At 42.6% G+C, this 72,089-nt stretch overlaps 1 long non-coding RNA gene across 1 annotated transcript; it reads left to right on the forward strand.

Moving 5' to 3' along the window:
* Positions 1 to 13,841: 13,841 nt before the first annotated feature.
* LOC128347085 (uncharacterized) lies at positions 13,842 to 31,222 on the forward strand. The gene is made up of 5 exons (XR_008317382.1): positions 13,842 to 13,981; positions 15,391 to 15,515; positions 21,211 to 21,333; positions 29,954 to 30,070; positions 31,031 to 31,222. It is a non-coding gene; the product is annotated as an uncharacterized LOC128347085 (long non-coding RNA).
* Positions 31,223 to 72,089: the final 40,867 nt, after the last annotated feature.

A 72,089-nucleotide genomic window follows, 5' to 3' on the forward strand; every position in this document is an offset into this window, starting at 1 on the left:
AGGAGTATTAGGTATGGTAGATATGGGTTTGGTTATGCACAAGAAAAGGAGGAAGATGAACAGTGCCAGGGCAGAGATGGCCCAACACAGAAGTGGAAGATCAGATTACAATCCAGCACCCAGGATTCCAGATAAGGGCACACATCATCATCCTAGGAGAGGAGAGAGCAACTTATCTTAGGATCTGCAAGTTCTAACCTTACTCTGCAAGAGTTAGTACTTGGCAGGTGGAAGATAGTGACCAAGCTGGGCTGACCTATTCTTGGTGAAAAGCCAAGGACAGAAATGAGCAATATAAAGCAAAGTACGAGCGAATCCTGTTATCCGCAGGAGTTCTGTTCTCTGCTACAACTGCAGATAATGCAACCGCAGGTAACGAGGCATTGTGGCAATGGGGGGTCCTCCAAAGGTCTCCTGAAGTCCAGGAATTCCCTCACCCAAGTCCATAAATCCATCATTTTCCAATGAAAAATCTCAGGGATTTTTTTTAAGAGCCACAAAATGGTGGCCAGAAATGACTTCAAAGGCCATTTCCAGCAGCCCTGAAACCACAGATTCATGAAAATTAACCCTTTGAAACCCTTTCCCCCACTTATGCGGTAAAGTGTCGATTGCTTGACTATGGATACGTAGAACTGTGGATGTCAGCTCCATGAATAGCAAGGTTTGCCTGTAATTCCTACTAGCATGGTTCTCTGAGTCTGTTTGGGGCTTGAGCATTTTATTTTTATTCAGTTTTCTTACAGTTTGGCACTATACCTCATTGAACTACACCGTTTTCTTTATACCCACATATAATTCTCATTTTTTAAAAAAAAAATCATGTGGACATGCTTTGGCTTTAGCTTCAGCAGTTTCCTGGAAATCTAATTTCCAGGGCAGTATCCGCCACCCCAAATATTTCATTTTTGATCTGTATGTTTGGGTCTTATTCATAGAGGAGATCTTGCTTTGGCTTTATCTGAAGCAGTTCAATTGAATTTGAAATCTGCTTGCCACTGATCTATCGACCCACCTCAACATTACTTCATTTCCCAACATATTGGTTTGTGCTTGCCTTCAACCTGTTTGTTTGAAAAACACCAATTTTCTCTGTACAAAAAGACAAGTATTAGTACTGTACAAAGAAGCACAGATTAGATTTGGACACTGCTTCAGTACTTTGAAAGTTCCTCCAATTTGATTTGACACTTTAGCTACACTTTGTGCATTGCTTCAACCCTGATTCAGCAGTTTTCTTTAGTTTGAAGACAACGATGTGGCCACAGACCATAATAAAAATCAGTAAAATGGCTTATATTCTGACACATATCCTAATAGCGTGCACATTGAAAGTTCCTTCTGCTCTTCCCAGAGCAGCTCCATCGCCTGAGGGGGATATCTTACAGTGTTCACACTTCTTGTCTCCCATTCATATGCAACCAGGGTGGACCCTGCTTAGCTAAAGGGACGAGTCATGTTTGCTACCACAAGACCAGTTCTCATTGGTTACCCAAATAGGTCTTTCCTGTGTGCCCTTTCTGCGGGTACAGATCCAATTCAAATCAAATAAGACAAAATCAGTTCAAACTAGTGGTGGCCAGTGAGGGTGGCTCTGTGGAGGAGTGGTGAGAGGACAGTAACACCATGCTGACCATGCACATTGTCTCTGCACATGCACAGAGGCCAGGTGAATGCTGGAGCTGCAGCAGCTGCCACACAGGATGCCGGACAGGGTGCCACTGCTTGTGGTTGCTTACAGGTGTTGGTGGTACTGCCGGCAATCACTTTTTGAAGGTACCTGTTGTCACCATCCTCACTGGCTGCTACTGGTTCAAACTTCACATAGCCCTAGACTCAATTACTTATTTATACTATATTTTGGATCTGCTAATGCTGTAGTGTTTTTAGCTTACTTTCCTTAAGGAAAATAAGCTTATGAAATCATCCAGCTTTCTCTGCCCATGTGTACCTTTATCAGCTTCACAATGCCTGAACTGATTTAAACCAAATTGTGTACCGTTGTAGGAACACATAGGGTCACCTCAATGGCATCATTTATTATGATGTCATCCACCCCATTCAAGATGGCAGGTGCATAATAACAATAGCAACAACAACTTTATTTGTTAGCCACCACATAACAAATTGTTATCTGAGTGGCTCACAACAGAGGATTAATACATACAATAAAAACACATAACACATTAAATCATAACAGATTAAAAAAGTGAAAATAAAATACAAAATACAAAACAAAGCAGCATTAAAAGCTCATTTTAAAATTAGATAAAAATCAGGTAAAATCTGAAAACCCGAATTTAAAAGGCCTGTGTGAACAAAAAGGTCTTTACCTGGCATCTAAAACAACAAAGTGATGAAGCCCGGCGAACTTCACTGGGGAGGCTAAACAGGGTGCAACCACGGAAAAGGCCCTCTCCCTGAGAGCCATCCGCCTCACCTCATCTGGCAATGGCCCCCTGTGGAGGGCCTCTGAAGAAGATCTTAAGGTACTGGTAGGGACATATGAGCAAGGTGCTCTCTCAGGTAATCCGGTCCCAAGCCATTTAGGGCTTTAAAGGTTAAAACCAGCACTTTGCTTTGGGCCTGGAAACAGACTGGGAGACAATGCAGCTGACGAAGCACTGGAATAATATGATCAAAACTTCCAGCCCCAGTTAATAATCTTGCAGCCCTATTTTGTACCAGCTGCAGTTTCTGGACCATTTTCAAAGGCAGCCAAATGTACAACACATTGCAGTAATCTAAGCGAGAGCTTACCAGAGCGTGAGTAACTGTGGCCAAGCTATCTCTGTCCAGGTAAGGTTGCAGTTGGAATATCAGCCAAGGCTGATAAAAGGCATTCCAAGCCACAGAGGCCACTTGAGCCTCTTGTGACAGTGCTGGATCATTGAGCCCCAGACTGTGAACTTGGTCCTTCATGGGGAGCACCACCCCATCTAAAACAGGCTGAACATCATTTGCCCGGGTAGAGGAACCACCGACCAACAGTACTTGTCTGGACTGAGTCTCAGTTTATTCACCCTTATCCAGTCCATTACTGCATCCAAGCACTGATTCAGGACAGTCACTGCTTCACCTGTGTCTGATGAAAAAGAGAGACTGAGTGTCATCTTCATAATGATGATACCTCAAGATAAATTTCCTGATGATGTCTCCCAGCAGTTTTATGTAGATATTAAACAACATAGGCAAAGAATGGAACCTTGTGGAACTCCATAGCATAACTTCCAACGGGTTGAGTAGTAGTCCCCCAGCACCACCTTTTGGGAATGGGCCTCGAGGTAGGAGCAGAGCCACCTCCAAACAGAGACTCCCATATCCAACTTGGCCAGCCTATCCAAAATTATACCATGGTCAATGGCATCAAAAGCTGCTGAGAGATCCAAGAGAATTAACAGGGTTGCACTCCCACTGTGTCTCTTTCTGCATAGGTCATCCAACAGGGCAACTTGGTTTGTTCCAAAGCCAGGCCTGAAGCCTGATTGAAATGGATCTAGATATTCCATTTCCTCAAAGAGTGTCTGGAGCTGGTCAGCCACAGCATGCTCAAGGACTTGCCCAGGAAGGGAATATTGGCCATAGGCCTACAGTTGCTTACATCCTCTGGGTCCAGACTGGGTTTCTTTAGGAGTAGTTGAATAATAGCCTGCTTCAATAATTCTGGGACCACTCCCTCTGTCAATGAGGTGTTTAGAACCTGTTGGACCCAGCTAAAAATGAGCTGCTGAGTCAGCACTGAATGCATGAATGTTCGAGGTGCAAATGGGCTAACTTGTGAACCACCTAACAGTTCTGAACCAAATTTGGTACAGCTGTGGGTCCACACCTCAGTGGCATGATTTGTAATGATGTCATCCACTCCAATTCCAGATGGTGGATATGTGACCATTTGAGGTGCAAGTGGGCTAACCTGTGGACTGCCTAACCAATTTGAACCAAATTCCATACAGTTGTAGTGAGTGACGTATAGCGACACCTCGATGGCATCATTTGTGATGATGTCATCTAACCCAGTTCAAGATGGCAGATACATGAATGTTTGAGGTGCAAGTGGGCTAACTTGTGGACCACCTAATTGATTTGAACCAAATGTGGTACAGCTGTAGGGACACCTAGGAATACCTAAGTGGTGTAGTTTGTGATGATGTCATCCACGCCCATTCAAGATAGTAGATGCATGAATGTTTGAGGCAGTTGTTAATTATCAGTTAAGATTATAGTTAACTTCGTGTTTTTAATCTATTTACTATTAGTCAAAAGAAGTGAGACCTGCAACAAAATATCATAATCTATCCTCAGCTCTGTAGAGGAGGAACACTATTTAGCAAACAATGGGGTGCTTCTTCTGTCCTAATGAACTCTATACAGTTCAGGAACAGGAGCTTCCAAAACTCACAGCACTCAGCCTCTCTGCCCAATTTTCTCTCCAGGATACTTATTAAGTGTTTAGGAGCAATGAATTCCTCCCCTCTCTTCCCTGATCTCCTTTTTCCTGTGTCTTCTTCAGTGGACACCTAAGCATTCCATTTCAATTGCTTTCACAGTAATTGATGTTCAAGTTGTAAAGATAGAGATGCAGCAAAAGTTGAACCTGCAACAAAAACTGGATTGAACTGAGAGCTGTGTCTGCAGAAAGACTAGGAGCTATTCTTCTGGGAAATAGTTTCCTCCCAGCAAACTTGCTCTCGTTAACTTCATTTCCATTAATCATACAACTGATAGATTCAAAGAGGCCATGGATGCACAACTTCAGCCCTCCGATAGATATTGGACCACGACTCCCATCATTGTTGACTATTGGCTACTGTGGCTAGGGATGATGGAAGTTCTAGTCCAACAACAGCGGGAGGGCCACAGTTGTGTAGCCCTGATATAGCCTATTCAACTTCTAGTTTCCTGACCTATTTATTTATTTAGGTCTTGTAAGGCAGGTAAGTCTCTTAAGGCAAGATTGTTCTGCTTTTAACCAGTTGACATCTTCAATATATCATTGCTCTGGGGGATTATTAAGCATGCTCACTCTTTGTTAGACTTTTGGGTCCTCCCCCCCCCTTTTTGTTAATGGACAAGCATGTATCTGCATAATTAGAAAGCCCTCCAAGTCTATAGAAACCACCACCATCACCACTAGAACTACTTATCAAGCATTCAGTTACCTGAAATTGCTATTGAGGTGTGTGTGTGTGTGTATGTGTGTGTGTAGAAGACAATAGTTAGGTTGGGTCCATGTGCCATGTTTAATGTCCTCTCAAACATGTACCATTGGTGCTCTCTGTTTGAAATTTGGGAAGGATTCTTCAATGCCTGCAAATATTATGCTGATTGTACACATAACCATTATAGGCAGGAAAAGTGGTCCATCCCCTGAAATCAATGAGAAGGAAAATGGATGAATCAGCAAACAAAACCAGCTGTTTTTGTGACAACATAAACACTATTATCATGAATGGCAGACATAAAATGATACACATAAAAACAAATAGACACATGAAATGATTATTTTCCCTCTGCACTCTCTAGTGATTTCTAATCATTTCCAGAACCCAATGTTTTGATAAACTTTGATAGTCATTTCCCTGTATACTAATGTGAAATGTTATGCTACATTTCCCTTAATTTTTTATTTGGAGCATTTAGTCATGGTATCATCCTCTGAGCAATTTTTCGTTGACTTGAAAAATTTCTGCCCCACAGCCTTGGAATGTTTGATTTCTATCTTAAATGATTATCTAAGTAATTGCTTTGCTTATGTGTAATAGCAAAACAAAGAGAAATTCTTTGGTTTACAAGCAATTGCATTACAAAATGATCCTAACAAGACAGGACTTTGTAAGACAGAGATGTCTGCACAAAGACATACCCAATTTAGATGCATGTCGTATGAAGCTTAGGTGTTACTACAAAAGAAATGTTTCTTCTTCTCTCATCTGATAGCCTTTGAGTGCCATGATTCAGTATCTTGTTTTTGAAATATTTTTCCTTCAAATCTTTATTCATTTTTTTGCTACTGTGACTTCAGGTCCTCATGAAGATCCATCCACTTCCACTTCCAAAATCTGTCTTGCATGACTTGTCTTATAGGATTTCATGCTACATGTCCTGCCAATTCCATGCTTTGTTCATTCCATTCCCTGAACGTCTATCTTGCTCAAGCCTTTGTAAACATCCATGAGTTCTTGATTATGTATCATTGTTTACTTCATTTGTACCTCTTCTTTCTGTACTCATGACTAAAGTTTATTGTGTTACTTGCATAAGGCCCTACCATGATAGAGTTTGATACCCGCCATGATAGAGCTTATAGCATGTTTAGTATAGTAAACACTGAGGCTGTTCTTACAATCAGCCAAAACCAGGCTAAGGAAGCCAAGCCTGGTCTTGGCAGATTGCAAGAACGGCCGGGAGCTGCGCGGCTTGTGGCAGAGCAGTGGCACACCCACCAAAGATTCCAACCATGTAGTCAGGGTTAAGGGCACAAGTGTGCACTTAACCCTGGCTAAATAATCATGTGTCAGTGTTTCGCAGCTCCAACACAGCAGCAGCCTCCTGGCCAGTGCTGGGGGAATCCCCATGATGCAATGCACACTCATGCGATGCATTGTGGGAGTTCTGGGGGCCAGGGCAATGCATCTTGGCCCCTGACCCTCCAGTCTACCAGAGGAAGCAGCTGCACGTCTGGGTGCGCGATCTACATGCCCAGAACCAGTACAGGGATCATCTGTGGGGGAGGTAAGCTTTTTAAGGCTTCCTCCCCTTGTGCCCTCAAGTCCTTTCTCATGTATCATGAGAAAGGGCTCAATGTTTTATACTAAAAACATTGTTTACAGTAAGTTACATGAACAATACATTCTATGGCTCATATGTTAGTGGTTACCTAGCTTATCTGGGTTGAGGATGCACACATATGAAAGCAGAGTTAACCACAGGGTCAAGGAAAATGATATTGAGGTCATTCATAAAATCAAAAACTGTGTTCTACCCAGGTTTGGGAGCTATGTGTGTTCCCAGTTTCTGGTTGTGTGGAAGCAGGGTAAGAATCTAACCTGGGTAGAAGTGACTGTGTGGAAGCAAGGTAAGAAGAAAGCTTTTCCTCCAGCCTTGCTTCCACACCATCATTTCTACCCAGGTTTTCATCTTACCTTGCTTCCACAAAACAAAAAATTGGGAGCACACACAGCTCCCAAACCTGGGCAGAACAAAGTTTTTGGATGTGTGAATGACCTCCTTGTGTGACATATGCTATGAAAGACTATTTCTTCTGTGACCTGGATACCGATAGGTTTTGATGATTCAGTAATGCTTTCCAGAACATCTATTTATACCAGTAAGTGAAGAAATGTAGGATCAACACCACTAACAGAAAGGCCAATAATTCACAGACATTTACATTCAACGTGTGGTTACTTGTTAAATGCAACTTTGTATATAGGCTTCTTGCTTAAAATTTATGACTGCAGATAAGAGGACAGCAAATATAGAAAATTCTTACAGAAACAGGATTCTGGACAAAAGGGGTTTATCAGCTCTGAGTAAGTATTTCTACCAATGTTACTACTGCATCTCAGAACTCTCTGCCCTTGATCTCTTTACCTTGAAACCATGCCTAAGAACTAAAGCTCTGACTATGATAGATTCTAGTTTTCTCCTTGAGATCATAGTCTAACAGCTGAGCTCATTTATGCTTGGAGACAGTTCATGTGTGATGATGGAAAAATCAGGAGGTATGACAGCATCTTTCAAAATTAAGAGCCAGTTACCTATTATACATCCCTACACAGCACTATGGACAATATTAGTCTACTATTGATTTTAAGCCCATTAAATTAACGGGCGCTAGTAGACCTTTGGGGCGAGCTATCTCCGTCTCCTCTGGCCACACCGCGTCCTCCTCCTCCCGGCGGGGCCCACCACCTCCTCTGGCCGAGAGTGGGGGTCCTTTTCTGAGAGTTCTGCCCCACTGTGCTACTGAGAATAGAGTCCCGCAGCTGAGAGCCGGGGAAGCAGCCGCAGGAGCTCCTGCTTGAGCTCGCAGGCGGAGGTCGCTGCTGGGGAGGAGTGTGTGGAAGGAGCTTTGCGGGGCCTGCCCACTGCTGAAGGGAGGCGGGGGGAGAAAGGATGAGCAGCCATCTGGAGGAGAGGCTCAGGGAAGTGGCTTTTCTAGGCGACCTACAGGAGGTACAGGCGCTGCTTCGCTTGGGGGTGGAGGTGAATGCTCAGAACGAAATCAAGGGCTGGTAAGACCGATGCCTCTCCTTTCCTCTCCAGCCCCCTTCCCACTCCACTCTGGGGCTTACTTTTAGCAACAACTCCACTCCTTTCCAGGATAGATGGATAAATAGCGGGTCTGCAAAGGACACATTACATCCCCCCTGGCCAATTGTGTGCTCCAAAAACGACGACGCTGTGTCCCCCCCACCGCCGTTTCAGCGGCAGGGCCGGTCCCGACGCTGCCGCCTCTGCCCTCCCCGGTCCCCGCTTCTTCTCCTCCTTTTCCCCACATGGCCGCCTGGTGCCCGCGGCCATTTTAGCGGCAGGGCCGGTTCCGCCGCTGCCGCTTCTGCCCTCCCCGGTCCCCGCTTCTGCTCCTCCTGGACCGGGAGCCAACATGGCCGCCTGGTACCTGCGGCCATATCATCCTCGGACGTTCTGGGCATGCGCTCCATGCATGCCCAGAATGGCTGAGGAAGACACGGGTGCAGAGACACGGGCGCACACACAGGCTCTTTATTATAGAGAATGGACCAGGGGTCTAAAAATGAGTCGCTTTGTACATTTTGAGTGAATCAATGGGTAGTGTTTTTTAATTGCTTATAACCCTAGTAGAATTGTTAGCCATGATGGCCTTTGATAATGAGTAGCTTTCATCCCCCCAACCAGCTTTTGGTGTATTAAAAAAAAAAAAAAGCTTTAAAATGCATAATAAGCAACAGTGACCATATGGTGGCCAAAAACTTTACTAATCCAACATTTTCTATCTGGAGTAACAGACTGACAGCTAAAAATGAAAAATAAAGTTTTTCCATGGCAATATTTATTATTTTATGAGCACTTTGAAAGCATTAATCTACAGAAAACACTCAAAAATCAATATTTCAGTGGAAATTTGTGGGAAACTGCAAAGCTTTCAAGTAAAGTTCTTTTAGAATTTTTTAAAATTCATTATCATCTACCTTTTTAAAAGTCATCCTCACATTGCTTGGTTTTGTTGTCACATTGTTCTATACGGCATATTGCTGTGCATGCCAAACCAGTCTTCATACAAATTTTATCTATCTTTGTCTATCTAAGTATTATCTATCTAAGTAATATCTAAATATTACCTATCTATTATCTATCTACACTTTTGAACTTTGGTGCTGGAGAAGACTTTTGAGGATACCATGGACAGCCAGGAAAAGAAATAAATGGATCCAGGGCCGAATTAAGCTGCTGCAGGGCCTGTAGCATATGTTATGAAGGGGCCCCAGATTTAAAAAATGCACATAAATGTTAAAACATAAATTATTTACTTGCATAGTAAAATGATTCACTTTTTAAAAATTTGCTGTACAGCCAGATAATACGACAAATGTCTGACACTTTAGTAATACTATTATTTACATGTAGGTATCAATTTCAAATGTCAAGAGTAAGAAAACTACAATTTAAAAGTTACATTTTCTAGATTTAAAATGAGCAAATTTCTTGATGATACTGGAAATGCAGAAGTTCATGTTCAATGCTCCTTAGAGTGAGATTGTTCAATCTGTTTTGACCCAACACAATCTAACAGGGAATCCCTGTTAGAGGTAACACTGGGGGTGGCTATGTAGTTATAGTTTATTAATTATTAGGCCAAGTTTACTGTTTATTGGCAGGCATTTAACCAATTAAGCATCCATAACAACAGTTTACAGCAAATGTTTTTATCCTAACCCACCTCACAGGATTGTAGTCAGAATAAAAGTAGGAAGAAAGAATCATGCACACTGAGCCTCTTAAAGGAAGGGCAGGATACAAGTGTCATGACAGAACACATATATGCATGATGTGCATACAACATATTCATATTTATGCTGACATTTAGCCACATGTCTCCAATAAATGCATCCCATTTAATGCCATTTAGGGCAAACAGAAAGAGAAGTTGCCTACTAGTCTTAGCCAATGTATATACAACCACTAATGCCATTTCAAACTAGACAACAGGACGGTATATATGGAGTCATCCCAACTTCTTACTAGGATATAATGATATAAGCAAAGCCACCAGCAGAATCACAGACACACAGAGTGATTTTATGCCAGATATCTCCCCATTTCACAAAACATCCCCCATATGCATCCCCCTCCATTTTTGCTTACTTTTTGAAATATGAATTAATGATTCAAAAATGATACTTAGTTCTCTTTGAAATGAGACTGTTTGCTCAGCAGACTGAGCAGAGCAGCAGCGTCCACAGCAGACAGAGATCAGGGAAAGCAGGGAGAAGGGAAACCTGAAAGGGAAGGGAGCCTCCTCATAAGTGCACTGATTTTCAGCTTCTGCAAAGTAGCATTGTTTCAATGCCTGCTCAGGAAGCCCAGTGCCCCCACCCCTCCGCTAATGATTAGCTCGAACAACGAGCTCTTGCACAGCCAGATAAGATAACAGCAGCAGCCTGCAGACAGTGCCTGGCCGCAGAAATTCCTCCAGGCTACTCTGCAAGAGAGGCAGGTGCCAAGCCATGGGGCCCCCCTCGAAAAGGCGGGGTCCGTAGCATTTGCTACCTTTGCTAATGGTTTAATCCGGCATAGAATGGATCCGAGAACAAATCAATCCAGAATTTTCACTCAAGATACAAATGACTAGGCTCAAACTATCATACTTGGGACACATTATGCGAAGACTCAGCTCCCATGAGAAGTCCATAATGCTGGGGAAATGAGAGAGGGCAATGTCTTCCTCTCCTGCTTGCAGACTTGCCAGAGACATCTGGTTGGCCACTGTGGGAAATAGGGCTAATATATTGTGCAATGTTACAAGAGCATGGAACATGACACTGTTCAATTGTGGAACATGACATTTGTGCAATTTTGCAGGAGCACTGTTGCACAAACACCAAGACTATGCAGAGTGCATAACAGTGCAGCCATTTTATATATCTTTTGTGTGTGTGTGCTTGCACAACAGTGCTCTGTCATGTCAGACAGGAAAGTGGACTAGCTGTGGCTTTGTTCTCATCCCACAGGAGTTCTGAAACGAAGCCTTTAGAAATAATCACATGTTATTCTCGTGTTTCCCCTCCCTTCACACGTCTCCCTTTCCTCTGCTGTCATCTGCAGTCTCCTGTGTGTCTCTTTTTAGATTGCGAGGCCTTTGGGACAGTGTCTTCCGACTGTTTGTCGAGCCCATGCACACAGATGCAGCTATAGTATGAATAATTCAGCGACTTGCATATTCTTTTTTTTTTTTTGCATTTCCAGTGTACTGTAATATCCTAAGGGAGGATATGAGTCTAGGAGATGCTGGGCAACAAAACTGTCAGAAGAGTCACTTGTGTATCTGCTCTCCATGAAGCATAACACCCAAAGCTATTCTGTGTATCACAGTCAGGGACAGGGAGAGGTAATCATGATAAGTAATGAATGTGAAGTACAATGGTGTGACCTTGCGCTTGTAGCCCTCCTTTAACAGATTCGGCCATTTGCAATGCCAGTGGTTTGCATGAGTATGTAGGCATCTGTCAGTAGGTCTAGCAGCCTCAAGCCCGGTACTGGTTTTGGCCTTTTTCCAGCAATCTGTGAAATGTTCCCTAACTGTGGGGCAGAGCATGAGTTATTCATTAGAAGAGGGAAGCCAAACGTTTTATAAGAATTAATATAACTGAATGTTGTCTGCTGACTAATCTCAGCTGCATATACCTGAATGCCTTTTTTTGTAGTAAACCTGGCTACCTCCGGCAGGATGTTTACAATTCATATTCTGTGTCCGGAGCTCTGAACTGTATCTGCACAGAAAGATATCATGATTATATTTTGTGTGGTTATGCTTCATGATGCCAGCAGTGTTCCCATTTGGGTTCCCTTTGCTTCTCTGTTATCTTTGCCTTCCGATGCTCCCTGATCTATTGTGTATTTTTTCATGTGTCTACATGTATTGTGATATTTTAGAGTAGATCCGCCATTCCTCTGGGTACATGGGAGTAGTTTTGTTTTATGCCTTCCTAACAGATGCCTTTCTCTTAATCTCTGGCAAGAGCTGTACTATTGAATCCTGAAACTGTGCATTTGCAGCAAATAAGTGTGGGGGGAGCCATGAGCCAGAAGTTAATTAGAGCTTGGATGGGAAAGGAGGGGAATATGGAAACAGGGAAGGGAAATATTACCCATATGCTATACATATGCAATGACTGCATGGCAAAAATACGTAATGTTAATTCCAAACTTACCTCTTACTCCTTTGAAGTTTCAAATTGTATGGGGAAATTGCAAAAAGAAACAGAACACAAGATTACTCTCTCTGCAAGGTGCTTAGTCATTTTATATATAATTGCCAGACTTGCAGTCACAAAGCCACCGCATAGGCTCTGCTGAGCCCCTCATCTGATTCCCAGCAACACAACCCTGTTGCAGCAATAATATAAAAAGAGCCACTGGAGGCAGGCTGGTTAAGTTCTGGCAGGAACCAGGAACAAGTTAAGGGCAATTCCCACTTCCTGCCTGGCTTGAGAGAGGAAATGCCACAGGCTGAGAGAGCTCTGAAAAGCATTTTGCTTTAATAAAATATGAAACTTCTTAGTGTGGCAGTTTGCAGACTTAATCAGAGCAAACAACGTAAAACACCCTTGAACCACCTGACTCTTCTTACACTCCATTAGTTTCTATTATGATTAACTCCTTGAATATTCCTACAGTCAGGGGATAAGGTTTGGACCTAACATTATAACAATTAGGACCAAGTATAATTTAGTATACAGGAATGAGATTAATGTAGCAATCAGAATTCAGAGCTGGATGATTTCTATGATTGACTGCCCTCCTCTTTTGGACTAAATTAACTTTACGCTGCCCTATTTTTAGATAGCAAAGGGAACCTCTTAGTGGATCCATAAAACAGAAGAAAGTTGCATTCATTTAAGAATGAATGACAGGCCCAATTTAGCGCGCCCCCCCCCACATTTATTTCAAATGAATGCATACAAGTATTTACTTTAACAAGCAGCTAATGCCTACTAGTGACATGTTAAATCAAAATCCACCCCATAATGATTGGGAATCTTCCAGAAGGAAAATTCTATTGTTATGAACTCCAGCCCAGTCCCCCTGATGCATCTGGCTCTACTCACATATCAGCATGGGACTGAAGTCCTTTTCTATGTTTCTATTGTGAAAACTGTATTCTTATACCTTTTTAATGTAACTATATGCCTTATAGACCACTATGCTCAAATGTTGATATTGTATTAATTGTTCAGTTCTGTATTCTCATCGAGCCTTAAAGCAGAAGCGGCAAGTCTCTGGTTCGCATGAAGCACAATGGGACTGAGAAGGCAAAATGCTGTCCTCAACATTTTTGTATGATGGGCTTGTGAAGGATTTATGAATGGTGTTGTTCACTGTCGGATTGTGGTTTATGTCTCCCGTGCATTCAGATTAGGCAGGATGGCAGATGTCAAACAACTTGTAAGAGGAACATTTTGTAAGAGCAACAATTGTTGTGATTAACGTCCTTAGATTAGAGAGGAAGTGACACTTTCTGTATTATTGTTATTATTTGCAAGGCTGTGCCATGCTCTAATTATATGTAAGAGAAGTTATAGGGCATAACTCTCCCCCAAAATTTCTACCCTAGCCCCCTTCCATCATTCCCCTCCTCTACATCAGTGGACAATGGCGAAGATGGGTCAAGAGGCTAGAAGATTGACAACACTGTTTTGACATTTACGACAGAATTCACCAAAGCAGAAGACTCTAATTGTCAACATCCACCAGAGACATCCTGAAACAACAACATAGTGTGGGTGTTAGGAACCAGGGTCTGAGGCACATTGGAGTCAGGGTGGCAGAGGAATGATAACATCTGGCCAGAATCCTGAACTTGGGCATACAAGCACATTTGAATTGATATGTACAGTTCTAATTGGATTTACCTGATGTCCTGAGAGCTGATTGACCCAAAGAAGTATCAAAGGAGAATGAGGGCCTGGCATGTTATAGGGCAGATGTACTCATTTCCTATGAGAGAGCACTCTTGCCTCTGATCTTCTTGCACAACTTAGATGCAGGATTGCAACCATAGGCTGAGATGTGAAAGAGTGTTCTGTGAGTGCTTGGAGATTTCTAATGGTGCGAAGCTTCTAACAGTTGTCATTAGACCCTCTGCAGCTGCATTCAGTGTGGCACCTGAGCCTACAGTCAGAAAGGAAAATAAGGATCCCCCCCATGCCTTTTTAGAAGCACATATTGTTTTGTGCACAGGCTCTTTGGATACCAGCCAATATGTTAAAACCTAATACTACAATTTTAGTCCTCTGTTTTGGGTTTTTTGTTTTGTTTCGCTTTGTGTCTGAACAGTGATCTAACGATATATTATGTATTCTCTTCTCTGGCTAAACTTCAGAGATTTTTTATGTCCATCTTCCAATCCTCTCAATTATTGGATTGAGCAGATGTCTACATTTTCATCAATCATGGCAGACAGCTATCTTTCTTAATTAACTTAAAGTGTCAATTATTGCATTACTTTCTCCCTTCTGAGAAGATAAACATCAAAGAAATTGCCATTATTAGCCAAGAAAAGGTCAGAAGTTTTTAAATGATTTTTTTTAGTCTGACCACTATAAATGTCAATTTTATTTGTTACTTTAACCTATAAAGAGCTGGGCAGCTTGGACCCTGGAGACTGCCCAGTAACCTATATTCTATCACAGTAACTAAAGTCAGCCAAGGGTGTCTTGCTGTCAGTGGCCTTCATAAAGCAGAAGAGCATGCACTGGTGTTCATGGCTCCCAGCTATGAAATTACCATTTTCTGGAAGCCCATCAAAGCCTGGGCAGGCATCAGTCAGGCATCAAAGCCTGACTGGTAGTCAGACTGGTTAGGTTTTTAAGCAGTTACTCAATGGCTACAGATAGCTTTGACGCCATTTTAATTGTATTTTAAAGAATAATTGTAGAGAGCTTATTTTTTGGAATTGTGTTTATGTTAATTGAATTTGGAAAATAAAAGACAATGACAGAAGGAATATAAATCCATGTCAGAAATATAAGAAACTATTAGCTTTTTCCTTATGATGGGAGCTAAGACAAAACCTATACTCAGATTAAATTCTGGCTTGGAGTACATAAAATAAGAGCTAACCTTTTCATCAGATTACTTCAGCTGATTGCATACAATAGCACTTTTCTCCTTCTTCTCCTTCTCCAGCAAATAGCGGGAACTTTCCCTTTCCGGAATTACCTTTGCGTACATTTTTCTGCTTCCAGAATAGCAGAAGGGGAAAGAAGGATATATGGTGTGATGCCAAACACTCCTGGAAATGGCTGCTGAAGGTATGGAGAAAACCTGTGCCACTGAGGCTTAAAGGGGTGTGCCAAACTGCTCCATGACCGAACTGGTTTGCAGCTATCTTGGCTGATTTGATTATGGACTGGAGTGGCCCTGGTTAAAGGGGCCTGGTCCGCAGTCGAACCGTCCATACACTGACAATAGCCAATTTGAGTGCCTGTAAAGGGGAATCTGGTGACGATTCTCCTTTGCTTCCAAAGGTAATAAAAGGTGGTAGGGGAGTGGCAAGAGAGAAGTGCCTTTCAAATGAAAGAGAAGATGCTTAGTGTCAGGCCTACACAGTGCTCCCCCCACCTTCCCAGTGGAGCACATGCGCAGAGGCCATTTGCATGCTGCTGCCACCATTGGGAGAGTGGGGGGAACACCACGCAGGCCTGCCGCTAAGTGCCTTCTCTTTCAATTTTAAAGGTGCCTCTCTCTCATCACTCCTCTGCCGCCTTTTATTACCTTTGGAAGCAAAGGGGACTCCTCACCGGATTCCCCTTTACAGATGCTCAAACTGGCAACTGGTTCAGATTGGACCAGCTGGTCGATTTGACTGAACCAGTTCATGGACCACAGTCCAAATTTGGTCCAAATGTGGACCAAACCACGCAAATCAGTTCCGCGCACACCCCTCGAGGCGTATACACATAATAAACCAGCTCACCCAGAATGGTTGATCACATGGTGCAGCTACCATGTGGAGGCTGTTTCAAGCTGATGTACCTTGAAGAGGCCTTCAGACAATCTATTTCTGGAGATCAATGCTGAGATATGCTTGCAGTTAGGACTTCATATAGTCTTGCTTTCTGTGTCTGTCTGTATCTGTTGCACTATATTAAAAAGTAAGAAGCTAAGTTGCTTTAGGATTTAGCTTTGTGTATGTTGGGGGTGGCAGGAATGAAAGCATGGAAGGATCAAGGCCTGTGTATATTCAATTTGGATAGGACCTTTTTAAAACCACTTTGGGAACATTTGTTGAAAAGCGGAATATAAATATTTGTCATATTTGTATTTGTATATCTTCTTTAGTAATTATCCCCCTGACCTTTTATGCTTGCCAATATCTAGGCCAATATCTGGGCCCAGTTAAATCTCAAACAAATGAATTATCCAAGGAAGAAAGCATAACTTAAAAAAACATGGCTTATCTAAATGCTGCTGGTTCTTAGGAAATAGCACTGCCATTTTGACTATACAAATATTTGCCCAACATCTTAACTAATGAAGCTCCAGTGCTCTGTGAGATGTGGTGCTGCTGCAGACAAGACCAGACTAATACAGCACTGGACTAATGTGAGGGCGAGGGGGAGATGAATTTCAACTACCTCTCCTTGCCCCTCTTTGCCCTCTGAAAATATGTCCCTGAGGGCTGAATTAAGATATTGGCCATTATTTATTTTCATTTTCTATTAATGGTATCAGTGTTTGTTCCATCAATAGGATCAGTGGTTGACATGTTGCACATCCTATGAGGAAAGCAAAGCTCCATCCTCACAAGGAGCCAGGAAACGAAATGTTCACAAGGCTCGCCACGCAGTGCAGGAAATGGAGTGGGGAGATGTTCTTTTATCTTCCCTTGCTGCAAAAGCCTTTTTTGCATTGAAGAATATGTCTTTGAAAGCTATGCAGTGTTTCCTCTTCCATCAATGTAAACAAAACTAAATTCCGAGAATGAAAGGCAATTGGTGGCTATAGAAATGATTTCTGCATGCTGTCGCATTACAGCCAGCATTAGAAGCTTTCTGTAGGGATTTGTACACTGTGCACTGTGTGTGTACTCATATGCTATATGTGTAGAAGAAAAGTGGGACTGACTGCCCCATCCCAATGTCTCTTTTGGTCCTGCTGCCCCCAATGACCACATGTTCCATAACATGACAAAAGGGACAGCCTATGCTTTTACAGCTGTACTTGCTTAGGCCCTACAACTGAGAATCCTGTATGATTAAGGATTCTAATAGGGTGGAAAACCTATTTGTGTGCAGCTGTGTGTGTGTGTAGTTCTAATGTCCAAAATTCTATTGAATGTGCAGAACTGTTGTGAACCCAGACGCAAATAATGACAGGACACACATAGTTGGAAGAAACTTGGGCCACTTTATTAAATAATTGCAAACCTGCAACAAGGAATTGAACTAAAGTGCGGGTATCTCATGTGTGGGTCAATCTCATAGGAGGTATGCCCACAGGAGGGAGAAGGACCGGGCTTTGATTTGGCTCGGAACCAGTCCAAACCTTATCTCAACCATGAGGTTACCCCCAATGAGGGGATGCATGCCAGCCCACCTAAACCTAGGTGCAAGCCACTGAGTGGTGTTTGCTGGCATTCATCCAAATGAGAGCAGATCCAGCCCAAGAGTCAGAAGATCACCAAGCCTTCCTCCATATTCCCACTCACCATGACGGCCCTCCAGCTCAACACCATTGCAAATTAACCTACCCCAACCAGCACTCAACTGTATAATGACCAAATAACCCAGTGACTACCTTATCAAAGTCAGTGAGAAGCAGGCAAAAAAAGGCTCCAACCATAGCCAATCAGCTGAGGCAAAAAAAAATCCTACTTGGCCCCAAGAGGAGACCAGAATATCCCCCCCCCCACTGAGTCAAGGGATGGGCAGGAGGGTGCCTGCCTGCAGAGCAACTGAGAAAGAATGGAATGGAGCCAGATGCTTATGCAGGTGCTCCTGCGCACTGATTGGTCCACCCGCAACATGTGACAAGGGACAAAAATGGCAGCCCGTGTGCTTGCTTCTCGGGCCAGGCCCACAACTACACCCCCACCCCCTGCTCACCCGGTATTACCACTAATGCAGTGAAGGGGGTGAGGGATGGCTGAGTATGGCCAGTGAGTGTGGTCTCTCAATCCCCTTTCACATGTATGATGTCCGTGTGGAGGAAGACTATGTTCATAGTCTCTATAAATTTCTGGCTATGGAAATGCTGATTTCTCTATTTGATTCTACTTTATAGTAGGCTTGAGCCCGAAGCTTGAGCCCACAATAGGAAATAACGGAAAGGGCTATTAGACGGCAATATTTATTTATTGATTGATTTATTTTATTGTTAAATTTATATACCGCCTTTCATTAATTCCTATTGTGGGACCTCTATATACACTCATTGATGAATATAGAATATTTGACAATATTCTTACTGTGTATATTTCAGCATTAAGCCCGGCACTGAAAACAGATGCTGAGAGCCCTGGCACAATTTTTGTATAAAAACCCTACACATGTTAATTCTCTGTTGAAATTTGACAGTTATCATCCAGTTGTTCTTAAAAGAAATCTCCCATATTCCCTCATGTTGATACTACATAGAAATTACCATGACCTGGATTCTACTACATAGAAATTGCCATGACCTGGGTGCTTTCTATAGAAAAGCCAATATTCTGAAAGCATAACACTTTGAAAGAGTTTGCCCCTTGCAAATTATTTTTAAAAGCCTTTTACAGAGCTAAGGCTTTGGACTGAGGTGAACTACTTACTTCTCAAAATAAGGAGGGGACACATAATAGGATGATTATTCCATTTCTGGATGACATTTTCATTGTACAAATTCAGCCCTGCCCATCCTAATCCAGGAGTAACCAGGATTCCACTGAGTTCCTACTCTAAATTTTTCAAAGGAATGCACCTCTGCTGATGTATTTATAGATGCAGCAGCCTTATAACAGCGAATTTTTACTTTGGAATAGGTAAATTTATATTCAGCCTCTCTAAATTGTGAGCTATGACATAACTACCCTGGGCTTTCACAATGCATCAGAAACCAAGAGCACATTCATTGCCTACAGTTTGCAGATATCAGTACAGATTATTATTACTGGTGCTTTACATTTAAAATTACTTTTTCTGTTTGCACCTTAAGGCACTGAAATGTACAGGTATCTCTATCTCTATCTCTATATGGTCTAGGAAACAGAATTTCTATCATAGGAAGCTACCATATTGTGACTCAGACCATAGGTCCATCTAGCTTAGTATTATCTACCCAGACTGGCAGTGGCTTCTCCAAGGTTGCAGGCAGGGGTCTCTCTCAGCCCTATCTTGGAGAAGCCAGGGAGGGAACTTGGAACCTTCTGCTCATCCCAGAGTGACTCCATCCCTTCAGGGGAATATCTTACAGTCTCACACTTCTAGTCTCCCATTCATATGCAACCAGGGCAGACCCTGCTTAGTGAAGGGGACAAGTCATGCTTGCTACAACAAGACCAGCTCCTCTCTCCGCAAGACCAACTCTCCTAGGCTAGTTCTTGTCCTAAGTGCACGGACTATGTGGGTAATTAATCTATAATATTGCCCATTTATATTAATGTGTATTAACATGATCTGATTGAGAGTTCAAGGAAGAATCTGGCAGCATCACATCACTCAAATCATCAAGCCTTTGATGCTGGTGATGCTACAGTTGCCTAAAAGTGGTCCCTCAATCTGGCCAGCCTCAAGGATAATCCTCCCTTCACTAGACAATCTCAGGGTGTTTTTTTATATTACCTGTACTGTGCCTGCCAGTTGTGACCATTATTCTACTATCTGAATACCACACAGCCTGGTACAGTGTGAAGCAGATGAACACACAAACACACACACACACCCCAACCAATGTGCTCAAAAGCAAAAATCTCTACTTGGCCCTTTCTAAGAGCTAGTCCCACATGGCTCTGGGTGGGTGGGCTACTCTACCCTGCGGTGCTGGACAGATGGAACAGCCTAAAGAGCCTGTAGTCTTGCTCCAACAGCGCTGCCAGTTCCAAAGAATAATGCCCTCATCCAGGGGCGTAGCAAGGTTGGAGTGGGCCCAGAGACAAGATTTTAAAATGGGCCCCCCACCCCACAGAAGCTCAGCTCAAGTTTTGTAAATTGTGGACGATGCGAGTCATTTAATGTTACTAGAGAAAGACATGCTGTTCTGGTAGCTCCAGGTCTTAACACTCACATCAATTTTGGAGGATTAATACAACTGAAGGAAGCCCAGGCGGGTGCGTGACTGGGGGTGTCAGTCATGTGAGTAGCCTCTGGGGGCCCCCCAAGGCAATGGGCCCCCAGACAACTGTCTCCCCTTGCCCTATTATAGTTACGCCCCTGCCCTCATCCCAGCTTTTTGTCAAGGAGCTAGGGCTAAGCCATGTCCCTTTCACCAGCTTGTGAGAAGAGCAATATTTGTGCCATGCTTATCAGTAGTCTAGCTCAACAACCTTTTTGATGAAACCATGGCATGTGTGTGTGTATCTCTCTCTCTCACACACACAGACAGACAGACAGACAGACACACACACACACACACACACAGAGAGAGAGAGCTGGATCCCAAGTAAACTTGCACTCCTGCAAGTAAAAGAAGTTTGGTTCCAGCAAGGGGCAGTTGTTGGAAAAAATTTTCCCAGTCCCCCCTTTCCTCTACTTTCAAACCTTAGAGACAAATTTGTTGTGGGGGGATAGGAGGTTTAAGGAGGAAAGGAGGCATTGGCAAAAACTGCCCCTCCCAAAAGGACAAATGGAACTTCTGTGCAGAAAACTCGCTGGGATCCAGCCCAATGCCTTTAAACTCTATTTTGTTTATATTGACTAGTCAAGTGGTTGATTAATTGCTGCAGAGTTAAGTGATGTTAAGCAACTTTTTGGAAGACAGTGTTAACTCTTGTTACTTAAATTAATTCCCATTGATTTATTTACTTTCTTGCAGGGCAAAAGGAATAAAGATTTTAAATGGTGATTACATATCTTTTTGGAAACTATGCTTTTTAACCTGGCTGTTACATGGCTGCTTCAGAAGCCTTTCAAGTGATCTTCTCATCACAGCCATAAGGTAAGAAAATTGATTGGTTCTCAAAGAACAAGAACAGAATACAGAAACAGGCTACAGTATAATGCATTTTAAGAACTACTGGTGTAGACAGTCATAGCATTTCATGTACTAGTAATAATTTGTAGCTAACCTAAGTTATACTATTGTGGATAAGATATCATAAGCTGATCAAATTATTTTAAATGCATAGCTTTATGGCTCCTGAAATATAGGGAATATTAGCTAGAAGAATAATGCTGTACCTCAATGCAACTTACTGTTTTAAAAAAGAATAAATTTCTTCATTTCTGCTACTTGAGAGCCAATGAGGTATAGCAGAGCACTGGATATCCAGGTTCAAAACCTCTCACGGACATGAGGGTCACACTAGGTGACCTTGTCCCACTCTCAGGCTGACATCCTCACTAAAGTGTGCACGTACCACCAAAGTACATGTGCAATGCTAGCAATCCCACAACCTCAGGAACCTGCTTCTGGGTTGAAGAGAAGTGCTTCCAAGGAGTGGGCATTGGCCCTCCACCCACACAAGTGCCTGTGCTTCAGAAGTAGGGCTGCTAGGACTGTGCAAATGTTTTTTTTCTGTGTGCACTATTAGGATGTCGGACAGTCTCTCACTCTGAGTTGCTTCACAGGATCAAATAGGCAGGAAGAACTGTGTAGGTTGCCCTGACAAGCTCTTTAGAAAGGGTATTATCAGAAAGTTAAATAACATTCCTTCCACACCTCTTCTCCTGCTACATAGTACTGATTACATTCTTAACTGGAGTTCAAACTAAAGCCAGCTGAGCCTGCTTATCTGCTATCTATTCCTACTAGTCAAGTCACTGTTGATTGAACCATCTCACCACAAATCCTACAGCAGCTGAAATGGTTCCCATTTATCATATGGCTCGTATCACTGAACCTATCCATCTGATTTATATAGTACCTGAAGCTTGAACTATGTGGTTTATTGGGATATAAATAATGTTTACCTTTGGCTACGGTCTTGTTGTTTGGTTTTCTGGTTTTCTTTATTATAATGCAAGCCCTAGAAGATGAATAATAATATAAAAACTGTTACTTTTTTCCATTGGATTCTCTGTATTCTGGAAAAGTATTTCAAGTATAATCAACTGAATATATCATAAACATTAGTCACAATCTGTGTCAGAATTATTGGTGGAGTTTAGAAAGAAGCATCATTATCCTTCAAGTTATATATTGACATATATACCCATTTCAAAATCCCTTCAGTTTAAGATGAGAGAGTGCCTACAATTTTCACTTGTGCTCTAAAAGGCACAGAAATAATATGATTAAATTGTCATCTTAACTTCTGTGCTATATAAGCAGTAGAAACTTTATACATTGTCAAATATAATGTGGCTTTACAAATTAAGCTCCATGCAGTCAGATTTTGCCACATCAGTGAGCATTGATGAACGTAATCAAAACAGTGAGGGTACTCACACGACCATTCGGGAGGGCAGGTAGGGGAGGGGAAGGCTGTGAAACCTTACCCCGCCCCCCAAAGCTGATCCCTCAAACATTGCTGGGAGTGAGAACTGTGCTCTTGGACAAGCAGCAATGTGCCAGGAAGTGCGGAGCTCCAGAGGCTGGGACAACATGTCCTGGCCTCCAGGTATCCCACAATGCACCATGTGCTACATTGGGTGCATTGGGAAATTCCTGCAGGGGGCGGATGCTCTAGGCGCCCATCTCTGTGTCTCAGCCTGAACATGGAGTCCAAGTTAAGGGAGCACTTGCTCCCTTAACCTCAACTAGATGATGGGCTAAAAAGCCTGACTAGGTGGTGCTACCCACAGGGATCAGGCCAAATCTTGGCGGTTCTCAGGCACATCCTAACCCAGGCTGGGTTTTACCAGCCTGGGTTATGCTGTGCATGAGAACAGCCTCAGTTTATCCAGTTTCACTGAGTTCCACAGATCACTTTGGAATCTCTTCCATTTGCAGACTTGCAAATCATATATTAGCTTACATACTCCACAAATAATAAATGGATTATACACTGTGCAAAAAGATGCAGGCAGCTTGAGTGCGATCTGCTTAAGCACACATTAAATAGCTGTGAGGAGGCTGTGCCACAGGGAAGCAGCGCTGGCAGTAAGGATTCTGTGCATGGAGTTGTGCAATGTGCTTATATGCCAGGAAATATAGGAAGAACAAAAGGAAGTACTTTTTCACACAGCAGAAAATTAATCTATAGATCACCTCCACAGCATGTGGTGATTGATGACCACTCACTTAGATGGCTTTAAAAGGGGCCTAGACAAATTCATGGAGGACAAGTCTATCAGTGGCTGCTAGTCTGATGGCTATAGGCCACCTCCAGCCTGAGCCTCAGAGGGAAGATGCCTCTTCAAACCAGTTGCAGGGGAGTAACCGCAGGAGAGAGGGCATGCCCTCACCCCTTGCCTGTGGGCTTCTCAGAGGCATCTGGTAGGCCACTGTGTGAAACAGGATGCTAGACAAGATAGGCCTCGGGCCTGATCCAGCAGGCTATTCTCATGCTCTACTGGAAATAATGGCTGGCACATCATGCAGCTCCATGCATGGAGTCATTACCACTTACCACTGCTGCCTTGCGGCACAGCATCCAAACAGCTGCTTACAGGTGTAAAGGTGGCGTTCAAGTCACTCTTGTCCCGTTGCACAGTTTATAAGCCATTTCTCTTAATGTTTTCAAGGAGTTTCTCTTTAATGCTTGGTGGAATCTCAAGAACTTTAGCAGCTCCTCCAGCAGCTCATACCACTTTTAACTGAAATGCAAGCAATTAGCTGGACAATATTCTAAGGTTAAAAGTTCCTAAATTTCAGTTCAGGTGGACCATAGACACCAGTGCCTAGACTGGTGTCAGCTATCGTAAATAAAAGAAAAGATTAATTATTATTTTTTTGAAAAGGACAATTAGAATGAAAAGCACATGCTGTCTGTGTGGGTTGAGGGATGAAGTATTACATCACGGCCCTCAGAAACTTATTTTCAGGTGGCACAGGGGCATCCTAGGGAAGAGGGGGGTCATCACCCCCACCCCCCACCCCATGTGAACAGTCTGAAATCACTTTTATTCTGATCTTCTCACTGCTCCCGGGCTTCTCTTGCTAACTGAGCAGAGGCACCTTTTTAAAGTAGTGATTCTCTTTATTTAGCAGGGGGGAGAGCAACTGGCCCTATCCGTCTCCAGCACAGCATGCCTCCAGTGGCTGTTGCTAGTGCCTGTCTTATGTTTCTTTTTTAGATTGTGAGCCTGTTAGGGACAGGGAGCTGTTTTGTTTTATTTTATTTATTTATATCTATGTTAACCACTTTGGGAACTTTTGTTGAAAAGCGGTATATAAATATTTGTTGTATTCGTATTCGTATTTGTATTTGTATTCTCTTGTCAGGATGTCAGCCAATATGTGTAGAAATTTCTGGGTTTACACAGAAACTACACCTCTTCATGTGATGAGATGGAACAGTTTGTTTTTCAGTTTAACTGCTGTACCTGTGGCTCTCAAAACCATTGTAACTAACAAACAATAGTAGCCATTTTACAATTCTCTCCAGAGCAGCGTTTTGTTCCCAGCCTCCTCTAGAAGACCAGTGACTCATCTCTCTAACATCCCTATTCAGAACTAGTTGTTAATCTTTACCTCAAGAAGTACCAAATGTATAGTGGGTGCCAGCCACAGATAATATTAACAAACAGAACATATACTTCCTCTGTCTCTGACCATCTCCTTTTGCTTTCCCTCTAATGGAAATGGTTTACACTTCCAATGATTCAGATGAAGATTGTTTTCTGCATTTGAGTTCTGTCTTTAAGAAGAGAAAGCCAGTTTGGTGCAGTGGTTAAAATGTTAAGACCTGGAGTCTTGAGTTCAAACAAATTCCTATTCAGCCATGAAGTTGACCTTGTGCCCCTCACTCCTTTTCATCTAATCTGCCTCACAGAGCTGCTGTGAGCATCAATGGGCAGGAGAGAACCATAGACACTGCCCTGAACTACTTGTTCACTGCCCTGAACAAATATAATAATTGGAAATGCAGACTTCATATGGGTTAGTGTTGCATTAATTCATGGCACAACTGGCTAAAAGCAGCAACTAATCCCCCCCACCCCCCACACACTTGAGTATACAATTATGAGTGGAATTAACTATGCTAGTCACCCCCCACTATCTTGGCTCCTTTGAAGTTTTTGGTGAAGTTAGAACATCAGCTGCAAAGTCAAACATGTAGACAACAATAAGAAAAACGAAAATATCCAGATAATTCTATTGAATCCCATTTGTTTCCTCACTCTCCCATTCCCTCTTCAGTTCCAGATATGGCCATAAATCGAGCCACCTAATGGCACAGTGGAGAAATGACTTGACTACCAAGTCAGAGGTTGCCGGTTCGAATCCCTGCTGGTGTGTTTCCCAGACTATGGGAAACATCTATATTGGGCAGCAGCGATATAGGGAGATTCTGAAAGGCATCATCTCATACTGCGTGGGAGGAGGCAATGGTAAACCCCTCCTGTATTCTACCAAAGACAACCCCAGTGCTCTGGGGTCATCAGGAGTCAACACTGATTTGTTGGCACACTTTACTTTAGTCAGAAGTTAGTCCCACTGGTTCCCATACTGTGCAGTGAACCGCCAATCCAGGAGAGAGGTGTGATCCCTGCTTCCAAGTTACTCTGCAGTTTATGTTTGCTGCTTCCAATGGAGGTGGGGGTTGTTCTGTGGCTACTAAGGAGTGTGTCATCATGCTTCTGATTCTACTCTAATTGGAAATGGGCATTGGAAGTGTCGTAATGCACTCCTTAGATACAGAGCAGCCACACCATCAGGAGTTGTGCAGGTGGGCTGCAGAGTGACTCAGAAGCAGTGAGTGTGCCCTTCTCTTGGGTTAGCGGCTCGCTGTGTAGTATGTGGATCAATGTGTTTAATGGGGTTTGATTCAGGATAAGAACATTGGACTACAGTTGAACAGGCCAACCTAAGCATTTTCACACAGAAGTAAGTCCCAGTGAACTCCACATAATGTTATCATATGCTGAATGTACAGATCATTCCAGGGTCCCCTACTCTACTTTTTCACTTTAAAAAACACACATCCCAGTCCCTCAGCCTTTTCATTTGATGTATTTAGTTCTTTCTTGCCTTGTTTTCTGTTTTGTTTTGATTTCCTTTTCTGCCTAGATTTGATAGTCAGTTTGTGGAGAATGCCATGAAAAAGTCATGAGGATTTGTGAGAATCCATTCCTTGGATTTGTGTCGTGCTAATTGATAGGGGTATGAACGGAACTGGATTTGCTGGTTTCGTTTGGATCTGAAATGGACTCAAACCAACCTGCCCGGTCCAATCCGGTTGAAATGGACCAAGTCTGGTTCAACTGCCGGACCGGTCCAAACCAGTTGTGGATTGGTTTGGGGGTCTACTCCATGTTTCTATCCTCTAAACCAGGGATTCTCAAACTTGGGTCCTCAGGTGTTATTGGACTTCAACTCCCATAATCCCCAGCCTCAGTGGCCTTGTTTGGGGATTATGGGAGTTGAAGTACAATAACACCTGAGGACCCAAGTTTGAGAATCACTGCTCTAAACTGTGCTAAATTGGTCTTTGTGTGTCCTTGGATGGACCTGCCAGTAAGGGAATTATGGGTCTTTGAGGAGGGTATTAGAAACCCTAGGAAGCTGCCTAGGCCTAGAGGGGGTAAGAGGGGAGTCAGTAGTACTCACAAAAAGGATTGGCAGTGGCTGCAGGGGGGTGGAAGTGGCTCCACCCCACCCCCGATGGCATCCCCCAGAGTAGCCTGGGCTGGCAGTGGCCGGATCACTTCAGACCAGTTCAGGGACAAATTCATTGAGAAAGAGAGGTCTGTCACTAGCTGTTAGTCATGATGGCTATAATGTGAACCGTCAAGATTCAGGGGCAGTATACCTTTGAATACCACTAAATGTGTCAAGTAGTTATTCAAATTCTCAGACAAGTGAACAAATACAACTTGTTCCTCACCAAAATAAAATAAAATAAAAAAGATTAGTATTACCTTTCCAAAAATTCTATCAAGATGGAAAAGACACCAAATTGTAGACAATATAGGCAAATACATAGAAAACTGCCTTATACTGAATCAGACCATTGGTCCATCTAGCTCAGTATAGTCTATACAGACTGGTAGTGACTTATCCAAGGTTGCAGGCAGGATTCTCTCTTGGCCCTGTCTTAGAGATGCCAGGAGGGAACTTGGAACCTTGCAAGCATGCAGGTGCTCTTCCCAGAGTGACCCCATCTCCTAAGGGGAATATCTTACAGTGCTCACATGTAGTCTTCCATTCAAATGCAGACATATTGAACACCAATCTGATTTCAAACCATACTTGTTTATCCCCCCCTTTTAAAGGATTTAATAATATGCAAGTACTTCAGGGACAGGGTAAAAGGGCATCTTTTAAAACAATTCCCCACGATTCATTTTACAAAATCATATTTTGATGCAACAAAAAAGAACAGACCACAAAATAATGTATTAATGGTGAGGGAGGGGAGAATGTATAATTCTCTGTTTTGAGTCTATAAGCCTTTGCAAAATAGCGAAATAAGGTGGATATTTTATTCTACTGCAAGTTTATAAAAACAGACAACATGCAAATGATATTTGTATGCACTGATGTTATAAGCATAGATCAGGGTTTGTTTGATTTTTTAAAAACCACCATCTTTCTTGAAGAGAGCCATATGGAGGCACAGAGAACCATTTTCCCATTCCCTTTGATATGTATTGAAAAGCAGGCAGGCCCTTCCCCTGGGCTAATATTTTGAAAAAAACATGGTGAGGGGTGGACGCCTGCAGAAATAGTTGGAGTTGCCAACACTAACTGGAACACAAATTTGAAAATAAAGGTCTACTAAGCTAGGCCTACTTACCTTGAATTCCTTTCACTGGAACCAGGCCCTCCTGCTATGTCTAGAAACAGCAAACCAAAATGGAGGGGAATAATCTGACCTTTAGAACTGTGCCACTGCTTCCCAATGTGCCAGTAGTGGCCAGTGCGGGTGCCAGGTGGCAAGAAGCACCTTAACCAACTTGCAGATGCGGCTGGAGCAGAGATAAGCACTAACTAATTTATGCTTAAAGGTGCCTCTCGTCACCCCCACTGTGGCGCCCACACCAACCACTACTGCAATGTGCCAAGTGGTCTCTGGCCCAGCCCTCAGAGTGGAAAGTTGACCAATCGGAGAGACATTATATCTGAAGGAGTATCTGAGGAGTTGGCCCTGCCCAAGATTAGTTTATGCATTGTGCTTTATGTGATTAGCTGAAAATTCCTGTTGGCTGAAAATTCTATTGGTTGATCATTTGCCAACTCAGTAGTTTCTATGGGACTTTTATTACACAGAGGGGGCCAATACAGGAGAGGAGAGCTGGTTAAGGAGAAGAGACCTGTATAGGAGAGGAGAGCTGGTCTTGTTGTAGCAAACAAGACTTGTCCCCTTAGCTAAGCAGGGTCTACCCTGCTTGCATATGAATGGAAGACTAGAAGTGTGAGCACTGTAAGATATTCCCCTCAGAGGATGAATAGAAGACTAGAAGTGTGAGCACTCTAAGATATTCCCCTCAGAGGATGGAGCCACTCTGGGAAGAGCAGAAGCTTTCAAGTTTCCTCCCTGGCTTCTCCAAGATAAGGCTGAGAGAGAGTCCTGCCTGTAACCTTCTTTTTCTTGGGAGGGCTTGGCCCTAAAGAGGAACCTCCACTGTACTTCATACTAAATTCCAGATGGATTCGATGAATGGTTTGGACTTTATGACCAATAGAATGTTCAGACTTATATTGATAGAATGTTGTTTTTATTCTCACTTGGACTATACAAGTACTCACATGCCCATACAATTAACAATTTTTTTTCATATAGTGAACTATACTCTCTTTTTCCCCCTCTGCGTTGGTCTTTGTTATCTTTATTGGATGTACATTTAATCAGAAATGTATAAGCATCCCTTTTGTACCCCAACGATATATTTAGAAAAATCTAAAATGTGTGTCCACATACATTACAAGTTTATCCTGTTTGGAGCTCTTTCATGAGATCATTTCATCCTACTCTGTTAGAATGCATTCTCAGCTTCCTAAACAAAAAGCACATTTAAAAAAAAAAGTGTGTGTGTACTGTTCGGCATGTCTGATTGTCCTTTTTTGAAAAATATGCTTGAGAAGGTTTAGAGGAAAATGAACATATTAAATAAATCAAGAATGGAAAGCCTGTGTTTTCAGCCATTAAGAACAACCACAGATGCATAGTGAAATACCTGCAGCACATCAACAAAGGATTTCATTACTCTCAGACCTGCTTATCTTTGAAGCAGAAAAACATTCATATATTTGCCCCCTTTGTAAAGACAGGCTTTTTTCCAAGAGAACAGTCATTACTAAATATATCTTGGATTGTCTGACCTTGCAGAATAATACACTCAGTAAATGAAAATGACTCTGGGTGGATTCAGAGAACAGATCTTTTCCAATTGTGCAGTGACCTTGCAGTCTATGTACAATGGCTGTCTGACCTGAATGACCAGATTGGGGGCGGGGGGCATTATATGACAGATTCTAATGCCATCTTCCTTTTTTTTTTTTTTGGCAGGGGGTAGCTTGTCAAAATAATGATGGACTTGGGAGCCCTATCACACAGACCAGTTTTTAAAGGATTCTATCGTGCAGGTTATGCTCTTTATAAAAAGAAAAACCGGTTATAGAATTGGTAAATGTGAACATCTTATTTAATGCTGATGAATCCCATTGTCAGTGTTGTATGATCGTGGATTTAATAACTGCAAATGATCTTTTTGTGACATTAGAAGAGGTACTTTGCAATACAGGAGAATCTCATTAATCGCAGACCCAGCGCCTGTGGTTTCGCAGATCCACTGTTGGGTAATTGCCACCCGACCTTGGTATATGCAAAAATATTAGGCATTTAAAGGGTCAAGACTCACATATCCATGTATCATTCCCATTGCCTTAATGCCCCATGGTTTCACTATCACCCCACCCCCATGGAATGCAACTCCCACAGATAATGGAGTTCTCCTGTATTGTTAAATGTTAACAAGAAAAAAGGGCAGTTCCACAGGGTGTTTCCCCCAAGTTTTCTCAGGTATGTTTAATTTAGTGCATCTAATCCTCACAGACCCAGTTCATGAGCACATAATCTGGATCCAGCACCTGTCCAAACAAAGAGCAGTATTGTGCACATGGGGCATGCACAACCTATCTCGTACAGGGGTGAGCAGAGTTCAGGCTTCCATGAGCTATTTTTTAAAAAATTCCATAGCTTTTGGAGCTACCAGCATGAAATAGCTGCATGGAGAAGTGGAACAAGACAAAAAGAAAAAAGATGGCTTGGGAAGGCAGAGCTGGTTGCAAAATGGTAGCTTATACACAAATTTATATCAACAGAATAAGAAACAAAACCACTGAATTCCAGGGGGGAAATGCTGCAGAACAATAGGAAAGTGAGAGAGACTGCTTTGTGGGGGAAGGAATTGAAGAGAAATATATGGGAAACAAAGTTAAAGCAACCCTGAGTAGCGCAAGGGATTAAAAATGGTGTAGCCCTGCCCCTACTCAGCCAGCCAATCAGATCTCCAATACTGATGAGGAGAGAAGTGACCTTTAGAATATCTGGCATCCCTAACAGTAGCTATCTTGTTCTTTCAAGAAACCGGAGGGTTCCTTCTCCATGAACTGACAATCTAGACAACTGACAACCTGGAGCTTCACATTAACTTAATGAAAATATGAAGTAAGTAAAATGCTAAGGGGATCAGTTCTACCTTCTGCTTTGCCTGCCATTGCCAATACAAATCAATGGCTTTTGCTATATTGCTCCCTAGTCTATCGAAATACTATAGCGCTGAGAATTTAATTACTAACATGAAGCCCTATGGGTCTAACATTTAGCACAAAACTCCTTCATACTCTCTAGTGTCATGAAGAAGTTCACTACGGATGCAAATTAATTGTTTTAGCCATGCTAGGCAATAGCGCTTGTTTGCTTGTTTGCTGGATTGTTTGATTGACTGAAAGGAGTGCTTGTCCTTGCTAACATCTGGAAAATTAATCTTGATTCCATTTTCAGCCGGAATTGTACCCTGGACTAAGGTGAGATCAGGATAGAAAGTGAGACACTGCTGTAGCCTTCAGGCCAAAAATAGGGCCCTCCATTCAGAGAGCCTTCTCCATTCAGAGGGTCCCCTTCATAGACTGAAGACTGCAGCAGGCTCTCTGCCCCAGACCCTGGTGTATCACAATGATGATATTGTTATGAGCCAGTACAATGAAGCCTCTAAGAGCCCAATCAAAATTAATTTTGTACCAAACCCAGATGGTCTGAAGTATTTCCAGAAATATTCCTATAGCAAACACCCAGAATTAGTGCCTAGACCCATGTTCCTAAATTCAGAGTTGACCATTGATGGTATTTGCTCTCTCTCTCTCTCTCTCTCTCTCTCTCACACACACACACACACACACACACACACACACCACTTTTTCAGGGAAAGACTTAATATCTCAATAGTATTTAATAAATCAATATTAATTAAGAGTAAATAAGAGCAGGAATTACAAGTGAGATACAAGTAAATTAGCATTTCATAATTTTTTTTTTAATTTAACGTATTTCTGTACTGCCCAGAACTTGCATCTCTGGGCGGTTTACAATTAAAATCCAAAAAGCCTTAAAAAAAGTTTTGACTTACCTTTTAAATGCCTTTAAGGAAAGACTTAAGCAGGTCTGTCTAGGAAAATAATTCCAATGCAGTAGCTCTGTCTGTTTGCAGACAGAGTTAGAAGAGAGATTACTCCCTGTATTCCATTTGTTTCTTTGTTAGGAGTTTCACCAGACACCAGTATCAAAGTTTCAAATAAAGCTTTATTTCAGTGCTAGCAAAAGCTTTGGGGTGCGGCCGCCTGCCCAGTCTGGAAGCCCCCCCCCCGCTTTATACCCTTTAGCACCTGCACATCGCATACAAGCTAAAATGTTACTGTAACCCCAAAGGTTCTGATTTGCTTGCAAGTGTTATATTTTCCATTTACACTCTTAAGACATCTGGCTTGCGGCCTTGGTTTCCCCTCCCCGCTGAGACATACCTTTAAGCAGTGCCATCTTAAAATATCCTCAAGGCGTGGGGGTTATCTACCAGCAGCTGCAAGCTTCATTGATAAGGCGTGTATCATAGTTAGCTAAATGCTGTGCAAACCAACCGTGTTTTTTGGCTGTTGAGAGCTATCGTGGATAATATTCCAACACTAGGGATGTGTGAACTGGCCTGGCTCAAGGGTTCATCCTCAAGCCGGACTGGACCTAATTTGGCTCGACCTTGAGCTGAACGTCCCAGGCCCACTCAGCTCATGCAAGGTTGGGCATGCAAATAGCCCATGAGAATGTGCAGCGGCCTTCAAAATGGCTACCACTAGCAGGAAGAGGGCTGAAAAGGCCTGCAAATGAGCCAAACTGGCCCAGAAAAGTCCAGGGGGGAGGCTGGCAGGGGGAGGGGAAAGCTTCAGAGATCACACACCCACACAGCTGTGGCAGCATCCCCCAGATGTGGCAGAATGACCCCGGGCCTGGCAGTGAGTTTTTTTTTAATTAAAGTAAGCATTTTGAACCCTGCACCATCTTGAATTTGAGCCAAACTGGGGTGAGGGGGTTGGAGTGCACCAAACTGAACATGTCCAGTCCAGTTCAAGGCCAGTCCAGACTCGAAATGAACCGGGCAAACTAGTTTTGTGCACACCAGTTTTTTTGTTTGGTTTGCACTATGGATGGGGCTGTAGTTCATTGGTAAAGCATCCGCTTTGCATGAGGAAGGTTCCAGGCATCTCCAGGAAGAGCTGGGAAAGCCTTTTGCCTGAAACCTTGGAAAGCTGCTGCCAGTCAGGGTAGACAGTACTTATACTGGGTCTGACTCAGTATAAGGCAGCTTCCTATGTTAGGAACCATCTAGCTCAGAATTGTTGTTGCCACACTAATACAGATTGAGAGTGGGGGGGGGGGAGGGGGAGGAATGACAAAATTATCATCCGGGCCTTGTAGGAATTCAATTCATGATTAATGGAAATTGACAAATAGGTCCAATTGGGCCGAACTTTTCATTTATAATGAAATGAGCATGCAGACACCCTAATACAATGAAAATTACATTTATGATATCTATGGGGAGATGTATAGTGCAGCAACTTTGTGGAGAAACTGATAATTAATATTTTAAATCTGTTCTATAGTTCTGCAGTGAAAACCAAAAGTTATCTTTTTTGCAGTTCCTTTCAAATGATCTGCTCAATGTGCTATAATTGAAAGTATAGTTTACCACAATCACTTTAATGAATTTGCAACAGAAAATGCAAAATTGCAAAGATGTCAAAACACTATTGTGCGGTTGTTTGTTTAATTAAGTGTTGTCTTTTCAGAAGCTTCTCTCGATTAATGATCTGCATGGAGGTAGGGGAGAGGAATAAATTTCAGCAAAAGCTATGCAAATGAGTGCATGGCATTCAATGATTTCATATTTTGAAGTAGAACAAGGGAAAAAAGATTACATTTCCTCTTTTCTTCCTGGCATCTTAATGGCAGTGACGCTATATCTTCCATTCAAGTGGAACTGATTCACGGTGAAATTATTGTTTTAATATATAGACCGAATGCTTGAGGCATTCATGCCTGACTTTTCCACAAGGTACTGCAGACTCTGAGCAATCTACCATAAAAAGTCCTATGATTATATGCAGTATCCAATTATGCCAGCATCATCTGAACCAAGTAAATGTCTCCATTAAAAACTTTACACATTTTATTCATGAGCACATGGATGAGTAAAAGTGAGAAAGGTTATTCTATTGTTGTCAGTGATATGTACCAGGGGTAAAGCAAGGCTGGAGTGGGCCCTGGGGCAAAAGTGAAGTTGGTGTTACCAGCCACGCTTGCTATGCCATTTTGAGTGCTTCAGTGTACCCCTCAGACTTAGCCACTTAGCCATTTTCTTTATTTAGCCTGCTTGTCATGTAAATGGTATAAAGAAGTTTCAAGGCTAAACAAAACTTCTCACCTTGTTTCTTCACTGCTGTTATTAGAATCAAGTGAATAATCTCAGACTGTGATGTGCCTCCTCCCCTCTCTCTATTCAGGTGATTGCTCTCAGCAATCTCTTTCGTGAACATCTCTTTGTCTAAGGAGCATACAGGGAGCCACCCCAAACATAATCCAATCAACACACAGTATTCATGCCTTACTTGGAGCAAGAATTCCAAAACACCAGCAGTTTCATAAGGAAACAACTCATCAAAGTTTGATCCACCAAAACTCTTCAGTCATGCCTCAGGGTATATTTTTGCCTATAAGAACCCCCTGGAAAATGGCATCGTTCTCTTGCACACCACTCTGCCAATGGACTCCCCTGCTGCTTGGGTATACCTCATTTCTCTCCTCATTCTTGAGCCGACAACCAGAGAGAAGGACCCTAGCTAGAAGCAGGTTGCTGTGACAAACAGCTTGCCTCTTTCTTCACACACACAAATACGTTCACATAAATACCTGCACAGGAATGCTCTTTTCTTCTTTTTAAACATATACAACTACTACCTACACATTTTTCTTCTGAAGAGGGATCACCCTGTTTGAAGCTGTGGTGAGTTCTCCAATTAGGACCTAACAGCATGTCAGTGAGTCCAGGAGTTGGGAGGAAGAGAGTGAAGAGCAAGTTGTCGCCCAGTCAGTGAACCCTCTCTCTCAAAGGCCCAGGGACATTTGTCCCCCTTTTATAGCTATGCCCCAATATGTATGTTTACCCAAATGTCAAGACAACAATGGTTTTCTGTGTTTTCTTTAGTTTATTTGAAGATTTCAGTGAGTCAGCTAGATCATTCATTTATAGTATTTTAAAGATCTCATAAGTCAATTATATTTGCAGAGAGAATAAAGTACATGAATAAATATGAAACAACCTTTTGAAAATGTTATTGTTACTTAATGCCTTTGATCAGTAGGTTCTATCAAATTCAACAAGCATTTCATTTTGAAGATTTATCATTCCATAATTGTGCAGGTCTAATGATTTGACGGGGGAGGTAAAGAATAGCAAGTTTTTCCTAAGGAATAAATGCTAATAGTTATACTAGTAATTTTAAAGGCACCCTCTTCAAAAGGAGCTGCCTAGGCAGTCCACTATGGTTAAATAGTCTTAGCTAAATAATCTTTGTGACTGTAATGGAACACCAGGATAAATAAAGCAATGGTGAATTAATGCAGGGAATAAGACAGGAATTTTAAAATGACTATGAAAGGCCCAGGATATGATTAAAGGCAAAACTAACTTGTGAAAACTCAGAGAAAAATGGATAATTTCTAAGAAAAATAGTAGATGGGAACACATTTTTAACATGTTCTTCCAAAACAATTCATATTTAGGTCAGAAGTATTGTTACTTTTAAAAAGAGATTCCTAAAACTATAACTGTAAATAATATGATCGAAAATAAGCATCAGAGATAAATTAGTTTTGAATATACAAAGTCAAAACAATACCTATGGATATTGATCTTTGAAATCTGTTTCCATAGGAAGCTTCATTATTGCTAAAGGGCTATCACCCAGGAACTCCTGCTGCATAAGATTTCCAGAACCTGGTAGGAATATAAAAAGAGTGTTTCACAGTGTACTACATGACATAGATTTTGCCATCTTTCTCTTCTAATTATGGTTAGATTGAAAACCTGATTTACTCGCAGATGCAATGCCTTGGAATTACCTCAGTACTATGTACAATTTCTACTCTGAACATGGTAAGTAGAATTCAAGATGGCAATGTACACAACTTTTCAGCGTCTTCAGAGTCCTAGGGCTCATTCAGACATTATGACTTCTGAGTGATCACTGCTGAAGCAACATTTGAAACATTTGATCACTGCAACATTTGAAAAAAAAAAAACTTTTTAGCTGGCTGGTGACTGAGATGGATAATAAAGTAACCCCCATCCCACCTCCCACTCAAGTAAAGCTGTTATTTTATCTTCTCATTTTAAGAAACATAGCCATATCATCATACATTCTTACTGAATTTGAAATTATTTTATTGAACTTAGTTATTCTTATAGCATTATACCAGAGTAAACCAGAATTCAAAAGGAGTAGTGGATACTAGCTCAATGGATTATGTGGATTCTGGGTGGGAAAGCATCCTATTATAAGGAATTCTTAATGCTCTAGAATTATTTAGAATCACAGAATCGTAGGACCCAGCTCAGTGCCTAAAATCCAAAAGTGGAGCATTCACAATAGAGCTCTGCCCAGCTCCTAAGAAATTGGTTCTGTTGTCAAAGTGCTCTTACCTATTCAATTGAACTTTACTTTTCTGTGACTTAAACCTATCTGATGCAGCAACAAAGTCTTTGCTCTCTTCTATGTGACAGAATTCTTGTATTTGAAGAGTGTTGCTTTCACTCTTCTCCATTCCAAACATGTCCCGTTCCTTCAAGTTTACCTCATAGTGATTGTTTTCCAGGCTCCTAAAAATTGCTTTCTTCCTGAATCCATTTTGTCTACATCCTTGAAGTGTGGTGCCTAGAAATTGATAAGGTCTAATGACTACAGGATAAAATGGAGCTATTTTGTAAATATGGTTCTATGATAAAATTCTAAAGAACTATAGTTCTGTAGAAGCTATTGTTTTATTTAGGCAACCTAAAATCACATTAGCCTTTTATGCAGCAGAAAGCCACTGCTAGTCATGTTTGCTTGTGATGCACTGCAATCTCAAGATAATTTGCACATGTACTACTGCCCAATAGTAGGGGTATGCACAGAACCGGTTTGGCCAATTCAGTTCAAATCTGACCTGGATTTGAACCAACCTAGTCAGGGCCAGTTCTGTATCAGACCAAACTGGGTCTGGTTCAGTTCCACCACTGAACTGGGCTGAACCAGTTTGGGGAATATACTTGTAAAGGGAAATCCGATGAGGGTTCCCCTTTACAAAGAAAGGGGAATTCCCTAGGTGGTAGCAGCGAAAGAGGAAAAAAGTGATTTACTCCAGTAGGCTGGGGTAAGCAGCTTCTTTCCCCTCTCACCACCCCCACCCAGGCACCCCATTCTTTCCTAACTGCTTTGCCCAAACTGGGCCTAGTTCCGTTCAATCATGGACTAACTAAACCAATCAAGGTTCCTTGATTGAACCTCAGAACCAGTTTGGGACAAACCATTTGTGCACAGCCCTACCGAGTAGCATGCTGATGAAGCCTGCTCCAGGGGGGGCAGACTTACTCACCACCAACACCCAGCATCCTTGGGGAACCAGCAGTGGCCAGCCCAGAATCTTGCAGGAAGGTTCTCCACCCACACCTTTCAGTTGACCTGTGCACATGCCTGGTGGCCTTTTGAGTGGTCAGTACAGCAAGTTTTATATAATGGCCAGCATGATGTGTAGTGTGGTGTCAATGGTGCAAACTGCCAGAGGTGATGTGGACTTGTAAGGCAGCCCCAATGCTGTTGAGAACCAACAGTTATGCAATCAGTGCTGTTGCAGTTACACCCATTTGCCACAACTGGAATAACTGCAGAAGTGCTACTTGTGGAATTTTTCATTCTGAACAGTGTCAGGGCTGCTGTATGAGTACACAACAGCCCCAGCATAGTTCACACAATTGCTGGCATGCAGCACATTAGGGGTGTGCATGAACCATTCAATGTCAAACCGGGGCAGTTTGGTGGCTCAGTCACAAACTGAACCAGGGCCAGTTCAGTTCATGATCAAACTGAAACAAGCCTAGTCCAGGCAGAGCAGTTCAACACTGAAGGTGAGCAGCAAGAAAGGTAGTCTAAGGTGCTTACCAGCCAGCTTGGCTGCCCACACCACCTGTCTCCACCCCCCAGTTAATCCAAGCGCCACCGATCTGTCTTTAAGCAGGCCACCCACCTGGTGGTGGCATGCTTCCAGCTTCCTCACATCAGCAGAAGCCGGAACCGTGCTGGTGCCTTGTGGGTGGGTGGCCTACTTAAAGACAGATCGGTGGTACTTGGGTTGCACTGGGGGGCGGCGAGCTGTGGCACCAGCAGCCATGCTGGCCAGTAAGCACCTTAAACTGCCTTTCTCGCCACCACCACCACCCGCCCACTCAATGGATTCTCCCACTTGTATTGCCACGCAAACCGCCAAACCAGTTCAGTCAAACAGACCAAAATGGCAACCAATTCGGTGGCATGTGGTTTGGTTTGAAGTAGCAACCAGTTCAGTGGCATGTGGTTTGGTTCGAATTCAATTCAAATTTGAACTAAACCACGATTTTTGGGTCTGTGCACACTCCTGCTGCACACCATGTCAGCCAATATGCACATATTGCAGCTTCCGATAAAATTACATGTAATGAAAAAAGTATACAGTGAAGGTAAATGTCAGAGCACTAGAATTAAAACTAGGGAGACGTATTGTTCACATTAAACCAGTCCAGATGATGATGACGATGACAGGCTTACAGTGTCACAAGGAGGTCATCTGGCAACCAGGGGCGTAGCTAGCCTGCCGGCAGCCCGTGTGCAGCCGCGGCGGATGCCCCGATAGCCCTGCCCCCTGCGTCTGACGTCAGACGCAGGGGATAGCCACGCCCCCGCATCTGAGGTCAGATGCGGGGGCGTGGTCTAGCTCCCAAACGGAGCCTTGAGGCTCCGTTTGGGAGAAGCAGCTTAACTGCCGAAGGGGCCATGCGGCCCCTTCGGCAGTTAAACAAAGGCTGGTGCTGCATTTGCAGCGCAGCCCAGGAGCGGCTCTTCCCTGCAGGGCCAGGGTGTGTCGCCCAAGCAAGGCGCGGGGGGAGGACGGGGAAGTCTGAACCTGGTTGTTGCTAGGCCCCGCACTGTCTTGGGGAGAGGGTTTTTTTCTCCCCCATCCAGTCTGCTTGCTCGTTTAATAGTTTCAATAAAGCTGTGGCCCTTTTACCCACTAAACTGGTTGTCCGTTTCTTCTTGGGGCTGGGGACAATGCTCTGTTATTACTGGAACTACGTACAGTGAGGAGCACAACAGCTGTAGTTATTTGTAATAATAACAAACAGAGTTGTAACAGAGTTGTTACAGAGTTGTAACTCTGTTTTATGTTATCAGGAATAGGGAAGTGCACAAAACCAGGCGGGGGTTGTTCAATGGTGCCAGGGGTTCTGCGTTAAGAGCGGGGGAGGGTACACTTACCCCTCCCTCCGCTCTTCCCCCTCCAGCGCTCCTTTATTCTGAAATTAATCAGGGCAGCAGAGTACCTCCCTGCCACCCCATTGCCCCCATTGTCCAGATACAACCAGAGTATCTGCTGTGCCTGTGTGTGCTGGCACAGGCGTGTGCACATCATGCCATTGCTCACACATGCCTGATGTGTGTGCGCCCGTGCTGGCACACACAGGTGCAGAGGAGAATTCTGGTTGTATCCAGGCAGCGGGGGCAGCGGGGTGGCAGGGAGGTACTCTGCCACCCTGGTTAACTTCGGAATAAAGGAGTGCTGGCAGGGGAAGATCAGGGGGGAGGGAAGTGCACCCTCCTCCACTCTTAAAGCAGTGCCCCCAGTGCCATTGAACCGGTGGAACCGGCTGCCTTTCAAACCAGTTCTGTGCACATTCCTAACCAGGAACGTAGCACTTCTGCCACCCCACAGCTTGAAAAAATAAGGGGTTTTGTTCTGTCTAAATCAGACTCCAAAATGTTTTATGTATTCTAAGCAGTGGAACACAAATGGACCCCTAAATAGATCTCACTATTAGCACCTATATAGTAGGAAAGCTTTATTGGGACATACATAAATAAGACCACTGTGGATAAAAGGCTATTATGTTCCTGTTTAGTACATGTATTTCTTTGGTCTGTTGGTACTAGTCTTCCTGGGCGTTTTGCTAATTTAGATTCTGATCAATACCGGTAAGAATTTATCACTGATAGTTGCAAACCATGTAACTTCTAATCTTAAGGCTTTATCAGTTTGCTCATGGAATTTTCATTCTGCTTCCCAGTGCTTAGCAGGCTATATTTGTGCCTCCCTACAGTGATATCTTTCTTCCAGTGAATACATCTGTTACTGTTTGTGTGCTTCTTTTTGGGCAGTCTGACATTAGGATGGTTATGTTTCAAAAAATCAATCCAAGAAAATGTTATGATTTATGCTAATTAGATTAGCACTGAATACAGAAACTGTTCATTCTGAGGAAAGTTATTTCATTTGCATGATTTGACTCATTATACTCATTTCTTAGAATACTGTATATTTTCTTAGGAGTGTAGCATCTTCAGTCAGGCCCAGCATCAGGGATGGCATTATTGGTAAAAGTGCTGAGGACCCAGCACCCTCAGGAGGACCTGTTGCTGATCTCCACCTCTGTGCTAATAGCCTTTGTGCAATGGGAGTGGAAGGATGGAAGCAGGAATGGTGCAGTAGAAGTTTATTAAAGAGCAGATCCCAATGTGTTCCGAGTAAAGTCTCTTCTTCAGGGGAAGTGGTTTACCAAGCAGAATACTCAACTTGTAAGCAGCTGCTTACAAGTTGAGTATTCTGCTTTGTAAACCACTTCCCCTGAAGAAGAGTCTTTACTCGGAACACATTGGGATCTACTCTTTAATAAGCTGCTACTGCATTGTTCCTGCTTTCATCCTTCCTATTTGTGGGCATAGTCAGAGGCGTATCTAGGGGAAATAGTGCCTAGGGCAAGCACTGAAATTGCACCCCCTGTCCAAATATCTCATATTTCAGATAACTTTATCTCATATTTCAGATAACTTTACCATAATATCAGCTGAAAAATACAAGTCAAGCTCGTTAATCTTTTAATATTTCAAAAAATATTTAGCAGTGGATGTAGACCACTGACCAAAAAATGCTGGAAAACTACAAATTTCAGTATGCTGGGGCTCATGAAATACCCAAATACTATGTGGAGATGTGCTTAAACAGAAGTGCCTGTCTAATTCTCTACTATGCATTGTAGCTTCACTATTATATAAGTTTTAAAAATAAATGGAGAATTTGGCTTTTCCCAGATACTCTGAAAATAATTAAAGGATATGCAGAGTAAACTGTGTCACTGCTTGGAATATGTTCAAGTATTTCAGAAAGACAGTTAAAATGAGCGAAAGAGAGCAAGAAACTGCCAGTGGGCCTTAATACTAAGGATTTCACACTGATTCAAAGACAAACTCACCATTAACAGCCATATTATTAAGACATCACATTTAACTCACTTATCACAAGAAGCAAAGTAAGAGCAAATGAATACAATCCTAGCTCAAAAGCTTCAGCTCAGTATTCACAAGCCCTGATTCTCTGTACATAGTGCCAAACTAAATCAGTGTACAGTGACTTATATTATATTAATTTTTTAAATTTTGTTAACTGTAGTCCCTTTGGGGGGCTTCCTAAAGGCTGTGGGGGGGGGTCTGCAAAGGTTCCCCCTCCCCCCGCTGGTCTCTAGGGCCTCGCAGGGACCATTTGAGCATGTGCAGTGACCTTTTTTTTTTTAAATGGCCACTAAAAACAAAATGGCCACTGTGCATGCTCAAATGGCCTCTGCGAGGCCTGGCCTGGCCTAGGGCCTCACAGAGGCCATTTGAGCATGTGTGGTGGCCATTTTGTTTTTGGTGGCCATTTAATTTTTTTTTAATTTTGGAAAATGGCGCCCCCCTTCAAGTGGCGCCCGGGGCACGTGCCCTGCCTGCCCAACCCTAGATACGCCCCTGGGCATAGTGCTGTTGCCTTCTGTATGCTTTTGTGCAATGGGAGTGGAGCGACTCCACTTAAGCAACTCAGGATTCAACCAGAGAAGAAGAGACCCATAGAGGACAGCTTTCCAATGTTCCTGTGAAATCTGATCCAGCCTTCATTTGGAGAGAATACTGAGTGACATACGCTGCAGTAGTACATCAGCCTAGTAACATAGTGCTTCAAGTTATGCAAATTATATTACACAAGATCAAGTCCATTGTTTCCAATGGGCTTACTCTGATGTAACACTATTAGCACACATACACTGTTACTGGATGCTTGTGCAGTATGTCAGCCACTGTGAAGACCTTTCATAGTTCATATATGTTATGCACACTTTCCTTTTGTACTACTACTACGAATATTTATATACTGCTCTTCAACCAAAGGTCACAAAGTGGTTTACAAAGAAAAATAAATAATACATAAATAAAATGGTCCCCTGTCCCCAAAGGGCTCACAATCTAAAAGAAACATAAGGCAGATACCAGCAACAGCCACTGGAGGGATACTGTGCTGGGGCTGGATAGGGCCAGTTGCTCTCCCCCTGCTAAATATAAGAAAATCATCACTTTAAAGGGTGTCTCTTTGCTCAGTTAGCAGGGGTTTGTCTTCTCCATTATACATTTATTTGTGCCCAGCCTTTTGAGTTCAAGGGCCAAATATATTATTTTAAAGGTTCAAATAGTCATATTTAATTCAGATTCTCTAGCCTGCACTGTTATTCTCCTAGAATGGAAAAGTGGAGTAGAAATTAAATACACATTCTAGAAGCAATTTATTGTGATCTATGTCCATTTCTTACAACTTTTTACACCAATTTCACAGTGCATCAGCATCTTTCTGATGTACAGTAATCCAAAGAACTCTTGGCAGAGAGCCGTGTATGCTTTCTTCTTCTGAAGATAACTCTCTGTGCTTCAAAGGCATGTGACCTGTGAATGAAACAAAGAATGTACTTCCATCCCCAGCACAGTATCCTTCCAGAGGCTGTTGCTGGTGTCTATCTTATGTTTGTTTGTTTTTAGATTGTGAGCCCTTTGGGGACAGAGAGACATTTTATGTATTTATTTATAACTATGTAAACCGCTTTGGGAACTTTGGTTGGAAAGCAGTATATAAATATTCATTGTATTTGTATAGGCATGTGACCTGTGAATGTAACAAAGAACGTAGCATAGTCTGCAGCAGGAGAGAGTAGTATGTGCCATGTAGATAGCAGGGATCCTGCTGCACGAAACTGGTGTCATCTAACCTAGATGCCTAAGATGAGATGATCATCATTGTTTGTTTTTCAAAGTAAAGTAATGGCTAGATGTCAGGGAAAACCAGTCCTAATAACACATTATATTCAACACACATATAATCTGTGTATAGTATATACTTGTATAGATCTGTACATACATGCAGACTGTATTCACATTATGTTCAATTCACATGCAACCTGTGTAAAATGTACATGTCCAGATGTGTATTCAGGTACACTTCCTATCTGTGTCCTGAACTGCAGATACACAGTACTCAGGGTCACTTTTAAAACATAAAGTCATTCACACAAAAACATGTACAGACATATGAATACACATACAACAAGATATCTGAATATAGGTACTATTATTTACATATTCTGTTCAACATGTAGAGTATTACGCTTCCTATCTTTAGCCAGCATTTGACAGGGCCAATTCTCATACTTACCTTTAAAATGAACACAGTAGCCCTATGCAATTGTTCAAGAAAAGCACCACTGTAACCATGTGCAGTGGTGTAAATGGGTCAGACGTCCTGCCCCTGACTCATCACTCACCTCCCCATTGCACAGCTCATGCTTACAGGCATGTTTGTACGAACAAGGAAGCACCATAACTTCTGTGATCACAAGGCTGGACTGTCCCTGCCATGCAATCATGGAAGCTCCCACTATCACAGATACGGTGCTTCCCTGTTCATGCAAATGCACCTGAGCAGTAGGGCGGTGACTGAAAGGTCAGAGCAGGACTTCCGACCTGTTTGTGCCACTATATATGGTTACAGCAGCACTTTTCTTGAACTACTTAATAGGGCTGCATACATTCTTCATAAAAACTGTGTTTCTGGATTGTACAGAACATCTGTGATGTATATGTGAATTGTAGATAAGCAAGGCCTGGTAGGTACGCATGTGACCTTTTCTGCAGCATGTGTATTTTACCAACAGGTACACCTTTACCTTTTGGGTGAACATTTGTGAACATTTCATAACACTGCAGTATCTCAGCAAATCTCTGTCAGAGGTTTCTCTGACACAGTGTATGACAGTGCACATATATTTTGCATGTTTTGAAAAAGATTTTGTGTTTATGTTTCTGCTTATGTGTTTCTGTTTCTCTCAGTTAGCAGTTACCTCTGCTAACTGGGCAAAGAGGCACTTTTTAAGGAACATAGGAACACAGGAAGCTGCCATATACTGAGTCAGACCATTGGTCCATCTAGCTCAGTATTGTCTACACAGACTGGCAGTAGCTTCTCCAAGACTGCAGGCAGGAATCACTCTCAGCCCTAGCTTGGAGATGCCAGGTAGGGAACTTGGAACATAGATGCTCTTCCCAGAGCAGCTCCATACTTAAGTGCAATATCTTACAGTGCTCACATGTAGTCTCCCTTTCATATGCAACCAGAGCGGACCCTGCCTAGCTAAGGGGACAATCCATGCTTGAACCATAAGACCAGCTCACCTCCCACAGACCAGATCTCCTCTCACATTTTAACATGGTGATGCTCTTTATTTAGCAGGGGGAGAGTAACTGGCCCTATCCACCCCCAGCACAGTACCTCCAGTGACTGTTGCTGGTGTCTCTCATGTTTCTTTTTCGATTGTGAGACATTTGGGGACAGGGATCCATCTTATTTATTTATTATTTATCTATGTAAACCACTTTGGAACCTTTTGTTGAAAAGTGATATATAAATATTTGTTGTTATTATTTATTTTGTAACTGTCCCAAACCTTTGTGGTAAATAAATAGACTGATAGGAATGTTCATAGTTTTGCATGACTGGCTGTATATTATTCTATATTCTCCAATATAATGTATATGTGGAGAACCATGATATTTTTCTCTGAGCCACGAGACTTGGAAACTTTGGTGACATTCCTAATCTAGTGTGAATATTTTTGTCAGGCACAGCCAGCAGTAAAACATACAGTGATCCCAGAAAACCCCATAGCGCAGAACATTTAATCAGATAAACAGAGGTACAATACCCCAGGATATGTTAGAAAGACAAGGTACAGCTGAGTGCCTTTAATCCACCACATGGACTTGTCAAATTACTCTGGTAAATCTCATTCATAACTGTCAGGATGAACATTTTCGATAGTCAGCTATCAAGGAAGATGAGAACAGCAACGATTTTGCTTGCAGTTTAGAATCTGGAATATAAGTCATTATTCAAGCTGTCAGTGCAGACTGAAGAATGGGAAAGAATTCTAAAGGTAGTGGCTGCAACAGTTTAAAAAGCTATGAAATTTGTAACAGAGCTGAGCAAGTATTAAAGCCTTGCTATAACAGAGGAATAGGAGTGGCTATAGGTTATATTATGGGCACACTCTGTTAAAACCACAAAAATTCTATTTCATATAAAATTTGGGCAAAATCCCCCAATTTCAAATATACAATGATGTGGTCTGAGCTGTCAGTGACTAACCAAGACAAAGATATTGATTCATGGTGGGGACACCTTGTTGAAAGTGTCAACTCAGTGCACAGCATCTGTGAAAAAGGCAAATTCCATGCTAGGGATCATTATGAAGGGGACTGGGGTGGGGGGGAGAACTAGTGTTATAATGCCCTTATACAAATCTATGGTGCGGTCACATTTTGAGTACTGTGTTCATTTCTGGTCACTGCATCTTGAGAAGGATATTGTAGAACTGGAAAAGGAGCAGAAGGGAGCAACCAAGATGATCAGGAGCCTGGGACATCTTCCTTATGAGGAAAGCTACAGCATCTGGGTTTCTTTAGTTAGTAAAAGAGGCAACTGCGGGGATATATGATAGAGGTGTATAACATTATGCATAGAGTAGAGAGAGTGGGCAGAGAGAAAGAGGCTATTCCCATGATCTCCCAAAAGTGGGCTAAGGGAGCCCAGCCTGCTTTTGGGTGATCATGTGCTGCAACGGGAGCCACATGGCTCCTGGCAGCTAGCCACCATAAACCCCTCCCTTTAAACGAGGTTAATGGAGAGATTGCTCCGTTAACCTTGGGTTTTTTAATTGTGTGTCACCATGGCATGCGGTGACACACAAGTAGACCCCCGGCCGGGAGGCTGCAAAGAACTTCCTGGATTTGGGGGTCTCTTCAGGATGCCCCATGCACTTGCGTGGGGCATCCTGGAACTTCTGGGGGTCATGCGGCCCCCAATCCCCGCAGCCTCCACCAACTCCATGATGGAGCTGGCAGTCATATAGGCGGCCGATCGAGGCGCCTAGGACTGCCTTTTGATTGTCTGTGGGGAGAGCGGGATAAGCCCGCTCTCGCCACAGACCCAGAAGAAGCTCTTCTCACCAATTCTGAGAAGAGCTTCAGATTGTTCTCCCTCTTTCACATCACTAGAACTAAGGGCTATCCCATGAAACTGAAGGCCAAGAATTTTCAGACCAACAAAAAGAAGTACTTTTTCACGCTCATAATTAATCTATGAAATTCTTTGCCACAGGATGTGGTGATGGCCACTAGCTTGGATGGTTTTAAAAGGGGCTTAGACAAATTTATGGAGGACAGGTCTATCAATGCCTACTAATCTTGTGGCTACCGGCCACCTCCAGGCTCAGAGGCAAGATGCCTCTGAATACCAGTTTCATTTTAGTGACCTCCATGCCTGCACAGAGGCCCGAACTAGGGTGGCTAACTGGGCCCAAACTGGCCTGGGCTACTCAAGGAGAGGCCGGGGGGGGAGCCCCTGCCCTCCTGTGGCCACCACTGCAGCCGTGGCTCATATGTATGTTTTTACTCTGCTTCTGTCCCTCTATATTTAGGAAAGCCACTCTGCTCCTGCCTGAACTGGTAAAGGGGAATTCTCTGAGGATTCCCCTTCACCAGTATAGCTCCAAGCCAGCTCGGTTCAAATTAGGCCCGGTTGGCCTGAACTAAGCATGGCGGGATGGGTTCAGGGTTGAACTGGACCAGCCTCGGCTGGTCCTGTTCAACCCCGAACCTGCCAAGCCCAGCTTGAACCAAGCTGGCTCGCACACCCCTACACTGCATGCCCTCATATAATGGTGGCTATGCCAGTGGTCATAAGGGGGGGGGGGCAAACACTGCCTTTAGAAGAAAAACAAATCTCTATACTTTTCTTCCAGATTTCTCCTGCCTTTCATTTATAGTTACTTTCTGCATCCTAAATGAATAGTCATTGCTATCCTGAGTAGAACCATCTCTTTATGAGTCCCACTTCCCATCACAAAACCTAAGGAAAAATGCCCCCAGTTCATTGCAACATAGCCTTCAGGGCAAATGTAGCAAATAAATAAAATGAGCATCCAATAGTGAACAACTTGAGAAGGTTTGACTCTGATGCTAATGGATGGGCTCCCTCGCTATCATGATATGGAGATGATTAAGAGTTTTCCTATTAGCACTTCAAGCATTCCCTAACAGGAAAAGGTCACAACCTCATATTCATTAGTCTTGTCACAAATTAGAATCACTGCAGATTTACACATTAGCCATAAAATGATATGTAATTCATATAATTTATATTCTAAGACCTAAGACCTTTTGCTTTAGTCTTAATTTCTGCAGATAAATAAGTCAGAAAACAGTAAAAGGGGTCATGCTAATACATAAGGTTAGCAAGGCAAGAGCAGAAAGCTATAAATATAAAATATGCAATATATTGCATAAGATGGAAATACTAGGGATGTGCAAATTGTTTTGAGGTTGGATCAATTTGAATCAAATCTAGTTGATACAAGTGATTTGACCTTGAAACGATTCTGTCCTGGCACCTCTGGTCAAAATAGAACTCAAATCAAATCTCCACAGATCTGATTTAAACTGATTTGAGATTCAGGTTTCCCTTAGTCATTGCCATTTCATCTTGTCCATCCGATCTTCTATGGTGGGTCATATGGGTGACTTTTCAGGAATTTTTCTTTTTTTACTTTTATGTGATTTTTGTATGTTTATGCCATAGGGAATAATGGAGATTCCCCTGGTTTGTGCCTTTATTCCTTTGGGTAGTGCCTAGGTACTCCAGAGTGGGTATGGGGTAGAGTGGTATGGGTGACAACTACCACCCAAGCCACAAGGCAGTGGGGTACTTGGGTAATTTTGGGGGGAAATTTATGTATTTAGATTCTCTGGTGTTAATTAACTATTTGTCATAATGAATCCCTATGCAGAAGTAATGTAACATCCAAAAGTCTAAACACATTAGATTATCTGATGTCACATTGCTTCTTCATAGGGATTCATTATCGGGGAAAATTAGTTAACACCAGAGATTCTAAAATACATTAAATTCCTGAAAAATCACCAGATCGCCACACTGCCTTACAGGTTGGATAGTAGTTATTATTCATTCAATTTCTATGCCGCCTCTCCAAAAATGGCTCAGGGCTGTTTACATGGTGAAATAATAAATAAGGTGGCTCCCTGTCCCCAAAGGGCTCTCAATCTAAAAAGAAACATAAGATAGACACCAGCAACAGTCACTGGAGGTACTGTGCTGGGGGTGGATAGGGCCAGTTACTCTCCGCCTGCTAAATAAAAGAGAATCACCACATTAAAAGGTGCCTCTTTGCCAAGTTAGCAGGGAAGCCTTCCATAGTGCTCCATAGTTGGCATCCATAGTACTCCACCCCAAACCACTTTTGAGCATCTGGGCACTACCCACAAGAAATAAAAGGACTGCTTTGAATTCCCATTATAACGTATGGAAGAAAAATACAAAATCACTTAAAACTAAAAAACACACACACACACAAAAACAACTGTTTGCCCAATTGCTTTGCAGTTTGGGTGGTAGGCAGCACCCATGATGCCCTGCAACCAAGCTTGTTGTCTCCTAGCCCATTAAAATCAATTTTGAATCAATATGAATTTGAATGAAATCCAATCAAATTTGAATTGAATCTACCCTGATTTGAGGGCAGCAGATTTGTTTTCCAAGTGAATCACCAAAATTGTTTTGTGCACATCTATAGGGGAAACTATGCATCTTTTTAAAAGAGCATTTGAATTCTCTTTGAATACTTATATTTCAAGAGTTCATCAATGATTGACTAAATACAAGTATTTATTTATATTTATTTATTTTAAAAGTCTCTAAAGATGCATTTCTTCACCCAGACTTTTAGCTGATGTTGTTTTGATTGTTTTAATGTTGTTTTTAGAATATTGTTTTAAAATTTTCAATTGTGTTTTAAATTTCTTTCTTTTAAATTTTTTGTTTTTCTTTTTAATTAATGTTTTACTTTTAATCTTGTTGTAAACCGCCCAGAGACGTAAGTTTTGGTCAGTGTAAAAATATGATTAATAAATAAAATAAATAAAATAAATACAAGTAGTGTCTTAATTATGAATCTGAGATTGTTTTCAGAAGCATACTTAGATGGCAGTAGCATTAATTGAAATCACATAATGCCTATAAACCCATAATCTCTCCCTTTTATTTTTCTGCTCTGCACTACTTCCAGCAATCAGCCACTGCTGGTATTGTTCTATCTATCTATCCACAGCCAATACTGAGAAACATATTACATTTTAGGAAAAACAATCACAGAAACACAACTATATTTTTAGTGGGATACAAATTGTTTGTGTCTGAAGAGCCATAGAGCTATGAAATTGCTTTGGCCCAAATTGATTCTTGCTTTAGTATCACTATAATTTCCCCAGGAACCAGATTAAAATGCTACGTACATTCTCGACCATGCCAAAATCCTTAGAAAAAGCACGTGGCACTAGGCAGCTACCAGGGCCCACTGCTAACAACTATCACCTGCCCACTGCCTCGGGAGTATTTTGTTCTGGATGCACTTGAACTAGCATTGTTGTGTGGGGAAAACAGTGTCTTCCAAAATGGCAGGTGCCACTATGACTGCCAGCTTTCCCCACAGTGCCCCAGAATGATGCTATGTTGGGGTGTTCTATAGAAATGTTGTGCAGGGACATAGGAGCCAACTATGCTGATGACACCCAAATCTATTTCTCCATGTCAACATCATCAGGAGTAGTGCAGCAAGTATAATTTTAAAAAAAACAACACAATTTTTAATTATAACTCATGGGGAGGACCTCAAAAGCCCTTCAGGTCCGGGTACCAAAATTAACTAGGAGCACCCCTGCAGGAGGCAGTGATGGGCTGGATAAGGGATAACAAAGTGAGACTGAATCCAAATAAGACAGAGGTACTTATTGTGCTCAGGAGACAATTTTGATCTGCCAGTTCTGGATGGGGTCATACTTCCCCAAAATGAACAGGTACACAGTCTGGGAGTGCTTCTGGATCCAAACCTCTTCCTGGTGTCTCAGGTTGAAGCAATGGCCAGAGATGCTTTATTTTATTTTATTTTATTTAACAAATTTCTATACTGCCCAAAATGTATGCCATCAGCTTTGGCTGATACGCCAGCTGCATCCGTTTCTTGAGATAAATGATCTCAGAACAGTAGTACATATGCTGCTCACCTCCATACTTGACTACTGCAATTTGCTCTATGTGGGGCTGGCTTTGTACAAAGTCCAGAAGCTGCAGTTGGTACAGTATGCAGCTACTAGGTTGGTGTGCAGGTCATCTCAAAGAGACCATGTTACTCATATATTAAAAGAACTACACTGGTTACCAATAAGTTTCTGGGCAAAATATAAGGTTCTGGTTATAAAGCCCTAAATAGCTTAGACCCAGTGTATAAGAGAACATCTTCTTTACTATGATCCTTATCTCCGATTCAGATCATCTGGAGAAATTTATTTGCAATTGTCGCCAGCTGATCTGGTGGATACACAAGGGTGGGTCTTCTCTGCTGCTGCCCCAAGACTCTGAGCCCATTCAAACAACCAGAAATGGAGGGTAGGCTTACCTGAGGTTAATCTTTGATAGGAAGGTTAAGTTAGAATCATGCTGCAAATGATCCAGCAGCTGCTATTCCATTCCCTCCACTTGCAACCCCCCTCCCTCTTCCTCTCCCGCTGAGCATGTCACTTGCCCCGCAATCAGGGGTCCTGCTTCTGGGAGGCACTTGAGTGCAAACCCCAGGTCACTGCATTCAAATGGCACAATGGGGTCAGCGGAGCTCCAGTTACAGCAAGCTACCTAACTTCAAACTGAGGAGTCAATCCTCGATTTGAAGGTGGCAACAGAACCGCAGTTGCAGGTTTTTCCCCCAGATGATAAGGAACACCGACCTCAGGTGAGTTTAACTGAGGGTTGGTGTGTTGTCTGAACTGGGCCTCAGGAATACACTCCCTGATGAAATAAGAGCCTTCCTATCTCTGTCAACTTCTAAAAAGTCTCTAAAGACACATTTATGCACCTTAGCTTTTTAACTAGACTTGTGGTTTTAAATTGTTCTAAGGTTTTAATTTCTGTTTTAATTTGTTTTATGTTTCTGTAAACCACCCAGAGATGGAAGTTTGGGAGGTGTGCACATATAATGACAAGATAGATAGATAGATAGATAGATAGATAGATAGATAGATAGATAGATAGTTATTGGTGTGTATATATATGTGTGTCATGGTAGTGGGTTCAAGGGAAATCTATCGTCATCTGTCCTGGTGGTTTTGTTCATTTATTCCTATCCATAGTCATATTTCCGGACTCAAGACTAAATTAAATTCACAAACAATATGTTATAAACTTGCCAGCAACATGAACATGATCAACTGTGGTACTGTGGTACCTGAGGTTCAAGGCAGGTCATGCTTCCAGCAAAACTCAGATTATGAAGGATTGAAGAAAAATAAATCTAGGACAAATAAAAAACCATCTCCCCTGATGATCACCCCCAGCTGTGACTTGCCAATGGTCTGACATCCGGCTGAGCTTCTACAATAAACTGAACATGTTGGCTTTTTATTCACATCTGCCTGATGTTCAAACACCAGCATAGCCACAATCAAAGATGGAAAGAAAGAAAGAGTAAAATAAATGGCCTCTGAAGAACAAGGTACAGAGAAGGACAGAGCATTTTCCTGGAGAAAGAAATGATTCTTGCTATCTTGCCCACAGGCAGATTTACTCACAAGTGCCTGCAAGACTGGCATTCATTGTTGCAAGGAAGCTGCACTGCCATACTAAAACAGAAAGCTGAGGAGCTTAGCCTCCAGAAAATTTCCTTGTTAGTAGATGTGAATGATATACCTACTCTGTGTCTCTGTGAAAAAGAGATGACTGCAATTGTGTGTGTGTGTGAGGGGGGGGGATGTGATTCTACAGAAGGGACCCTCTGAAGGCACAAATAAATAATAAATAATAAATAATAAATAAATAAGAGTAGACCAGTCAATGTTAGTCTCTTTTTCTGAATATTCCCCCTCCCCACCCCCCAAAAAATTATCCTGCCCAAAGGAGAGATACATCCCTCCAGTTACTGCCTCATACAATATGCACATTCAACTGTATCTCCTGTAGGGTTATCTCTAGTCCCACCTCCCAGCACAAAGGCTAAGGAAAAGATGCCCCCAGTTCATTGCAACATATCCTTCAGGGCAAATGTAGCAGAGATGAATGAATGACCATCCAATATCCAGCACCACAGGTGCAGCCTGGATTGGCCAGGATTGCGGCACACAATCGGAGCTGAAGTGAGCAGGGAGTTATTCAGACATGGCTTCATGCCATGGATTATCGGAAGAGTGAATCTGCTTCACGGCAATAAATGGACTATTTGCATTTCCTTGGCATTTCCTCGGCGCCTCTCTGCACATTTCTCTGTGTGCATTCCCACAGGTTCCTCCAGGTTTTCCCCACCCTACCCACCAATCACATCCCAGAGGAGGAGGTGCGAGAGGTCTCCCTTCATCATCACTTTTTTTTTTTTTTAGTTTGACAGCCCACCAGTCAGTTACAGCCTGTGAATCCAGGAACTGCTTGCTGAGCTTCTTAGAAAGCAGTGCTCAACCCTCTGGCTCCAAAGAGTTTCCCCCTTTACAGTTATGACCCATATCTCCCCAAAGTGGCCTTTCTTCTCCCTGCAAAAAAAAATTAAGTGAGGAGTTGCTCCTCATTTTCCCCCTGCACTGCAGTTGTTTAAACACTGGTGGGCCATGTTCCCCATGGTCTGTCTCAGCAGCCTAGCAGCTGTATTTTGAACTAACTGAAATCTTCAAATACATACAGTACATTTGAGTAATCTAGTCTGGAGGTTGTCAGGGCTCAATGTGCATTATTTGGGGGTGGGGGGAGAAAAGGGAGGGGGTGGGTGCATGGGCAAAAGCCGCCTTGCCCTCCTCCTGCCTGCCTGCCCTGTGCCCCTGGTATTGAAGGGGCAGCAGGACCCAGGTGAGAGGCGAGGCAAGATGAGTGCCAAGCTCTGTGAGGGGTGGGTCCTAGTGTCAACGCAGCATCAGGAGAGTGGGTGGGGGGATAGGCTCCCCCACTTGACAGGAGAGAGGGAAGAAGCACTGGCAACTGCCGTTGCTGCCACCAAGAGCAGCAGCAGCTCCAGCAGGAGCAGGGTGAGTCGAGAGGAGGGGGTTATACAGGGACTCACTCCCCACACAACCCACATAGCAGCATCCACATGAGGAAGCTCAATCCAAGCCACTCTTTTTTCGAGGGGAGGGAGATGGGCAAGGAGATGGGCAGGCTAGGGGTAGCCGTGCTTTGAAAGGGGTGGTGTTGTGAATCCTACCTCCCCTCATGGCTCCTCTTTGCGGGGGGTGGGGAGGACTGTGAGGAAAGCAGTTCCATTCTGCAAAAGTTTCCAAGATGTCCAGAAACCATCAGGGAGTTGGGGAGGTGTCCCCATGTCACCTCATGCTTGTTGCCCCAACCTCTTTCCTCCTTTTAATTCCTGGGTGTTCTCAACACCCTCTCATTCGCTCCCCCTCAGCCTTCTGTAAAGTTGTGGAGTTTGAACCACTGTCAAAGCTGTCAAGCTGTCCAACTCTCCTTTGCTGAAACTTGGAGTTCCGCAAATCTACCCAGTAAACATTTTAAAAAGAGCAAGTGCGGGTTGGGAGAAAATGCTGAATTATTGGCAATGGCCTCTCCACACATCACAGAGAAACTTCGGGGCATAACAGAGGCCTCAGGGTTGTGTGAGTGTGTGTGTGTGGGGGGGGGTTAAGTGGCTGAAAATAGGGGATTTTAAAAAGCCGGACGTAATTTGGGCTAAGCCAAAATGAGCAGCCATAATTGGGTGGGAAACAGAGGGCTATCTGTACTGGTCTCTGTTAGCCCACAGCGACTTCAGGGTAAATGCAGCTGATATGTGGACTGGCACACTCCATTCTGGAGGAGGTTTGAAGTAAAAGCCATGTGTGTAAAACCCCCAGCAGAGCAGGGAGCCGGAGGAGGAAGTTCTCTAGAATTGCTCAATGGGCTGCACCAGGAGAGCAGTGCACTGAGGGATCCTCCCTCAGCCAGGCAGTCTTGCCACCCGGCTCTCTCTCTGTGTAGGCTGCATGCAGCCCAGGCACACACAAATTCCCAGGCTTGGGGCTGAGGCAACACTGGAATCAGGCTCAATCCTGGAGCTTCGCCTGGGCTTGGCTGCTCATGTGAACAGCCTCAAAATGTCCTTGCAGCTTGTTGCAGTTCAACTATAAAGCAATTGGAAAGTTTATTTTGTTTTGACAGGCATTGGGAAAGTCCATCACTAGAAAGGCATTAAACAAACAGCTAAAAGGGACAAGCAGAACACTTTGGGACTTCAGATAGAAAACTGCAAAATGTCTTTAAGTTTTTTAAAGGGGCAGTCATGTCCTGTCCCTGAATGTTTTCTCCTTTAACCATTGGAACCCAGCTTGGTTGCAGTGCAATGGAGATCAGATAAGGCTGCCCGAATGTAGTGCTTGTTGATAAGAATAATCCATTTATCAGTGCTTTTCATAGACACGAAGCCTTCCCTCAAGCAGTCAAATTAAAGAATTCTCACATTGCTTGTTTCCCCTAGCCACTCAAGCAGTGATGCTATAGCATGCCGTCCTCAACTATTTAAGTTTATGTTGTCATATCTTACTATACTGTCTCCCTGCCTATGCTCCTGGGATAATAAAAGTATAGGTGGATTTCTCTTTTGCTTCTAGATTATGTCTGGCAGCTGGTTATACTTATCTTGAAAACTAATGAGTTTTATGTTCTCAGCATTGCTATCTTCCATAAAACTGCCTCTTTTACTTTCACCTTTCTCTTTCTATATATTTCATTTTTTTCAGTTTCAAATCCCTTTTTCTTAAACATCAGAAAGGTGGTTATGTGACTTCCCATGCATTCCCATGCTCACCATTGTCCAGAATTGCTTCCCATTAATGTGCTAATGAGCACCTGCTGGTGTTTTGAAATACCAGCTCAGCATAAGTAGGGCGCAAGAGAGCAGCACGCTTGAAGAACCGCTGGATCAGAGCTCAGTCAGCAAGTTGCTGAGCCACCAAACATGCACAGTGGGAGAAGGGAGAAGGACTTTCACTCCTCTCTAAAAGTATTTTTTGGCTTCAGAAATATGTCCCCGAGGTTCATGTAGCCAAGGACATATTTCTGAAGTGAAAAGGTACTTCTGGAAGGAGAAGAGAGCAGCAGAAACAATGGCAAATTCTTTGGAATTATTTACCATTGCAAATAAGGGTTATTGCATAACTGCATTTACACAACTATATGCTGGAGTGGAACAGGGCTGTTGCAACACCATCAGTGCAACACTGTTGGTAGGGGTTACATGGACACGGCAGCATGAGTAGTGCTCCAACCTCATTCATTGCCTTTCGTGCTGTGTGAGCCATTGTCTTTTGTTAAAACAACCTTACAATAGGCATCTACTAAACATAAATTATTTTGAGGGTTGCATATACAATGGATATGCTTATAACTACTGATTAAACTAAACATGTATATTTATTTAGGGAGGCATGCAACATTCATTAACAGTTCTTGTAATGTAAAACATCCAGTCCAATCAAGGTCATTTGTGCCTTCTTAACTAATGTTCAGATATTGTTAATCGGTTAAAGAAGAATTTTATGAAAATTTAAGCTTACATTCTACACAGAAAATTAGGGATGTGCACAAATGTTTCATTGGGGTGGGAAGCAGTACTTTTAAGCATGAGTAAGGTAGGCCCTTACCTGCTCCTCCACCAACCTGCCACTTTTTGGGGCATGGTGCTGTGCCACTCAGAAGTCTATGTGTGGCTGCAATACTTCACCCAGCAGCCTATGCGTGATGACAGGATGACACATGCAAGTGTGGCTGCCATGTTCATCCCACCACTGTGCAAAGGCTGCTGGGTGAAGCCCTATGGCTGTGCGTGGACTTCTGAGTGGCTCAGCGCCATGCCCAGAAAATAAGCAGGGCATCAGAGGAGGAGCAGGTAGGGCCTGCTTTACTCATGCTTAAAAGGTACCACTCCCTGCCCTACAGATACAATTTGGTGGGCTGTGCTGAATTGATTTGGCATGTCTCCACTGGACATGCCAAATTGATTCATGCACATTCTTACAGAAATATTCGAGCACATCCTTGACAGGCTTGGCCAGTTGCCAAGCCTGCCTTGTATTCAGAGCTGCCAAGAAGTGATCACAACAAATTCCCTGTCCTGCAACATGTCTTTTTGACCTTAGGCTATTAAAAGGATGGTGGAAGCTATATTGGATGACAATGCAAAGTATCAACTTGAGATGGACACTGGGAACCATAAAAACCCGCAACTGCAACAATATATGGTAATCCTAAGAATTGGGTCAGTCAGTTCTCAGAATAGTTGTATCACATTTTATTCAAAACAGCATTCTTTTCATGTCTTGATGGGACAGTGATGGATATATATTACATTATACAACAATAAATACAATAAATACAAAATATTATGTCTAAAACATTAGGGAAGTGCATGAATAAAATTTTCAGATTTGATTCAAATCAAAACTGACCAATTTGATTTGGATTGAAATTGAATTGACCCGAATCAGGCCAATTTGATCATCTATTTGATTCAAATTTGAAATCGATTTGACCTTTTTGGTGCCTTTTAAAAAAAACCAGTCAGGGCATCTGAATGATTTTTTAAAGGTGCCAAAATGTCCCTAAACTGTTGATGAATCAATTAGAATGTATTTGAAGGTCCTTCAAGGGCTGTTAAAAGAATTTCAGTAACACTAACAAAATATCTCTGGGGAGTTTCACAACAATCTGTCTATAGTGCAAATTTTTGTTATAAATTAGTCCTATTTATTTTCTGAACATGTCATGTCTCCTGTCATGTATATCCTATTAAATAACACATCATCTGAGTTTTAGATTTTATATGTATATCAGCCCACTCAACCCATGCTGATAAATGAGTTTTCTTATACTTCCATTATATATTTTAATAAAAGAAACAAGACACAGGGTATGTCTCATTATTTTACATATTGACACTTCTGGATTTTCTGGTAGTAATTATTATGCTACACACAGCATCTGCATTTCCTGCTTGAGGACATCATTTTTATGCCTTTCCCTACCTTGGAGTGCTTAACAATTGATTTTTTGTATGCCTATGATTTTCAATTTGTATTCCCTGCTAATCCCTGAAGTAAGAATCTCTGCCCATCATTCACAAATGGGCTTCTAGTGAGGGCAGTTATTAGCATTTTAATAGAACACTTTAGGGAGATGCAACTTGGCCTCTTTTAGCAATGGAAAGGAAATAATTGAAAAAAATATTCAAGGAAAATATTCTTTTGCTATTGTATAAAGAGAAATTGTAGGTTGACTTACAGAACTGGAAGAGCTGTAAGAAATGAAGTAGACCAGGGATCCATATATATGTAAAAGTTGATGACATCTTGGCCTCTGGAAAAATTACTTTTATCTAGAGGGTGTATTTTAATGAAGAGTTAATATCCAATTTAAGAGTGCAAGAAAAGCATTATTGGTTTGCTTCTCATCTCACTTACATCATAGTAAAGCAGCAATAATTCCTTGAAGGGAAAGAAACAGCATTATTTTTAGTTTTGTACCATGGAGAATATACAATGGATGATTTGCCGTGATCCCACGTGCTGGACACTTATTGAACTGTCAGGGTTCTGCCTGGCATGCATGTTGCTGTCCCTTCTGGCAGCCTACTGCACTGTAGCAGACCTTTGAGCTTCAAGGCCCTGGGGAGTGTTGCCTGATGGAGTCAAGCACTGGCTCCCTTTATAACAGAAGAGTATAAGCTGCTGATTCCTGTCTGATGCAAGCCTTCCCTCACTTTCAAGGTGTCCTTGATTTTGGTGTATCTGATTTTCTGGCATTTGTCCAATTCCTGATCTCTTCTGCCTTGCTTGAGCTTTGGTTCTCTATTCCTGACCTATGGCTTATGCTTGACCCCTGGCTTCTGTTTTGTCTACCTAGCTTGACCCTGGAATTCATTCATGGCCTACAGCTTGCTGGTGATCCAGGTCACCCCACAGAGTTCCTAACTCTTGTCTTCTGTTAAAAGAATACAGCTTTTAAGAGAAACCCAGAACTTTCAACAGCAGAGAAACTTCTAGGTTTTGTGACTGTATCAAGAGAGGATTGAATCTTACCCAATAAAACATTGTCATCAGAGTTAAGTTATATGTATATTAATGCCATACTGTGATCATCTAAAAGCTATTCTTAAATACCCTTGAATAATAGATGAATATGAGAATATTGATGTGAAAGGAGACTAAATTTATTGCATGCATTATTGATTCAAAATTATTCTCCAGGCTGTGTTCACTGTCTTTGAATGGAGACAGCACAATTGATGATTAAATAAGAGTATAATTTACATAGAACACTTTGATCAAGCTTCTCATGGCTAGACTAGTATTATCATTAGGTATCAATGCATGGAAGTTCCCAAGCATCAGTCAATTATTCTGAACTATCAACCAAGATTGGCTGATAGCTGACCAACAGCATAAACATACACTCTGAAAAGCCACCTCATGCTTTGTTCTGCATACTGGATAAAAAGGACCTGGGTCATTTAATTAAAACCAGTACCTTAAGAGGAACCTTGAAATGAAGCAGCAACCAGAGCATATGTCCAAATGAGATGAAATGTAAGAATGCTGATCCCTCCCCCCAGTTAACTAGTGGTGTGCATGGAACTGGCAGCTTGCTGGTTTGAAGGTGGGGGGGATCTCTTTAAGGTTGGGGGAGGTGCTCTTACCCCTCCTGCTGCATTTCCCCCACCGGCACTGCCTTTTAAAATGGTCCAGCAGGGCAGCAGCATACCGCCTTGCTGCCCAGTGCCTCCCCCAGTGACCGGAAGTTGCCACTGCATGCTCACACATTGCAACATGCACACAAATGAGTGTGATGTGCATACATGCAGTGGCAACTTCCAGTCACTTCTGGTCCGAGGGGGCACTAAGTTGGCAAGGAGGTATGCTGCCGCCCCGCCGGACCATTTTAAAAGGGTGCACCAGTGGGGGAAATGCAGCAGGAGGGGTAAGAGCACCTTCCCCCATCCTTAAAAAGATCCCCTCCTTCAAACCGAATGAACTGCCAGTCTACTGGTTCTGTGCACATCCCTACCGTTAACAGTTCAGCAGCAGCAGCTTTCTGTACTAGCTGTTTCTGGACCATCTTCAAGGACAGTCCCACACAGAATGAGTTACAATGATCTAATCTAGAAGTCACCAAAACATGCATAAGAGTAATCAAATCTTTATCTTTCAGTAGCACGGATAGATGGCAGATCAGTCAAAACTGGTAAAAACCATTCTAGGCCATAGCTGATATTCTCTCATCCAAGTGGTCTACTGAGTGTCCCACTATCATCAAGTATGTCTTTATTGGATTTAGCTTAAGTTATTGACTCTCATCCATTCCTCACCAGTGTCAGCCATGCATTCAGGAATGACACTGCCCTGCCTACGTTTGATTTAAAGGATAAAAAGAGTGTGGTGTCATCAGCATACTGATGACACCAAACTCTGTGATCCCAGGTGACCTTCCTCAGTGTTCTATGTGGACTTTCAATGTCTTCAGAGAAAAAAAACATAAACCTAATAGGAAAATTCCAAGAGTAGAGGGGAGACTGCTAGCACCCAACCCTGGCATTTATCTTACAGGAATAATTTGAAACATTGCAAAGCAGTGCTTCCAGCCCAAAGCCCTGAAGGATACCATGGACAATGGTATCAAAACTGAAGAAAAACTGAAGAGGTCCAGGAAAATTAAGGAGTGCGCTCTCCCCCCCACCTCTGTCATCAGCCAGACCAAGGTGATTTCAGTCTCCAAACTTCACTGACAACCAACTGAAATAGATCAAGATAATTGGTTTTATCCAAAATGATCCATGACTGGCTTTCACCTATTCAAACACCTTGCCTAGAAAAGGTGACTGGCCTATAGGACATCAGGGTGAAGATATGGTTTGTTTTGAAGGGGCCTGATGATATCCTTCTCTTCTTTGAGGTAACCAGAAAGTACCCCTCCAAAAAGAAGAAGAAAGGGATCCACTGTCTGTCTGGTCCTGACGGTTGAGTCTTCCTTGGTTAGATGTTACAAGCCAGGAAACATGAGGTTCAAGAAGGCATGTGAAGCAAACTGCTCAAAGCACCTTGTCCATATCTTCATGTGAAATCAAATGCCACTCAAATTATATTAAAAGAGTATCAAAACTCTTTGAATTTTTCCTAAGAGTTCTGAGAAAAGCTGACAAGTGATTAATTGTCTCATTGGACTATATCCAAGATGTCTAAGAAGTATGAGTACTGCTGTTTCTGCTTTCAAATTACAATCAGTTTTTATCATAACAATAATTATAACTAGGGCTGAGCCAAAAGAAAGTTGACACATTTATCTGCACCAAAACCTTTCCCCTTCAGTGTTATTGTATAGATTTCTGAAAAATGAAGTTGCCTATTTAAGCAGTATTGCCTTGAATAGTTTTCAAATTGCCCCACTTTCCTGATGAGCTAGAATCACCAAGCAATATTCCATTCATTCTAAATAAGCTTCATTTGTCATCAGAACATAGCTAAATTTTATTGTCTACATGTTATCATGACACCATTCCATCCAGTACATGATCCCTCATTAGTTGTGTTCACATAACCAAAGAGAAAGATGTCCTAACAAAGGAAAAAAGTCTTGCAGAAAAAGTAACAGTTTGGGAGCCTACCAAGGGGGCAAACCCCAACAACCATCGCAGAGACAGAGGATTGTTGAATAGTGTTTGGCCTTGCTAAAAGCAATTTAAAAGCTGAAAATTTAAATAGGATAACATTTAGCTCAGTCCTCATTATAACTCTTGCTTACATTTCTCATTGTAACTTTTAGTTCATGTGTAGCCAAAACAAACAACAAAAAGGTAGTATGATAGATGACAAATAGAGTTTTTCTGGTGGGGGTGGCCTGAAAAGGCAAAATAAGAAGAGACTGGATAAATAATAAAGAAAAAAGGTAATAGCAGATATATATCTACAGAGGTGGTGGGCGGGGGGGGGAGGGATTGTTTCTGCTCCATATTGGGCTCCAATGTAGAAAGAAAGAAAAGAAATTGAAATTAATGAAGCAGTTATGAGTCCTTGAAGGACCTTTAATATAGGCTGCATTTCCAATTATCTCTAAGATTCAGCCGTAGTACTCCCACAATAATACTTCAGTAAACTACTTTGCTTTTGTGTTATCCGTACCATGTTGCTGCTTCCTGCTCCACCCTCACATTTCCCATCAGAATCTTTCCTGGCTGTCGGTTAAAGGAGAACAATGCTATATGGCAGAATAGGTTGCTTGCAAGGGTTGCTTGCAAGGCAGCCTAGATACAGTTGCTCTGAGATGATAGTTTCAGAGGTAGGCCAGGTTGCCGCAACAGGAAATTGCTGCAGCGGGTTTAAATGCTTCTACGTTCCATACTGTGAAACATGTATAAGGCACCCATGGGCTGCTTCCAGATAGGAGCTTCTTAGGCTAGCTAATGGTTGCTTTCTCTCCTTTTAGTGGCACTTGGAATTACAACTGTCTTACCACACTTGGAGGAGAGTAGACTACAAACAGTAGTCTGTTTGTATGTGTCATACTAGTGGTATAACGGCCACATTCTCACATAACTTAAAACCTGAGTTGAAGGGGCCTCCAGTTAAAATTTGTTTGCATCCGAATGCATGCAGCAATAGTTTGGATGGAAAATGGACCTGCAGTTTCCCTCCCCAGACTCTAATTTGTACCTTCAGTTTGTAGTGAGTTTCTCCACCTTCAGCTCTGGTTTTGTGGTGCCAGTGTTACTTCTGAACATGGCATGGCAGTCTCGTTCTTCAGCAACTGGAGTTGAGGGAGAATTCTCCTTCCTCGCTCCAGCTGCTATTGGCTGCTAGGGAGGTCCTTCCATCAAGAAGGAAGCCCAGGCAGTCAGTTTCCCCTCCTCTCTGCAGTCTCGCTGCTTGCATAGAGGGAGCGCTCCATTACATCTGAATTTAGAAAGGAGAGCAGGGGGAGGGGAGAAGTGGAACTGAAGTTCCATTGGACCCGCGGTTCTATGTTACATGCAAATGCTGCTAACCTGTCCACGTTAATGAGTACGGCCTAGTGGTAGCTCTTCCCTTTCATTTCATTTCTCCTATACCCATGTTCTTGTTGGTTGGTTGGTTTTGTTCACAGACATGGAAAGAGGAACTCCTGTTTCTCCTGACAGTACTGGCACTGACTGACATGATGTGCAATGCTAACAAGCCCAGAAGATAATGGCACCACTGCTGATGTGTATATGGAAGCATATGGCTGTGCAAGCTGTGTCCCCATGATTGTGGTGAATAGAAGAAACCACAGGCAGAGGCGTATCTAGGGAAAATAGCGCCTAGGGCAAGCACTGAAATTGCGCCCCTTGTCCAAACATCCAACACCCATCTTTCAGATAACTTTACCATAATATCAGCTAAAAAATACAAGTCAAGCTCGTTAATCTTTTAATTTTTCAAAAACAATTTAGAAAACTACAAATTTCAGTATGCTGGGGCTCATGAAATACCCAAATACTATGTGGAGGTATACTTGGAAAACTAATGTCTAATTCTCTACTATGCATTGTAGCATCACTATTACATAAGTTTTTAAAAGAAATGGAGAATTTGACTTTTCCCTATTTACTCTGAAAATAATTAAAAGATATGCAGAGTAACCTGTGTCACTGCTTGGAATATATCCTAGTATTTCAGAAAGACAGTTAAAATGACAGAAAGAGAGCAAGAAACTCCCAGTGGGCCTTAATACTAAGGCTAATTAATACTAATTTCACACTGATTGAAAGACAAACTCACCATTAATAGCCATATTATTAAGACATCACATTTAACTCACTTATGACAAGAAGCAAAGAGCAAATGAATACAATCCTAGCTCATAAGCTTCAGCTCATTATTCACAAGCCCTGATTCTCTGTACATAGTGCCAAACTGAATATGTGTACAGTGACTTATATTATATTATTATTAAAAAAAATAAATACCTGTAGCCCCTAAAGGCTGTGGGGTGGGTCTGCAAAGATTGCCACTCCCCTCGCTAGCCTCTAGGGCTTTGGAGGGACCATTTGAGCATGTGTGGTGGCCATATATATATAGCCGCTGAAAACAAAATGGCTGCCACACATGCTCAAATGGCCTCTGTGAGGCCTGGCATGGGGGCCTCACAGAAGTCATTTGAGCATGCACAGTGGCCATTTTGTTTTCAGTGGCCATTTTTTTTTTAAAAATAATTTTTTAAAATGGCGCCTCCCTTCAAGTGGCGCCCGGGGCACGTGCCCTGCCTGCCCTACCCCTAGATACGCCCCTGACCACAGGGATACAGCTTGCATAGCCACCGGTCAGGACAGTGACACCACTGCTTCTGTGTGGAAGCAGCAGTGGCAGCAGTCTCTTCTGGCCCTGTTAGCACTGTGCCTCTTGTCAGCCACGGACCTTTTACTGAAATTATGTCTTCTTACATTTCTGATCTGTTTCTTTAGTCTCACCATTTCTTTGCACTTCTAAAATGTGTATATTTTATTTACACTCTTACCCTTTAATGAAACTATGAATAAAAGATGTTTTATTCATGTTTCCATTACTGCATTTGGAATCCAAATTGAGGATTTCCAAGTTTGAAAGAAAGTGGTTGGGCTGTTCCCCCTCTTTCTCTTCCTCTCCTTCTTCCTGTCTGGGAATGGCAGATGCTACTTCTCTTTCGCCTTCATCATCTCCCTTCTATTTTCTGTGTGTGTGCACACTGCACACACATGCTTGTGAAGCCAAGAAAAGATAACAATGTGAACATTTTTTAATCCTGGGTTTTAAAAATAGTATTATAGTTTTTTTTAAAAGAACACCAAGCTGCCCAAAGTTTCCCTATTCACCAGCCATGGCTTCAGTGCTCAGAGTAAGGCCACATACAGCTGAGAAGAATAAAATGAGCTGGCACTTGCCACAGCTAGAGTTGTTGTTGTTGCTGCTGCTGCTGCAAGGTCAACAGACGGAGTCCTTACGAAGCCAAGGAACATAGGAAGTTGCCATATACTGAGGTCCATCTAGCTCAGTATTGTCTACACAGACTGGCAGTGGCTTCTCCAAGGTTGCAGGCAGGAATCTCTCTCAGCCCTATTTTGGAGATGCCAGGGAGGGAACTTGGAACCTAGATGCTCTTCCCAGAGTGACTCTATCCCCTAAGGGGAATATCTTACAGTGCTCACACATGTAGTCTCCCATTCATATGCAACCAGGGCAGACCCTGCCTAGCTAAGGGGACAAGTCATGCTTGCTACCACAAGACCAGCTCTCCTCCCTCCTTTAACAAGCTTATAGGAAATGTACTCATCTCCTTTTCTGCCCTGTCAGTTTGTCAGAAGGATACTTTGGGGTGGAGGGAGGACATGCCTGCCTCACCTGATTGGCGGTTGTGGTTGCTGCCTCCAGCCAGTGTGTTGCACTGAGCCATGGGTCCATGGGTCTGAGCCACCTCTTCTGAGAAATCCCATTGCCCCAACATCATATTAGGCTCTTGATATTTCTTTGGAGCTAAGAAATAGCCTTTTCTATTTTTCAATATTTATTATTTGTGCAATATTGATATTATGCAGAATGCAAATAATGAATACAAAACAAAACAATGTCTTAGCTACAAACAGAAAATGAGAACCCACTTCAGGGACTGCAGCTGTTCCCCCTCTCACTCCATATCCTTCAGCAACTGCTCCTGCTGCTTCCATGACACCCAGCCAGGCTGCTGTTACCACACTTGCTCAGAGGCATGTCAACTCCCACAGTCCTGCTTTTACTCGAGTGGAGGGAATTAACTCTGGAACCAATTTGCAAGTGTTCAATAACAAAGGCTCATAACTCTAGGTAAAGGCAGGGGCAAAGTTAGAGTACATCGAAGGAAGCAACATACTCAGAGCCAAGTTTGTATAAACAGACAATTTCATTGAAATAAAAGAGGCAAAATGCAAAATGGAAGCATTTGGCAACCTGTGCCAGGAAAACAGACCAGTTCTGTCTAATATAGCCGAACAAACTGAAAGGAGAGGAGAGCAATTGTGTGGATAGGAATGGAGCCAGAGGGAAGATAGGGATGGAGAAAAGAACACAGAGGTAGAAGAGAGACATACTGGGATACCTGCTGCTAAATTCTGCTGATCTCATGTGTGATGCTTTGGGGTGCTGAAAGTCCTTCTTTAGGTTCTCACTGAAGACAACACAAACAGTTGGTGGGGTGCAGGCACAGCACCCAAGACCATAGCTCTGTGCAAGTTCACAGCAATCTGACAGGAAGCATCTTGAGGGCCCCTAGCAGTCAGCCCTAAGCTCAAGATTCATAGCTAGCCAACTTTGAGAGAACTTCAGCCTCAGAAGGATTCTCTCTTTTCCACTTGGGGAGTCTTGGACCCTTCAGCCAGTCAAACACAAGGAACAAGGAGGGGAGAGAAACAGCTTTCTTGTAGATTAAAAAAAAAAAAGCCAGACATTTTAGTACATGTTGTTCTGGGGAAAGAAGTAAACAGGTGCAACAAGCAGGCTCGACAATGACGAAGAATAAGAATAAGAATATCTATATACTGCTCTTCAACCAAAGTTCTCAAAGCAGTTTACGTAGAAAAATAAATAATACATAAATAAGACGGTCCTTTGTCCCCAAAGGGCTCACAATCTAAAAAGAAACATTAGGTTGATACCAGCAACAGACACTGGAGGGATGCTGTGCCGGGGTTGGATAGGGCCAGTTGCTCTCTCCCTGTTAAATAGAAAGAATCACCACTTCTAAAAGATGCCTTTTTGCTCAGTTAGCAGGGGTAAACATCACTGCACATGTCAAAACTCGGGGTGTGCACAAAACCAGTTGGCCTAGTTTGGTTCAAGTCTGGACCAGACACAAATCAGGCTGGGCGTGTTTGGTTTTGCACACCTGCGAAACCCCCGGCTCAGCTCAAGTTCGAACCAGCTCAGGGGCTCTAAATGTTAAAAAAAAAATTAAAAAAAAATCTAAACTCAGGTCCGGTTTGCCAGGTCCAGGTTGGCTGCCTCTGAGGGGTGCTGCCACAGCAGCCAGGGGGTCTATGTTTCAGAAGGTGGCAGACCTGGGCATGCAAATGGGCAGTGCCCACGCATGGCAGCCTTCAAAATGGCCACCACAAGCCAAGAGAGGGCTGGAAATGCCTGAAAATGGCCCTTAGTGGCCTAAAGAAGACTTGGGGGAGGCCAAGGGGGAGGGGAATGAACTGAACCCAGTAGTGAGTTTAAAAAATGATTTTTCCACTACTACTACCACTATTACTAGTAGTAGTAATCATAGCATAACAATTCTAAAGCAATCTACTGTAAGAGATTGTTCTGCTCTTACACTTTCTTTTTTCAAAAAAGTTGGTTTTTCTGCAGGCCAAGACAAAAAATAGATTGAGCATGGGGAAAACATGGAAGAACCTTGGTTTGCTGATGACATCATATCGATGCTCTATTAGGAGTGAGTGAAAGAAGAGTGACCATTCCACACTAAACACTTCCCTGAAAGCCCCCAAGTATGAGTGCTTCTTTCAGTAGAATGTGTAGTAGCAATGAAAGTGTAGTCACATTGCAGTGTTAGATTTGAGGGTCAATTCAAGCAATTGTTTTAGCCCAGGGGTGGGGAACCTTGGCCCTCTACCAGTCGTCTGTTTTTGAACTACAATTGTGGCTGGGTATGATGGGAGTTGTAGTTCAAAAACAGCTGGAGGGCCAAGGTTCCCCACCCCTGTTTTAGCCCATGGCAAGTATCGTTTTAGTCAGCTCATGCTCAGTTTTACCTGTTGTACATGATACCATATGCTGAAGTCGTCTGCTTTTGATACCCAATTGCAACCTCCCTCCCACTCCTGCATTTCAACAACCTTCAGTGTCTCTTTCAAAGCTTATGTCTGAAAAGCTCTACAAAAATAAAAACAAACCTACAAACTAACTGGAATAATTGGTGTTGTAATTAAAGAGCTAAATTACAGTCTGTTTTTCTTGGAGTTAGATGAACAGATGGCCCATGTGCTTTAGAGCAGATTTTAGTAAAATGAGATGCCTAATTTGTTCTTGCTTAATGGCAACACTTATTGAAAATATAAAATCAATGGATTGGGTATTAACAGGAATCAAGTAGTTTTACTGTAAATCTGTACTTCACCTTGTGAACAATCCTATTTGAATTTGTAAGGGTTGCTTGAAGTATGTGATAGCCAAACTGCACTTGAAAACCTTATAAATAAGTAAGGAGTTTTTTAGACACCTGGGGATGCAGTGTAATGCAATAATAATGTACTATAATAGGTACTTCCTAGCACAGAATACCTTATAGGCATGAGAAAAAACCCTTTTTACATTCAGTGGGCCTATTTTAAAGACAACAGTTTTTCTAGGAAATAGGCCATACATGACATAATATGATTTTTGTATAAATTTTTTATGATTTTGTAATTGGCAGGGGAGATACATATAAGTGAGTTATTTAGTAGTATCTGTCTGCAGTGTTTAGTGCTTTGCTAAGGAAAATCTAGGAATGCATCTAAGAAAAGGAGAGAAGGTTACATTGTATTGTTGCATCATTAACATCTCCTTCTAAATAAAAATTCTAGAAATTCCAATTATCACATCTGTGGAGGTGTTCTGCAGAGGCAAAAAGGAAGCATGTGAAGCGGGTTCAGATACCTAACTAACTGGCTTTCCTGAAGTCTGTAAAGATTCTTTACATTCAGATCTTAACATGACCTCTTGGTTGGTGGTTGTGGCAGCAGCAGCAGAAGTGAAGCTCTTCTCAGTGGCTAGTAGAGATGTGCATGAATTGGATTTTGCAATTCAATTTGAACTCGAGACTTTGGTTTGGGGCGATATAAAAATCCATTAAATAAATAAATAAAAATAAATAAAAATCTCAAAATCCTTGAACTGGTTCATCAAAACAGTGGCCACAAAAGAAAAGAAAAATTGTTCCCCATGGGTAGGTCCTAGGAACACCAAAGTGGGTTGAGTGCTAGGGCATGATGGGTGCTACTACCACCCAGCCCACCAAAGAAATGGGCAAGTGGACAATTTTTATTTCTTGTAACCTTTCCCCAAAAAACCCATAAGATCCTATGGGGGCTTTGGGGAACATTAAAAAAAATTAAAACCACCTGCTTGTCCATTTTATTTATTTATTTTATTCTATGTTTACATTTATATCCCACCCTTCCTCCGAGGAGCTCAGAGTGGTGTACATGGTTATTGTTATCCTCACAACAACCCTGTGAAGTATGTTAGGCTGAGAGATACATGACTGGCCCAAAATCACCCAGTGAGTTTCATGGTTGAATGGATATTCAAACTTGGGTCTTCCTGGTCCTAGCTCAACACTCTATGCTATTCATGCTTTGTGTGCTGGGTGGTAGGTAGCACCTATCACACCATACCATCCAACCCAATTTGGTTTCCCAAGGACCTACCCATGGGTAACAATGGCATGTTTCAAGTTCCCCATTGGCTGAAACAAACTGCACTCACAGAGTGCACACAGCAAGTTTTGCTTTGCAATTTGCAATGCATTTTGCACTTGCAAAACACTGCAGGTTGGAAGCACACAGTTAAAGGAATCTGTCTCTGCTAACACAGTACACCAAACATTTTTTCAAACACCGTCCAAAAAAGGCCAAAAAATAATCACTGACCCAGAATCCATTGCCAGCCACAGTGTCTGTGCTGCAGTAACATCATTGGCACAAGTTGCTCTCTCATACACAATTATGACTCCTTACATCAGCATTGCAACAGTTGCCACTGTAGCACTGTTACTTAGCAGCAAGCATAGCCATAAGCTCAACTAGAACATCTTCAGTCACATCTTGACTGAGTAGTACACCTTGCAATGCAGAATGCAGATTCTGGAGCAGAACAGAGCAATGAGTAAAGCACAAATTAGTCTCAAGGGCAGACATGGAGCTCATCTCAGAGCAACCACCAAGAAACTATTACACAGAGAGAAAGAGAGAGCTGAGCTGACACTGTCCATTTCTGACCACAACACCATCTCACAAGCAGACAAAACTACAACTCAAGGAAAGAAGGAAGGCACCCCGTTTCTGACTTTCTCAGTCTGAGATCCATTAAAACCAGATAGTAAATAATATAGCAGTAATAGCACAGCATATTATACTCAGTGCTGAGAAAAGAAAACTACAAAATCAAACTACTTGATTTCTTGCTTCCTCATCTCCTGATGTATCTTCTTCAAGGGCACACTAAGGGCTCTCTCTACCTCCCCTTCCCAAGCAACTCTGGGAAGAGCACCTGCATGTTTGTATCCAGAAAGTTCCAAGTTCCCTCCTTGGCATCTCCAAGATAGGGCTGAGAGAGATTCCTGCCTGCAAACTTGGAGAAGCCACTGCCAGTCTGTGTAGACACTACTGAGCTAAATGGACCATTGGTATGACTTGGTATATGGCAGGTTCCTATTTCCTTTGAAAGCATTTTGAAATGCCTCCTTTTTTGTTCCCTCTCCCTCATCTCAGAGCGCTTTAAAAGGTAACTCCTGCTCAGTTAGCAGGGATTAACCTTTCTTAAACTTCCCCTGACAAGCTACTTGCATCATGTTCCTGCTTGTTCCTGAAAGAGACCTTTCATTACATACCTCTGGACCCAAATGAACAACATTTCCCCAAATGCAGTTTCTGGTAGGGTCCTCTCACCTTTTCTGACTTTCGGAGTATATAATTTGTGCCACCACCTTAATTCTAATACTTTTCTTTCATCCTTCCATCCTGAAGGCAGCTAAGGTGAATACCTATCCAGAAACATTTCCAATCATTCTCCAACAATTGTTTGAAATACAATGCTTTACTGAATTAGCACTTGATTTACACTACAAATCCTATTAAAGGAAGGGACAGTACTTGAATAAATGAAACATACACACATATCCACCTGCCCATCTTATGTCCAACACCACATTTGTCAATGCTAAGGACTAGTTGTTCCTTTAAAAAAAAAAAAACAACCACACATATTCTGATCAGGTCCTAATGTTCCTAGCTCTGTCAGTTTTATTTGCTGGTGTCTCTAAGTGCTCTATAATTGCATAGAGAGCATTCATGTCTGTTGCTAGTTGCTAATGACAAGAGAAAAACATAACAATAATAGGAAAGAAAGCTGCTTGCTGAGTTTTGTCAAATTAAATGGATGGTTAATTGCAGGTAAATGGTAAACCTTTATCCTTAAGATGCTGTGTGCCCTTAACTCCATTGATTTAACAGAGGAAAAGGAACACCTCAGGTGTTGACCTCTTGTGCTTATTCACTGATTTCAAAATTGGTGCTTATTCACTTATTTCCCAGTATGTTTAGCGCTCTCTAGATGCTACCCATCCATGGGTAGCAAACAGATGAGGAGAAAATGAGCTGCATTGGCTAACCTTGCCCATGGCAACTTGCTCCATGGCTCCACAGGCACAAGCACACGCACCAGCTTTTCTCACATTCAATGCTTTTTCATACAGGCAAGTGTTGAATCAGGGGAACGTTCCTTTTTGTGAGAACCCTGGCCAGCCATATCCTACCTCTTGTTGTCCAACTTCTCCCTTCACTTGATGGAGCTGCAGAGTTTATCATACCAGCAATAAACAGAGAAGGGGCATAGAGAGGTTGGAGATGGCTGTGGAGCGAGAGCTGAGGTTTGGACCCTGCTATGTTCATGGCCCCATGGCCTCCATTTTCAATGCTGTCCCACCACACACACACACCTGCACAGTCGCCAGCCTGCCTTTGCTGGGCAGTGCTTACCTGCTGGGCCCAAATGCCTCACTTGGCCCCCACTTTACGGCAGTTGCACTGACGCAATTGGTTGATTTGCCCACACCCCCATGCCAGCATGAGAATGGCCCTTTAAAGGGTACCACTTTGGTGAAGCAGCCAGTGCTGGACACAAGCGAGCAGCAAGAGTCCAGTGCGGGGTTGGGGGGAGGATGGAAGGCTAGCAGTTACTTGCTGTGCCAGAACAAAAACATATGTAGTGCAGTGACATTGGGTGCCCGGTGCAGCAGTGCTCAGGGTAGAAGAACCCACTATGCTGGGGCAGGGGGTTGAGCCGTGGGTGGCCCACACACACAGGCAGCTGTAGGACGTTCCCCACCACTCAATTATACCTATATACCTGAAACAGAGATACTATGAACTATTGGGAGCCTTCCCACTTACGCTTGTGAGAATTCAGGTGGCAGACCCCCTCCCTTGGAGGGTTCTATCTTGAAGACAACTAAGGCAAGTAACAAGTGAAGGAAAGGATCTATCTGTTAACTCAAATTGTCTTACAGAGAACTGTAAAGCTGTCCAAGCTTTTATTGAAGAGTGTCAGTGATAGTGAGAGATCTGAAAGCAAAACCCGTGAATTTG

Source organism: Hemicordylus capensis, chromosome 2 (genome assembly GCF_027244095.1).
Source record: "Hemicordylus capensis ecotype Gifberg chromosome 2, rHemCap1.1.pri, whole genome shotgun sequence".
In the NCBI taxonomy this organism is placed as follows: domain Eukaryota; kingdom Metazoa; phylum Chordata; class Lepidosauria; order Squamata; family Cordylidae; genus Hemicordylus; species Hemicordylus capensis.